Raw genomic sequence first — 72,089 nt, 5'->3', positions numbered from 1 at the left:
AGCAACGTGAAATATGCTTGGAATGGTAAGCTGTGGTCATATTGTGAAGAGCTTTAAACGAGAAACAGAAGAGTTTGTATTTTATTCTAGATGAAATAGGGAGCCATTGAAGAAAAAAGAAGAGTGGCATGGTCAGACTTGTGTTTTAGAAAGATTATACTTAAATATACTTTTGGACATCTTTTGGATATAGAATTTATTTTTTTCACTATGGATATTTATTGCATCAATTTTATTCCTTCTTTTAATTCTGGGGTTGATAGGAGGAAGAGAAAATACTTATTAATTGAAAAAAATTAAAGTAAAATTTAAAAACAAAAAGAAAGGTTATATTTGGAGGTATGTGAAAGATGAATTTGAGAGGGGAGAGATTGTAACCTCTGAATCTGGTAGTGAAGCTATTGCAATAGTTCAGATGAAGGTAATGGGAGCCTGAATGAATGTGGTGGCTATGTGAGTGTAGAGAAAAGAACAGAAACAAGAGATCTTGTGGAGTTAGAATTCATAACACTTCACAATTAGCTGGATGTAAAGTGAGGGAGAGGGAGAAGTCAAGGATAGTACCAAGCCTGTGAATAGGGTTGATTAGAATCACTATCATGTACTCAACAGAAATAAGAGAAATTCAGATAAAGGGTATGGTTAGGACAACAAAATGACAAGTTCTGTTTTTACTGTATTGAGATTGAGTTTGTCTACAAGATTTCCAAGGGCAGATGTCCAACAAGCTGCTGTTAAGTTAGGACTGGAACACCGGGAAGTCTTTACTAATGGATGGAGCCATCCAGAAGCAATCTGGGTAGACAACAATTGATTGGATGAGAGTTGATGATATCACCAAGAAAGAGGTTAATAAGAAAGGAGAAAAAGGTTCAGGGCTGAGTCTTGGAGTATATCCACAGTTATGGTACATGACATAGTGATACAAATGAGACCGAGAAGTAGTAGCTACTCAGGTAGAAAGAGAACCAAGAGGCACAAAATCCAGGTCATAAACACCAATCTGGTCATATTTCTCTTTTGTTCAAGAACCTTCAGCATTTCCTGTCTCTAGGCTCTTTAACTTTGTTTTTGTTTTTGTGTTTTTTCTATCTGGACCTAGACCTTGACCACAATCAGCACAAAGAAAGAGTAATGGTAGCTAAAGTGCATTCCCAGATTCAAATAGGGTTAGTGGTAATAAAAAGAAATGGTGGGTGAGTAGAAAAGAATATCAGACTCACTTCTTGAAATGCCCAGCATCCAGAATGCCATTAGAGTGTAGCAATTCATGGCCTAAGGCCTTATTAACAAGAACATTTAAAATAGTAAGCTATCAGACTAATATCATCTTCTTGTCAAAGGTTAACTCCTGGGAGAAAAAAAAAGTTATATGCATTCTTTGTCTCTCCTTCCTCTTCTCACACTCACTTCTCAGTCCCTTGCAATCTGTCTCCAGACATCACTATTCAACTTAAATTCCTTACCATAAGGTGATCAAGAATATCTTAATTGCAAAATCCAAAGATATTTTCTCAATCTTCATCTTTCTTGACTTCTCTTGAAGCTTTGGATACTATTGATTGGCTACTCTCCTCCTCCTGGATGTTCTTTCCTTGGGTTTTTGTGGAATTGTTCTCTCTTGCTTCTTTTTTTACCTAGCTGAACATTTCTCAGTTTCCCTTGCTGGATCATTACTTATGCCTCATCCCATAATCAAAAGGTATTCCTTAAGATACTGTTCTGGGCTCTCTTCTCTTCCCTTCTCTTCTGTTCTTTTCTCTTTTCTCCTTTTCTGTCCCCTTCTCCCTCCTTTCTTGTCCTCTCCTATCCCTTCCTTTCTCTTCTTTTCTTTTCTTTTCTCTTCTCTCTCTTTCTTTCTCTCATCTCCTCAAATCTCATAGATTCAATTATCATTTCTGTCTAGATAACTCCCAGTTATCTATCTATCTATCTATCTATCTATCTATCTATCTATCTATCTATCTATCTATCTATCTATCTATCTATCTTTCTACCTACCTACCTACCTACCTACCTACCTATCTACCTATCTACCTACCTATCTATCTATCTACCTATCTATCTATCTAATCTTTAGTACTAATTTCTCCTGAGCTCCTTTGCATGGTCTACAGGCATTTCAACCTCAACATGTCCAAAACAAGATCCACTGCCTTTCCTTTATAAACTCACTCCTCCTACAAACTTCCTTATTTCTACTGAGGAGTCAATTATCCTTAGAATTAAACTGGTTCACAACTTTAACTCCTTCCTCTCCCTTCATCTCACTCTCCTATCACCCCCCCCCAGTCAAGGGGTAAGTTTTATGGATTCTATAGACACAGAATTTTAACATCCATACCCTTCTTTCTATTCTTGTGACCACCAGTATAATTCAGGCCTTTATTACCTCTTACATAGGTTACTGCACAAACTTCCAGATTCTAATCCCTCCCCTCTCAAATCCACCATCCACACAGCTTCCAATATAGTCTTCCTAAAGCACAAATATGGCCATGTCTCTCCCCTTCTCAAGAACCTTTAGTGGTTCCCTATTTCCTCTAGGATAAAATACAAGTTCTTTAGATAGATATTTAAATTCTCTCCCATATCTGGTTCTAACCTACCTTCCCAGGATTATTTTATATTAGTCCCTTCACATACTCTATGCTTCAGACAAACTTGTCTATTAGCTATTTATTAACTCAGAACTGCATCGTCTACCTCAATGACTTTGCAGTACCTCATGCCTGAAATGTACTCACCTTCATTCCTTACAATCCCTAGGTTCATTCAAATCTCAGTTTATGTGCATCCTCAAAGGAAAGTCTTTTCTGATTCCCCCACTCTTTATTCTTTCCTCTTTTCTCAAAGTACTATGTATTTGGACAGAGCCATACTGAGGTGGGACTGGACTTGTTCATATGATTTCATGGGTGTAGGGAACTCTTGGTGAAGAAATTTCCTCTACCAAAGGAGATTGAAGCCTATTTGATAGGAAAATAGTCTTTCAGAGTTGCCTAGGAATTTCTCAAATGTGCTATCTGTTTCTTATTCCTTCTGGCTTTCTTTCTGTTCTCTTCACATCATCTCTAGCCAGCATCTCCTTTCTATCTCTTCCCCTCAAATAAAAAAAGAGGGAGAAAAACCCTTGTAACAATTATATACAACCAAGCAAAGACAAATTCCTGCATTGGCCATATCTTATTCTGCCTTTTGAGTTCATTACCTCTATGTCAATGTGTGAATAGCATGCTTCTTCTTTTTTTGGGGAGGTAGGGGCTAGGCAATGGGATTAAGTGACTTGCCCAGGGTCACACAGCTAGTAAGCGGCAAGTGTCTTGAGGTCATATTTGAACTCAGGCCCTCCTGACTCCAGGATGCTCTATCCACTGCATCACCTAGCTGCCCTGCATGCTTCTTTGTTGGTCATTGCACTGATGAGTTCTTAATTCTTTAAAAGCTATTTGTTTTTACAATGTTGTTGGTAGTCTATAAATTATCCTGCTACCAGATGATCTTCAGGGATAAAATTCACCTGTTGTCCCCTATCCTGGCCATTCTGGTGTCCCAAAAACTCTGTCTTCTCTCCACCTCAAAATTGTGGGGACCTTTTTGGATTCTTGCTTTATGTGAAAAAAAAAATCCAAGAGAGAGTTCTGAGACAAGAGTCAAAGAGTCACTACCTTGGGAAGTTCAAGAACAGAAATTTTGAGTGGAAATGACAGAAATAGAATCTGGAATGACAGAATCTAGGAACCGCCATACAATCCTTCTTTTTTTAATCTACCCTTACCCTCTTACTCTCTGGTTAAAAAGAAAAAGAAAACACAGAAGAGAAATTGGCCCCATGGCTAAATGTAATAACTATTCCTGACAACTGGGTGGAATGTATGGGATTATTTATAATTAAACGGAAGTGATTCCATTAATAAAAGCTAAAATAACATAAAATGTTGTTTCACCTTAGGAAACACAAAAGTTAAAGATGACTTTGAATGGTAGAAATTTCTGAGACTAAAATCTCTAAATTTGAAATGTGTTGACAAAGAAATTCCTAACCAAATAGATGAGAAATGATAGTTAAAATTGACTACCAACCGTTATTTCATCATTGAAATGCTAATTTTCTATAATGGTTAGGCCATGAAGTTAAGCTTAAATTAATGCAATTAATATAAAATGCTGTGCAAAAACATGTTTTATAATTACTTTATCAATATTCATGAAAGTTTCACGCAGAACAAGAACATCCCTTGGCTATTAAAGATGGACTTGAGATGAATGATTTGGGTGTCCTTTCAATTGTTTGGGATTCTGACAAGTTCCAAAAGAATAGCCTTGCTTTGAGTTCAATCATTTTATAAATTCTCTATATTTCTTTTGTGATTCGAAGAAATGTCTCTCTCATGTGGTTAAAAGGCTTATGAGACCCTCTTGTCATGCAATCAATGAATAGTCATTCTTTAAAGTCACCCATGAAAATAGTAATACTATTAAAAGTAATTAAATACAACTATTTAAATAAATTAAAGTGCTATTTATAATAATAGTAATAACCAACATTTATTTAGTATCTATTGTGTTCCAGGCATTATGCTAAGCACTATTACAAATATTATCTCATTTGATCCTCACAATAACCCTGGGAGGTAGGTACTATTTTTATCCCCTTTTACAGTTGAGGGAACTGAGGTAGATAATGGGTGAAGTGACTTGTCCAGGGTCACATAGTAAATATTTGAGACTGGATTTGAACTCAGGTCTTCCTGACTCTAGACCCAGTGCTTTATCCACTGAACCTCTTAGTTGCCCTGTTATCATTATCATTACCATTACTATTATTTTATTTATTTTATCTATGTTTATTATTTTATCCTGCTATTTCTATTAAATAATTCAATAGTAAAAATAAATTGACAATGGCAAGAAGAGAACAGAGACAAATTGGGAGACTAATCCATTAGACTATTGAACATAATACATTTGTAAGTTGTTTTCTATAGCTAGAAATAAGATAAATTGTACATTACATGAAACTGTGAGCACAGTAGCTATATTAAAATTTCTAATATAAAATAGTGTTAGTATCTATAGAGCTAAAAAGTTGTGTTTTCATGTGGCTATGTAAATGACAATGTTTAATGATTGAACTTTTAAGTTAGTAATGTGGAATCAATACAAATAATTAAAATCAAGAAGAGTAATGAAAACTGAATCTTAAGATTGAGAAGTTTGAAGGGATTCTAGCACTTATCTTCCCATCACAAAGCATGAATCCCCTTTACAGCTTTCCTGGGAAATGGTTCTTCATTTGCTTCCTAACTGCTTCAATTAATAGGGAACTCATTACTTTTTGTAGTGTCCATTCTAGGCAATTGATCAAGAGGCAGCATAGTAAAATGAGTAAAAAGCTAACCTCAGGAAGACCTGGGTTCAGGTTCTGGTTCTGATACATGTTGGCTCTATGAACCTGGGCAAGCAGCCAGATTTCTCCGTGCCTTCAGGTACCTCCATAAGAGTTCCATTTCTCCCACCTTATGAACACAATTTGTTCCTGGCAAAATTCATATTGCCAATTCTCTCAAGTCAAAATGCAATTACCAATTCCAATGGGACGAATTTATATGCCCCTTGAGATTCAAAGTCAGCATCCATTTCACATCCATTGATTCACAATGTTTATTGAACTGAACTTTTGATGCAAAAAATAATTAAATGAAAGCTAAGTTAGAAAAGAAAATGGTGAAGATGACACAGGTTATGTTCCATTCAAGGGTATGAGAGAAGAGAGGGAGACCTCTGAGACTGGATTTATATACTTAAAAAGAAAAACAAGCTCTGTGTAATAGAGATGCAGATTCATGTGTGGTCCTTTTTTTATGTCCTACTACGTAGATGCACTTTGGCATCCTATCTGGTGTTCATTAAACTCAAAATTAAAATTGGGGGGGGAAATGTCCATCTGTAAATCCCCAAATCCACCTTTAACTTCCTTTTTAAAAAGAAGTGCAACATTTGTCTGGTTCCCATCTTTTGGCACTCTTCCCATTCTTCGCTATTTCTCCTGATTACCAATAGTGTTTCCATTACCATATTAACAAGTTCTTTAGGAAATCTGGGATCTGATCCAGTTCAACAACCACTGATTGACTATTTTGTAAAGGTCATTATCTTTAGAGCTACAGGAAAGAAAAAGTTAGAAAAAGCCTGAAATCTGTGTCAGTGCTTACAGAAAGCTTATTTCTATTGTGGAGTGGGAATAAGACAAAAATACTGTCAACTATAATATGTCTGTAATCTCAATATAAGGAAGGATAAAATAAGTGTCATAAGAGTATACAAAGTGTTATGGAAATTCACAGGATGAACAGAACTTATCTGTTCAGGCTTAAAAGACTTAAGAAGGAAGTGGCATTTGACTTGGATACTGAAAGATAAGTGGGATTTCAATAGCTGCATATACAGAAGAGGGTATTCCAAGTTGAAAGAACAGAATGGATTAAAGTGTAGAATAAAATAAAGGGAGTGTTTCTGGAAACAGTGAATCATTCTATATGGCTAGGTACAAAATATTTGGGCATGGGGAATTTAAAATGTCTAGGTATTCCCTTGGTATTTGTTAGTATTTCATTATCTTTCCTCAGTTGTAGTACCATTCTGTTCTTAGACATCTTAGACACAAAAATAAATTAAATAAAATTTTTAAAAGATCATTTTTGATGTCTTAAGCATTTTTAACAAATGTCTAAACTCAGTTAGTCAGAATGATTTATTGACAAGGGACTCCTCATTAACTGAGATTTTTCTTGTAATATATATTCAGAACTGTATTTAAGTTAGCATGAACCACTGTGGTAAAACTGAAATAATTTATCTTTAATCTTCCATGAACTAGTTACTAATGAGCATATTGTATTATTAAGAATATTTTTCAACATAAAATTTTTTTCTATTTTTATTAAAATGTTTCCCAAAAGTCATATTCTGATTCCTCATTATGGCATAAAGGGGATCCTGAGCTCTTGAGGTTTATGTCAGTGGAAGACAAGCTCTGGAAGGTACCACCATGTTGAAAAAGTTTGAGTACAGGTCAACAAATGTATTCATACCTATGTCTGATTTCTGGAGACCAGCCTAAGTGAGTATGGAAAGGTTCATCACCTATAGGCTATCCCCTTGGGGATTAGTGCTTTGGCTATGAAAATCAATGAAACAAAACACCAACAAAGACAAAATGGCTCTCAGTCCTCTATGGTCTTTTTCTATTTCTATAGTGAGAGTGGTACAAAAGCAGAGGTTGCTAAAAATAGCACAGTTTTAGATCATCTCTCAGCACTAACTCAACTATTGTTACTCTAAATGTGAAATCTTTGGCAAGCAGTTGAGGGCCATACTAACAGAGGAATAAATCATAGTAATCTTGATGTTCTCCCTATCAATAAAGCCAAAAGGAAAAAAAAAAAGAAATTGTAGCTGAATGGAAGGATGGCTCAAAGTTTCTCCCTGGAGAAGCAAATAAATGAGTTGGCAGTGTCAGTTTTGTTATGAAAGGCAATGAGAAGCACAATTTCATGGGACACTTTATTTATCTTGTTTTACAGTGTCGATGATAAGCATTTGTAAGAAGACCACTTTGAAGATAATTATAACTTATGCTACAACATCTGTCTCAAGTGATGAGAAGGCTGAAAAATTTGATGCTGAGTGCCTTAAGACAACTACTCCCTCCCCCCTACTAAATCAGTATATACTTTTCTATTCAGAGACTTCAATAGAAAGGTGGATATCATTAAAAAAGTGAAAAATATCTTGCAAAACATTGGTCAGAAGTAAAAAAAAATGAGAGAGGCCAAAAGCCTGTAGACTGTAAGACTCATGACTGTATATCATAAGTACTTTCTTTAGGAAGAGAATTAACAGGTACTGGACATAGTGAGTGCCAAATATCACCACAAAAAAAGAAATTTGTTATATACTGAAAGGAAATAACTGGCTACCAATGTGGGAGTCATTTCCAAATCAGTTACCAGTCATATCATCAACATAGGATAATAGGTTTTGATCTGAATTAACCTCAGAGACCATCTAGTCCAACCCTCATTTGAAAAATGAGTGAGTTAAGACCTAGGGAGAATAAGTGACTTGCTGAAGGTCTTACATGGTAGTAAAGCCTCAGATGCTAGAGCAAAAATCAATTCTAAATTACAAGAAAGAATAAAAGTAAAATGAAGACAGACTTGCAGCTGAGAGAACTTTAACATGATTTAGTTTTTTTTAAAAAAAATCATTGAAGCAGAGGGTTTTGAGCCTGCGCTGTGCTTGGAGTCCCTTTCTGGCTCCTCGATTGCCATGGTACCCGTGAAGATGGAGGGCGACTGAAAAAAGAAGCAAGTTCTTAAGTTTACCTTGGATTGTACACACCCTGTGCAAGATGGGATTATGGATGCAGCTAATTTCCAGCAGTTTTTACAAGAACGAATCAAAGTGAACGGAAAGGCTGGCAACCTCGGTGGCTGAGTCGTAACCATTGAGAGAAGCAAGAATAAGATAGCCGTGACTTAAAGAAGAACGACCTTCGGGATTGGCTGCGGGTGGTGGCCAGCAGCAAGGAGAGTTAGGAATCACTGTACCTCCAGATCAACCAGGACGAAGAGGAGGAAGAGGAGGAGGATTAAGCCCCCTTGAGTCTGGAAACGTTTTGTATATAATCTTGAATATAACTTGAACCAAAAAAAAAAATCATTGAAGCAGGGATAGGTGAAGGGAAGAGGGAGGTCAGTGTTTGTTTTGGTTTTTTTTTTCCAGAGAGGATCAATGACATCACAAAAGTGTAACTGATATAAATTAATCACTATGATGAAGGAAACAAAAGAGTCCAGGGTCCCCCAGACCAGTAAACACTTGGCCTTCTTTCTGACCAAAGAAATATGGCAACTAAGAATATTAATTTGTAGAATTAATTTATTCCTAAAATATGAAGATTATTAGCTGTATTATCTCATAAGTTGATGAGAAATGGTAGATTGAACAATGAATTTATAGAAAGTTTGGAAAGAGACCCAATTAAACTAGATCATTCTGTGAACATTTAAAGTTAAAAGTAAATGCGGGATGACAAAAAACTGTGGAAAAAAAAAGTCAAGATATTTCTAACAAACTAGCCTCCACCAATGGTGTGGCCATCATATTTTACTCCCTTACATCGTTTCTCCCAGCCTGCTACATGAGGAAGAAGTTGCACACACCCAAGAGAAAAAATAAAGATGGGAAGAGCGGCTGAAATAGACCAAGAACACACAAAGGAAGGGTGGGTTGATCATGCAGTAAAAGCAAGGAATAGTGGGTGGACAGCATTAATATTCCATTGGTATCCACAATGTCAAGAGATATAGAGGAAGGCCTCCAACATATTGGGTGACACCCTGTGAAGGAATCAAAAGAAGATGCTGACAAAAATTGCCTAGGATGAGGAGGCATGGATGGGCTTCAATCTTTATTGCCAGAGGCAGTACCCATTTAAGTTACAACACAGATCCATCAAAGTATCAGAGTTATTAATGTGAGAATGCACATGCAGAGAATGTGAGTGAATTACCTATATATTAGATAATTTTCTATATACTATACATTCCATGTGAACTCACAATTTTGTCAAAGAATCACTTAAGAAGAAATTGTATTTTGATTATGTGTATATATATACACGTATGTATATATCATATATGTATCATGCGTGTTTAATCATGCTTTAAAGATTATATTTCAGCCCTACATTCTTCTAAGAGTTTATTTGCCTTTTGTTGTTATTGCTGTTTGAAGGTTTTTGTTGGTCTATTCATAGAATCATAGATGAAGTGCTGTCAGAGACCTCAAAAGCCATCTAATCCCCAATCTTCTCATTTGAGAGAGGAGAAAACTGAAGCCTAGTAAGTGAATTGACTAACTTTATTCAGATAGGAGGTATCAGAGACAAGAAATGAACTCAGATCCTCTGACTCCAGAACCAGTGTCCTGTTTTATTGCACTATATTTCTTATGCTATATTTTGGATACAATCTTGTCATTTTCAGATTTTGCCCCCTGAAAGCAATGGCTAGGAGATTTTCACAGGATGAGTTTGCTTTGGACAATGAACCTACCAAATCCAAAGTTAAACCAAAGCATTTGCAGATTCCAGGCAAAGTTTGAAAATGTTGTTCACTGTGGATTACTATCTACTGCAACTATATGTAACTTAGGGGCATAGATTAAGAGTCACCTTAGACATCATCTAATCTAACCCTTTCATTTAACAGGTGAATAAATTGAGGCCCAAAAAGGTTAACACAAGTCACCCAGGTAGTAATTGACTGAACCAGGGTTTGAGCCCAAGTGCTACAAATACAACATTTTCCAATATATGAGAAATAAGTATCTACCTGTCAACGAAAAAAGAATTTTTCTGGTCTTAAAACATGCACATTTATTAAAAAGTTATATACATTGTGTTCTTCCCTGCAGTTTCCTGGCCATTGTGCTTATGGGGTTTATTTACCTTTAATCCTGGGTCAACTGATCTTGTGCCACATTTTAGGAAACATATTGATAAATTGGAGTATGTCCAAGCAAGAGCGACCAAGATAGTAAAGGGTTTCATGACACAAGGATCACTTGAAGGAACTAAAGATTATTATCCTGGAGAAGACCTAGATAGCCTCTGATAGTCATATTCAAGTATATGAAGGTCTTCTTTGTAGAAAAGGGTGGTGCACTAGATAGAGTTCTAGCCTTGAAGTCAGGAGGACTGAGTTCACATCCAGCCTCAGACACTTGACACATATAGTAGCTGTGTGACCCTGGGCAAATCACTTAACTCCATTGCCTAGTAAAAAAAAAAGGGGGGTGGGGAGAAATGCTCAGCTTAGCACCAAAGAGCAGAGCTAGGAGCACTTGGTGGAAGCGGCAAAGTAGTTAAGCTTGATGTCAAAGAAAACTTACTAGTAACTATAGCTATCTAAAAGTGGGAGGGGTCTGTCTTTGGAGGTACTGGATACTCCTTTACAAGAGGTCTTCAAAAAAGACTGTCACCCTAGCAATGGATTTAGAAGCAAAGGACTTGGGTTCAGTTTTTTGCCTTTGCAATTTGCTACTTGTTTGACATTGGATAGATCCCTTAATTTCTTTGGGCCTCAGTTTTCTCGCCTAAAAAAGGAAGCAGCTTAAAGGTCCCATCCAGCTCTAACTTAATAGGTATGTTGTATGGAAGATTCCTGCTCAGCTATAGGTTGGACCCTGAGGTCTAACTCTTAAATTCTCTGACCTATACAGTCTCCTCTTCCTTTTTCTTTCCTTTTTCTTTTCCTTTCTCTTCTTCCTCTGCCTAGTTCTGTCTCTATCCATTTTTCTGCTTCCTTCATTCTTCTTTCCTTATATCACCCCCAAAAGAAAAGCAATACTTAATCTAGTCATAATTCTATTAAAAGATATTCTCTTCTACATCTATAGATATGTCCCATCATGTTAAAAGACATGCCGCTTTTGTTTTTATGACATAGAGAACATTCACACATATTGAAAATGTGCCATAAATAATTTCTATACATGGACACTACTATCAACACTAGAGACAGAGGATGGTAGTACAGTGGATAGAGTGAAGGGCCTAGGGTCAGAAATGCTAGAGTTCAAATCTAGCCTTTGATGCTTACTAGCTGTGTGACCTTGGACAAGTCGTTTAAACTTTGATTCTGTTTCCTCAGCTTCAAAATGGGGATAAGAATAGTATCTACCTCCCAGAGCTGTTCTGAGATAATATTTCTAAAAGCACTTAGCACAGTGCCTGGTAAACTGTGGATGCTGTATAAATGCTTATTCCCTTCCCTTATTCTGCCATGGCATAGTACAAGTATTTCATCACAGCTTCATTACACAGTCAAAATAAGGCAAAAATGCATAAAGAACTTGAATCAACTTCTTGAGGAAAAGGACTGTTTTATTTTTCTCAGTACCTGACAGCTCTTAATGAATGTGTGTTAATTGATTGATTGATTGACTTCATTCTAGCAAAATAAGATTGTGGGATAATTCTTTTTATTGAAAAATGAGGACACCAGAGGATTTTTCTTCAATTCAAGTTAAGTGTAGTTTTTTCAAGTTAATTCAAGATGTCATTTGTGAACACAGGTAAAAGTTGTGTGCATTTTGATGCAGTAAACTTTCAACATTGACTAATGTCTCTTTATTATATATTTTGGATGTAGTCTGTGATTCTGTCACAGAAACTCCAGTGGGCTACAGCCTTCCTAAATATCTAACTAGTATCAAAATAGTGAATGCATTCAGATGAATCAGAAATATTTATTCAGGAGTATACTGGCAAATGTATAATAATCAGCTCTTACCCTACCCCCCCCCAGAATATACATATGACACACTTTGAAGTTTAATCTGAATCATTAACATTTTCTCCATCATTTTCTCAAGTCTAGAAATCAATAAAACAATAAATCAAGCCCTGGTTTCTAGCACTTGCCAATTTCCAAAGTGTAAAGGCTCATGCTGAAAATTTAAGAACTGGCTCTCAGGAGCTGGAAGGAAGCTAGTTCCAGGACACTCCTGTAAATGTGTTTGAATTAAAAATTAAGAAAAGACTTATAAGCAGAGTAAGAAGTTCATCTATTGTGCCACTATTAGCATCCTAGATACCAATACTAAGCTCAAGGAAGGAAGGGAAGTAGAAAAAGGAAGAGAAGTCCCACTTAGGTGATAAGTTTTAAAAAATCCAATCTGTAAGAGCTTTTAGAGCAAAGATGATTCTATAATGTATTCAAAGAGATTGGACAACATTTCAGAATTCCAGTTTTCTTTTTGATGAAAGAAAATTTGCTCTTCTTCAGAAAGGAAAGAAAAACTAAAAGAATGAGTAGTCTGTGACTAGAAAAGACAAAAAAAGCAGGAAAACATGGAGACCACTCCTCAGATCTTTTCTACTTGAAGGACCCTTAAAGCCTGGGGCCTATGGCTGAGATGGGAGAAGCAAAAAATTAAGAGTTTTGTTTTTTGGTTTTGGGGTTTTTTTATTCCCAGTAAGTAACAAGGGAAGACTAAAGGAATGTCTAAAGTGGATGATTTTTAGCTCAGTTTAAGGACAAAAGAGAAATAGGTAGGCAAGTTACTAGGATTAATTAAGCTTTTTTTTTCATTTTTTTTTCTTTTTAATTTTAAGGAAGCCTGTAAGACAAAACAAAGCAAAAGAACACAGACTCACCAGTTTCTACTAAGCTAACAACCACCAGCAGAGGGCTCCTCTCTAGATGGGTTTATGAACCTAAAGATGCCTGGATGCCAAAAAAAAAAAAACCCAAAACCAACAAAGAAAACAAAAACAAAAACAAAAACAAAAACAAAAAAATACATCAACCAAAAAAATCCCATAAAGAAATAGTCTGTTATTATAAACATATGTGTGAGAAGCTATACCTTGATACAAAGTTTTTCCATGAAACCAGAAAGTATTGCTAAATAATGAGTTAAATAGACATTTGAAATTGTTTCCTACTTTCTTGGTGAAGTCAAAATCTATTATTTTGCTTTGTATTAAGTTTCATGTATTGTGTTCTTTCAGGATCACCCTTTTATGCAGAATAATAGGGAAAATATAAATTGAAAACAATAATTGCTTAAAAATTTTTTTAAAAAGAGCAAATGAAGTTATGGAGATTATTCAACACCTTTTAGACTTTGATTTGTTTGGTCTTTAAGTGTCTGAACCATGCTCTACATACATAGAAACACCTGTGTTAAGATTAGTAGGAATATCACACTTCAAACTTAGAAGCTTCCATTAGGCCTAACTGATTGAAACCCAAAAAGGTCTTAGGAGTAGAAGTGAAATCCAAGTGGTACAAAATAGCTTATACAAAAGCCCAACAGAGGGCGCTATTGTCCTGTTCAATGACACTCCAAAGGCTAATTTCAAAAAAATTTTTTTGCCTTAAAGGTTTCTAAAATCTTTAAAGTAGAAGCAATGAATGATAATTACTTAGATTTTAGTTATCACAATATGTTTCCTTATATTTCTGAGTAACTATGCATATTTTAATTTTTCATCTTCTCTGTTTTTAACAAAACCTGACATAAGTATTCAGATTGAAATCAATTGCAAGGAATCCAAAGAAGTTTGGAATTTTGAAAAAAAAATATGAGCATTAAAATGAACTAAATTAACTGTGGATCTCTTACAAGATTTTAAATATTACGTGTGTATAAGTTTTAAAAAATAGATACATTGGGGTTTTTGTTAATGGTTCTAGAGAGAAATGTGTAGTCCAGAAACTATTCCATCTCATATCTTTGCCTTCAACAGCCTTTAGATTTTATTTGCTTTGGAGATATGCTAGATTATTTAATCAAATGATATTATAAAGCTATATATTTAAAAGCTGTAAAAAGCATTTAAAAAAATTCCAATGTCTTCTACATTTGGAATTATCTGCAAACAAAGGAGATAGAAGTATTGATTTGAATGGGGCAAGAGGACCAAATTCCCACTAATAAATATGGAGCTGGTGAATCTGAATTTATGACCCTAAAATATTTATCTAGCAAAAAACTGATGAGGGACTGATTTTACTTTTCCTGGGGGAACTGATATCCAGTGCCTACACTACAATAAGATTAGGAAAGAGAAATACTAAGCCCTCATCCTTCCCTAAGCTATCTTCTGGGAGCAAAAAGGGGGAAAAATGCCTTCCCATAAGGAAGGGAAAATCTGCAGAGAACACAGGCTTGTAAACCTGTATAAGGCCCCTGTGTTTCACGGGAAAGTTAAGGAAGTCATAAAAATCAAAAGGCTTGCTTGTAAAGGAAGTATTTATTTCTAGATTTCCTTTAATAATGTTACCCGTGTGTTCTTTTTCATATGACTGATCTACTAAGAACAAAACAAAACAAAAAGAAAGAAATGTTCTACCATTTCTTTTACTCCACCACTGAAGTCCTCCCCTCCTCCGCAGCCTTTTTCAATAGAATCGATAACCACCACCACACCCCCATCACACCACACCCCCAGTTACAAGAAGCTCTTTCCGCCAGCTGAAGATCTTTATAACCTTCCTCACTGACAACACCACACAGCAGCAGTGGATTTAAAGGCAATCCGCCTTTACAGCGATTCCCTCTTATCAGTTTTAATAACTTCCACCCCAAATTGCTCTGTTTCCCTTATGATTCCTGCCTGTCATTTATTTTCTCCCCCAAGGGTGAAGAGCCCCCTGTGGGCTGACCCACTGGCTGCTGTGACATTTGCATCCTCTGATGCAGTCGTGGGGAATTTGGTCGGGCGGAGGGGAGCAAAGGGGGTGAAATTCCACTCTCATCAATTTTGGGGTGCCCAAGTGAGAGATTCTGTTTCTTAAAGGTTCCCATTTCTGTGGTTTTGTTAAATTCGAAAGGCAACTACTTGCTTCATTGTGGGATAAAATAGGTGGGGGAGAGGGGAGATAATAGTTATACTTCTTTTTATATAGTCTCTTTACTAAAAGCTTCCAGAAATGTAAGTATTTTAGAACCCTGATCTGGAGTTATGAAACTTTCAGATTATAAACAATTTAATTTAACAAACATTTATTAAGTGTCTGCTATAGCATATATGTCAGCATATTGTCTTCTGTGTCTTTGCAAGCATTCTGAAGACTTCAAGATAAAATATATTTTAATGGCCCAATTCTATGATAAAGTTTCATAAAATGGAGAATCCGGAGGCATGAATGAGATATCGTCTGCTGAAATCACACATATCAAAAAAGACACAAGTAATACAGATCCAAGAGCTCAATACAATGTTTAAGTTTCCAAATGTCTTTAGAAAGATGGCCAGGAAGCATTAAAATTGGCTTCCTTGGTGAGCTTTTGTGTGTGTATGTGTGTGTTTTGTAATGAAAGGGGAGCCAAGTTACATAAGTGGGAGCCATAAATATAGAGACACCGTCTTTAAAAACCCCAAGATCCATCTTACAAAAACCAGTTTTCCCCTCCCTATGAATAGAAGCTTTTGTGTTTAAATACCCTGGTGAGGGTCCCTTTCCCCCAAAATCTACATAGAAATAGGGGACTAATGGCCCCCTCTTTCTTCATTATAAATGGGGAAATCAGGCACAGACTTGGATGATTCATCATTTTGAATATGGAGGTTTTTAAACATATTTATCACCTGGAGTAGATATCTATTCATTAAATGAACATTTAGAGCCTCTATTCTATGTATGACCCAGAAGTGCTATATAGCTAACAGTGTGTGTACATGGGTGTAAATACACGTATATCATATTTAATATATATATATATATGTTGCATATAAGTCCTCTGTGTGTAACAGATAATGTTTTACTATCCGACTGAGGTTTACTTCTCCAGCCTATTGTTTCAGACAACAGATATAAGTTGCGATGGGAGAGGAGCGCCGGATTTGGTGTCTATCCCCCATTTCCAATTATAGATGGATCATTTCAGACAGAGAAGTACTGAGAATCCAGACATCTGCTCTTCACATGAATGCACTCACCTCCTAGAGAACAGGCTGCCATCATGCTCTGGAAACTGGTTGAAAATGTCAAGTACGAAGACATCTATGAGGTAAGCAGACATCCTTATATACACCTTATAGCTATAGATATAGAATTAGAAATTCTTGGAAGCCAAATAGATAAATTTAAACAGAGATTTACTTGCAGATATTTGTTTGGTTTCCTCGAAGTCCCTGAACTTTTGGCAAAGCTTGCTTGGGGAGACTTTAACCGTCGGAGGAGACCTGTAATGTTAGAATGGAGAAGATTAAGCGTAAAAGACTTCTTTTTATTTTCTTCTTGTTTAAAAAAACACCAATATTTTGGGGCTTTAGGATGGAATCTAGTGTGATTGAATATAGAAAGAATGTCAGAGAACGCTGGGAAAAGAAGGCTCGCTATGCTTTGTGCCAGAGAATGATGGAAATTACTTTAATTTTGAGCCTCATTTGAATGGCACTGAGATTTTTAATTTTTGTTTTGAAAATTGTTTCTGAAAGGATGGATGTAGAGGAAAGACATAACGAGATAGAGAGACTGAAGAAGATAGGTGGTATGTAGATGGATGAATACATGGGTAGATAGAAATAGATAAAGAAAGAAATAGATCAGGTTGCAAGGCAAGTTTCAATAGAAGTCAATTTCTTATTTGGTGTTTTCGCCAGGCTTCGCATTTTGCATCGCTAATAATAAGAACCTACTCCTTTATTTTCCCTTTGAGGGAATCATATTTTATTCCCACATGCAATGCTTTTTCCCCCGTAACTGAAGCCAACAACCTTACATCGGAATGAAAAAGTTGAGAAACCAAATAGGAAACTAGATAACAACAACAACAAAAAGGCAAAATAAAAAGTGGTGCCTTTACGTACCCCACCAGAGCACTCAGTTTTCATTTAAAGAGCTTTTTGCCGAGAGACGCTATCCAACCAACCGTCTAGGATTGGAGCGGTGGAGTTTCGCTGAGATAGCTGAGATCGCTTAGTTCCTGACCCAACACAGAATATATTTATTTTCGGTTGTGGAGCTAGTGCGAAACCCGGGCTAAGCGATTAAGGAACTTTGAAGGGAAGAGGAAAGATCGAATCAGTGTGGTGAACGGAGGGAGGATGCTGTTCTCTGAACCGGCACAAGGGTAATGTCAGAAGTTGATTCTAGTGATCCGCTAAGAATTTTCGCGTTTGGAAAGCCCTTGGAGAAAGGGAGAAGAATCAAGTATATAGGAAGGAGAAAGAAAGAAAGAGAGAAAGAGAGAGAGAGAGAGAGAGAGAGAGAGAGAGAGAGAGAGACAGAGAGAGAGAGAGAGACAGAGAGAAAGAAAGAAGGAAGGAAGGAAGGAAAGAAAGAAAGAGAGAAAGAGAGAGAGAAAGAAAGAAGGAAGGAAGGAAGGAAAGAAAGAGAGAGAGAAAGAAAGAAGGAAGGAAAGAAAGAAAGAAAAAGAAAGAAAGAAAGAAAGAAAGAAAGAAAGAAAGAAAGAAGGAAGGAAGGAAGGAAGGAAGGAAGGAAGGAAAGAAAGAAAGAAAGAAAGAAAGAAAGAAAGAGAAAAAAAGAAAGGTTGGGGTAGAAGAAAGAGAAAAGGAAGGACTGAAGAGATTGATAGAAGGGACGCGAGGCATAAAGGGGGAAAATAGAAGCAAAGCGGGAAAGTTAGAAGGCAAAAGGGAGAGAAGGGATCTCTTTGGCAAGCCCGCGAGATCCTCAGGAAGCATTTAATAAAATTAAGAGATCGTGATCTAAAGTACAAAGGCCATCAAAGCTTCCCATAAGCAGCGAGTGGTGGGGGTGGGGGACGGAAAGAAAATACGATTCCGCCAGCCCTGGGACAACTTCTGTAAGCCCGGCGGGAAGCCGCCTTCCAGATACTAGGAATGATTCAACTCACAAAAGCTCCCGTCAGGCTAATTATCAACTGAACACGGGCAAAATCCGACGGAGGCAGAATTAGTATTGATGGAGCTAACTAAGCATTCCCCGCCTTTGACCATTTCTCTATTCCATTCCTAAGAGTGGAAGGGGTAGGTCCTGACAAGCAACATTTTCCCTTACCCATGTCCCATAGGCTGAGCCCTAGTCTCTCCCTGGTGCAGAAGTTGAAAAATACCTAGTCCTGCTCTAGCTTACGAGCAACTAGCTCCTAAATTTTTAAGAGTGAAAGGGCGGGGTAGCGGGGAAAAGAAAGAGGTAAAAAGCGAAGGACAGACAACTATTGCCTAGGTCTTTTCTAAAATGTTGTTCCCAGGTTTTTTTTTCCTTTTTTTTCTGGTCATGTACCTACCATGACTAAGACTAATGGCTCTTCAAGAGTTGTGTTTCTGTCAACTGAACCTCTTTTTTTCTCTCTTTATCAGGAGAGAGCTGAGAGCCGAATAGGCAAAACGATTTTATACATATGTACACACACACATATATGTTCACACATATAAACATATATGTGTATGTGCAGATATGTGTGTATATGTTATAGGAGGGGGTTGGATTAGTGTAAATACCTTTGTGTAAACGTCAAATCAAACGTCTTTTTGAATGTTAAAAATAGAGATTAAAATATCTATCCTTCGACTATAAGGCAGGAATGGATAACTACTATGCTTGTATTGTGTGTGTGTGTGTGTGTGGGGTGTGTGTGTGTGTGTGTGTGTGTGTGTGTGTGTGTGTGTGTGTGTGTGAAAGAGAGAGAGAGAGAGAGAGAGAGAGAGAGAGAGAGAGAGAGAGAGAGAGAGAGAGAGAGAGAGAGAGAGATACAGGTATTCCTCTAAATTCTCTGTCTGTCTAAATTCTCTGCTCAGAAAACAAGAGAACAACCTCAGTTCTGGAATGAGCCTATTTAAGAAGGGAGGAAGGTTGAACTTTAACAGAAATGGCAGTCAGGCCAGTTGAACGGGTTCCTGAAACATCCAAAAAGGTTTTATGTTGCCCCTGGCTTTGCCTCGAAAGGATAAATTTAGTATCCTTTCAAAATCATTGCATAAATTTTAAATCTGGGTGAAAATGTGGGGCTTTCTCAGCCTTCAAGAACATGGGAATGAAATGAAAGACAACTATAGACTTTTCTCCTCTCCTCTTTAATTTAGTAAATAAATACAATGTCCAACGTTTAGTAAAAATCCTTACTAACCAGTGTAAACAGACAAAGCTGTTAATTTTTTTTTTTACTTAGAAAGGATTGGGAAGGGCGTTTTATTTTTTAAATCATTACGAAGCACCAAGGGCAATCAATTTCTGGTATTAAGAATGTATAATTAAATGTAAAAGAAGGAAATGTGTTTTTGTTTTTGTTTTTGTTTTTCGCCTCTAGCGCTGCTCTCTCGGACTTCCTTGTTCCAAATAAGCAGTGTCTGGTTTACACATCTCCTCGGCTCACTTAATTGAAGTTATGCTTCTTCCCTGCTAAACTTTTTCCCCAACTCTGCTTTTGCCAGCCCCCCTCGTCTGATTACATCTAGTAATTCTCCACTGAATGAACGTCATTTACAATAGTAGGGGAGCTCTCGAGCTAGCTGCAGCTTCACGCTCCATTTGTCCTCCATTCTCCCTTTAAAGTAGTCGTGTAATATTAATAGTCATGAATATCAATTATTATGAGGCGGTGTAGGCAAGCGGAGGGAGGAAGGGGCACCGAAGCAGTCTGAGCCTAGCTTTGGGTGGAAGAGGATTGTATCTGGAAACCCAAAGAAGGAGGAAAAAAAGAGAAAAATAGAAAGAGGATAGATTAGCAGATCTCTCTATGTGTGCTGTACACTGCCAGTCTGATTTCGGGGTGATTTTTTGATGGATAGTCCTGGAAATACCTCAAGCTCTGCTCCTGTGTCCAGAACGTTTCTCTGCCGTTCTCCTTGATTTTTTTTTATCATTGTTTTATTTTTAGCAGTAACCAGACTTTTTTTTCCAGATGTTAGTCCACACCTATTCAGCCATGGTGAGTTCGGATCCACGTTGTACAAGAATTGCATGCCCTCTCTCATTCTCTCTCTCTCTCTCTCTCTCTCTCTCTCTCTTCTCTCTCTCTCTCTCTCTCTCTCTCTCGCCTTTGGCTTGGTAATTTAGCACAATAATTGGAGGAGGCTGCAGCTGCTTCTCTCTTTTGCATTGTGTATTCTCGGTTTGAGCTGGACAAGTCAGCTGGGGTAGGGGGGGCAGGGGAGAAAAAACTTTTTTGCCATTGCTGTCAGAGATTTGAACTACTGTTTCTACAAAGGAAAGCTGGTTTACTTTAGCATGGCATATTTACAGAAGAAAGTTAGATTTACTATTTCCCTCTTTCCCCCCTGGTCTTTCTGTTTAGTTTATGACCCACACTAAGCTGTGTTGGACTGCCCCCCCCAGCCCCCAGCCCTTCCCAACTCCAAGTCCTCCATTTTCACACCCTAGAGTATAATAGTGTTTGAAATGGAAAAGCGGTCTTAGGAATAACTCCTAGAAACCACAGTTCAACTTAATTTAACCCTGGTTGGGGATATTATTTCAAAGGGAATCAATTTAAATCAGACACTAAGTTGTTTAATTCCATCGGGGGAGGGGATAGTGGAGAATCCGATCAGATCCTTTTTAGTATGCGAATATAGCATTATTGTGTTCTATTATAAGTGACTTGTCATCGGGACTGAACTTCCAATGAGGGACTAAGTTGCAGATTTTAAACAGAAGGTGAGCCGGAATGTATATACGTCTCACATTCTATTTTGTTATGCTTTGGGCTCCTTGAATAGTTAGGAGAAATTATTCAAAACCTCGTAGAGAGCACATACCATATATAGCACTCCTACATTTTTAATTATGGCATTTAGTAGCTTCCCCTTCTCCACCCCTACCATCACTTCTTCTCACCCTCCTTCCTTGGTTTGCTACTAGGAGATTCACATGTTGGGTTTTGTTTTGGTCCCTTTTCCATCACCATCTCCACGTCCCCCCACCCCACCCCCTTTTCCTTCTCATTTTTCTTTTTTCTCCCTCAGTGCTCTGCCTTTAGGAAATTTTGAACATGTTTGTGCAATTTGAGGGAACTTTGGGTCTAAGTTTCTGGCTTTGATTTATTTTCTTTCAGCCTTTTTCTTTTGTGATTAGTATATTTAATCAGGTTTTCTCCGTTTGTTGTCTGTATTTTTGTTTGTTTTACTTTCAGGACCGGCATGATGGAGTCCCCAGCCACAGTTCTAGGCTGTCCCAGTTGGGTTCAGTGTCCCAGGGACCCTACTCAAGCGCCCCTCCGTTGTCTCACACTCCGTCCTCGGATTTCCAGCCGCCCTATTTCCCACCCCCTTACCAGCCGCTTCCCTATCACCAGAGCCAGGATCCTTACTCCCACGTTAATGATCCCTACTCCCTGAATCCCTTGCACCAACCCCAGCAGCATCCTTGGGGGCAGAGGCAGAGGCAAGAAGTGGGGTCAGAAGCCGGCTCTCTCCTGCCACAGCCTCGGGCCGCCTTGCCTCAGCTCTCGGGACTGGATCCGAGGAGGGACTACCACTCAGTCAGGCGGCCTGATGTGCTGTTACACTCGGCCCACCATGGACTGGACTCTGGCATGGGGGACAGTCTCTCCTTGCATGGCATCGGACACCCAGGAATGGAAGACGTTCAGGTAAGAAGAGTCTTATGGGAGGGGAAGGTGGGAGGGTGCTTAGGAAGGAAAGAGGGGCAGGGCTGAAGGAGGTAGAGACGCGAGTTTGCTCCATCTCCATCACTTTTGCCAAGGTGCTGAGTTTGGAATCTTTGCAGAAAGAAGTTATACACGGAGGCCTGTAATATATAGGTGGTAAACTCTGAGGGTTCAGTTATGGGCACCAAAAGTCTTCAGAAATTAGACTTAGGGAAGATTCTCTTTTAGGATACAATGTCCAGAACGAGGAAAAATTTTTTTTCTCCCTCAACACCCCTTTTCTGCGTATTTCTATAGTGCTTTGAGCAAAGAATGGCAGTCTCTCCCAAACACACCCAGAAACAAATAACTTTCCCACTAAAATTAGTAAGTAAAAAAACAGACTTCCAGAGTGGAAGAAGATGAGAGACTTTCCTCTAGTTGATACCTGTCTTTAGAGCGCGATTAAAGATGCTTTGATGACAAACACATTCTCTTTAGGGAGTCTTGTGAAAAATACACCTATGTTCAAGCCGGGATTCTTCTGTCTTGTAGGGTATAGAATGACTTTCAGGTAATTTGAGATGACAAATTAAAGACCAATTTCTGGGGAGGAGAACTAGGTGGGCAAGCATTTCAGGCATTATGGGAGGGCCCCGAAAGTGTCAGTTCATTTGGGGGAGTTCTGGGCAGCACGTGGGTTGTCTTTTATTCTCTCTCTCTCTCTCTCTCTCTCTCTCTCTCTCTCTCTCTTTCTCTCTCTCTCTCTCTCTCTCTTTTTTGTAATGTACCAACAATTTTCGGAGCACTATTTCCAACCTCTAGGACCAATACACCGCTTCCCCCCCATCCCATTACCCCCATGTGAAAATGCATCACGTGTTTTAGTGTTTAAAACAAAAGCCTCAGAACAATTTCTCTCCCATCTGCAAACCTACACAATAGGGTCTCGGTTTGTAGAGATTAATTTGTGAAACCAAACAAAGAAAGAGGCAAGAAGTGATGCATTATAAACAATCTGGGGTATTCTACCCAGGACTCGATTTTCCCTCATTTAAAATGTCTCAGGATAATATGAATTTGTCCGATATTTAATTGACACTTTAAAACCTAGACACTTAAGCTTAGTTTTCTATAGAATACATACTTTTATTAAAACTCCTGAAGAGAAATGAAATTAAAAGGAGGGTGAGATGATTTTCCCTCATCTTGTTTAATCTGTATATATTTAAACACTTAACATGTTGAGAAGACATCGCAGGCTATATGTGTGGTCCATACTATTGAGTTTATTGGGTGTTGGGGGTTTTTTTCAAGGAATTTCACAGTCATTTGTTTATTATTCCTGAAGAAGGTACAGACTTCCAGATTGTGATGCCTAAAGGATTTTGTGGGTAGAAAAGAATCGTATAGTTTTACTGATTTAACCTAGTTTGACTATATGTTTCCAGTTAAATTAAGCATGTTAGAATAAAGGATATATTTAATTTTATAATGAATCAGCCAACATGTCATGTAAAACAAAATATTTTAAAATGAATCTTTCTGAGAGAATAAAGTTTGAAGTGTTGAATAATAAATATATACCAACTTATTATTGATAATGATAATAGTTACTATCACAATCTGGACCACAGAAAGGAATGTTGTACTTAAGTTATATTATTAATATTTCTATGGAATAGTTTAAGATCTTGCAGCTACTTTCATTCCACCTTTTTTTGTTTGAGGGTTGGGGTCGGGGTTGAGAGATTAGTTGTGTAGTTTGTTTTGTTTTTCCTTTTGTCTTGGTCAGAGTAGTATATAAATTTGACTCTTTGAACAAATTTGTGGGGTTATAGAGTCAGGGTTAGTAGAACTGCTTGGAAAAATGGTATCAACATTCTCAAATTGAAGCAAAGCTGAGGATTCCACTTGGTGGAAAACAGTCAGTAGACAAGCACTTTCGCAAAAGGAGAGCTCCTTCCATCGAGCTGTTTGGACGATTATCGGATTTGGGGGTGATTTCCATCCCTACTTTGACTCCCTCCCCAGTTCCTCAAAGATTTTAAATGAAGAGTTTTCATATTGCAAAACAGCTCGTGGGAACTCTAGCCCGAGACACACCAGTACTGTAAAACGATTTGCTCCATAAAGGAGTCACCCCCTCCTTCCTCCCACTCTCTGTTGCCTCCCTCCGCCCCAAATTCCCACCCTCTGCCACTCCCACCCCCTTTTAGAAGTGAGAGGATGGCAGGGGAAAATGGTTTCACTTACTCAGCTGTGATGACTTAGGTTTCCTAAGGTGTGTTATAAGTGGATGGGAAGGAAGAGGCCGTTCACTTGACAGAGACCGAAAGAAAGGGAAGCAAAATTAAGGGAGGGCAGAATATGGTTGTTATAGGTGAACAAACCTAATGCTTCTCTATCGAATGGTTCAAGGGCGTATTAAGTAGTTGTGAATGGAGTTTGAAGCCAAGAGAAACTCAAAGATAGCAACTAGGGTTAAATATTGCCTATATTCTTATGTGTAAGTGTGTCCTTCCAACAACCAACTACAACCAAGAATTAGGGTGTAGGCGTTTGTTCTTTTTGAAAAAAGGTTAATTACAGGGTCTGTAAGGTCAGGGCCTTAGCCGGGAGGTTAAGCATCTGCCTTAGCGGGGAAAAACGCAACAGAAAATCGGATCATTCATTGTGCACAGATCTGTCTTCTGCGGTAGACACACAAAAAAACCGAAGGCACGGACTTCCCATTCCCGCCTCTCCCAGCTTTCATACCTGATGGAAGCATGGACCCATGTTTTAGTGAAAAGACACATTGACTCACACGAAGGGCAACCACCCAGATTGGGGGAGGGGAACTAATTAACCAAATGCTTCTAATATTTTTTTTTAAATGCAACTATAAAACCCTGTCAATATCTATTTCAATTTACTCTCAGGGGCTATTAAACCAGCAAATCGTTGTTTGGGTTCTGTGTATGCTACATTTCACTCATGTGTGTGTGTGTGTGTGTGTGTGTGTGTGTGTGTGTGTGTGAGAGAGAGAGAGAGAGAGAGAGAGAGAGAGAGAGAGAGAGAGAGAGAGAGAGAGAGAGGATAACAGTACTTTTAAAAAATTGTTGACTTTGTAGGCAACTCTTATTTTCCTGTCCCTTTCTCTCTCCTCACCACTACTACCTAAGCATAAGAGGAAGTTAACTTGGAGGTGGAGTGGGGGTAGGGCTGGATAGAAAGGATCCTAGTCTCTTAAAGCAACCCCTGGTATCACTTTTAACTAAAGAAGTCTAGTAATTAAAAGTCTGAGTTGTTTTTCCACGTTTCCGCATGCAGTCCTAATTAAATCTTTACGATCCTCTCTGTGACTATTAAGTGCCAGCATGCTGCGTGAATATCCTGTACAAAAACCCAGCAGGCGGCCGTAATTAGATAGAAAATCAGACAAGAGTCTTCTCATTAACTACAACAACTAACCCACGTTGCTGATGAAGCGTAATATATATGTATATATAAGACACATATACGCATATAAATATGCGCACATGTGTATAGATCTACAAGTATGTATGTGTGCATATTTACACCCAGAAATGTGTTTCTTCCCATTTATAAATCTCCCCACAGACATATATAGAAATGTCATGTATGTGTGTATGACTACAGGGATTAAAATCAATTTATATTTCATAAGAAAAGGGAGGTAATGATATAGTAATTGCAACAATGGAATTTGTTTTCTAAAGAATATCAACTTTGTTCATTTTTCCTATGACAGAAAAGTGACTTTTTAAAAAGCCACCTTACGTAATGCCACACCATTTGCTTAGATTATTTCTGTTATTTTTTAAGTGGGTCCCTGACTACACACACATACACTTGTTTATCTGTATTAAACGTGCGCGCACACACACACACACACACACACACATACACACTGGGAATTGCAGGAGAAAGGGATGGAACTCGTTATATATTGTTCCATGGTGACAGAGACCCTTTAAAAATATAATCTTACTCTAAAGTAATTTACTTTCTACTTAAATTACTCTAAGGGGAAAAGAGCCAAAACAGGAGACTTCAGGGACCAGGCAAAGTATTTGTAAGTTTATGAAATATATTTAGGGGTTCCCCCTATAGAAAACAAAATCCAAAAGTCATGTTATCAAAGGTCAGTTAATCACATAAATGACCACATTCGTATTCCTTTCAATTAATATAAGAAACATGTTTTAAGTGCATACTATATGTAAGGGTGATATTTCTGTAACCGTATTGTACTGGAAATTTAAATTGACAAATGGACTCCTCAATAAGTTATTTTTCCATAGAAATCTGCTGCAAGTAGTTGTATCTAACTTCGTTTTTCTGAGGCATTGTAATAGGTAACATAGAATACTCTTATTTGCAATTACTTGAGTTTGGCTTGGTTAGGGTTTTATTTGGGGATGGAAAGGAAGAGAGCTGTTGGTTTATGTAATCTAGAATGAACAGCTTCCTAACAGGTGTATCTTGCTGGGGAAAGAACACCCTTGTTGGGAATAAAGCAAGTAAATTATTCAGGCTCATATTTTTTCTCATTGCGAAATGAGACACACACGCACAGAGAATATGTACTAACTACAATAGTAGTGAGGTCCTGTTTGCTTACAAACGTGTTCCTATGTGTTGCTGTTTGCATTCCACTCCAAATTGCTCAGACTTTAATTAAAATCCCGTAATGTAAACTATTATGTATAAAAAAGAAATTGTTCTTGAGTTATTAAGACACAGGGGGATAAAACTAAAAAGAAAAATGGTCCTTTATAATCTTCTTAAAATCAAAAAATCTTACAGCTGTTGTCAAATTGCTGTAATCCTTAAAAGCAAATGATAGAAAGGTTTATTGGATGCAAAAAACATCTATGGATTATCTATGTGTTATATGATAACAAAACTCAATATTGCACCCCAGATGGCTCTCACCTTTTTCCTTCTTCCACTGCAAGATTGTATCTTTTGGGTGAATTTCATTTCCATGTCAATTTGGGGGCAATAATAATAATAATAATAATAATAAACCACCTCCCTTTGTGAATTAATATAAATGGAAATAACAGAAACTCTAGTTTGGAATGACATGATTTATGTGTGTGATTCTTTAATATCCAGTCAATTTGAATAGTGATGTTTTTATATTCACAGTCAGTTGAAGATGCCAATAACAGCGGCATGAATCTATTGGACCAGTCTGTCATTAAAAAAGGTATGGATTATCTCCCCAAAGCAGACCAACTTATATTGTGTATTAATGACTTTATAATATGTTTTCACTTTGAGGAAATTCTTTATCCTATGAGACATAAATCTATGTCAAAAACGATATGGCCCTAGTGATTGACTTGACTGACTGTGTGGAAGCGGAAATTGGGTTGGAAGGGGGAGAAGTTTGAAGGGAGGAAAGGAAGAAAAAGGGAGGGGGAAGGAAAAAATACTGTTGTCATTTTCCTGGTCATATATTCATCTAAAGAGAATGAAAAGAACCTTAAATATGTTCTTGCAGTTGAACTCACAATTAGGATTTGTGTCTAGTTAGGATATCCTTATTTGAAAAATATGCAATAATTGGAGTTTGCAGAGGCAGCACTGGAATAGCTTATATTTTCTCTTTTTACTCCTTTGTAATTCTTGATCTCAACTTAGAATTTTAGGGAGGTGAAGATTCCACTATGGGTTATTATTTTTCTATTGCACCAAATTTGTTTGCTAAACACATATCCTAAGAAGCAGTCAATGCATACTTTAAAATCTTTATACATACATATGCATATATGATTTAATGTGACTGCAGAATCACCCCATACTGTTAAAGGGCATGTGATATTAACAAATGTTTGCAGTCTCTCGTACAGCTGTAAGCAAAATAATTAACTAATTAAACTAATTAAATGTAATTACAATAACTCATTTCGGGCGTATTGCAGCTGCTTTTCTCTCTCTCTCTCTCTCTCTCTCTCTCTCTCTCTCTCTCTCTCTCTCTCTCTCTCTCTCTCTCTCTCTCTCTCTCTCTCTTCCTCTGACAGTCACTGGGAGAATGCTGAGTGTGCTGCAGAAATATTCTAATGCCACTCACCACAAATTTAGAAACCCAAATGTGTTAACAGTGAGATCTTTAATTATCAAAAGGACTGCTATTCCAAGATACAGTGTTAAATGCTGTAGGATGTTCTTTAGCAGTGCCTGGAGAATGTCTGTACTTATGCTTAATGTCAACAACGCCTGGTCTCAGTAGTTTAGTATTCATTTGATCCAAATGAAATTCACAGAGTCTTTACAAGAAAGGATTCTCTGGGAAACTATAAAATGTTCCAAAAGGCCAAAACATTCAAAGGGTTGTGGAATACAGATTCAAGATGGAGTGATGTATTCCAAATTTTCTTTTTCTTTTAGGATGGCCTATCTCCTAGCTTTGGGGAAAAACAACTGCTCTAGAATGAAATGAGGAAATGTTGGAATGAGGACATGTTGGCATTTGGTTTTAGAATCATGATGTGGAATGTCAGAATTGGGTAGAAAACTGTTTACGTGAAGTGCTGGTTAAATTTTGCTTCTTGCCCCCATTTAGTTACTTCGGTTTTCTTTTGGCTGGCTTGCTTTTAAGTCTGCATGTTTTTCAGCCTGGATGCTCAGACTTGGGATGCTGCAGTTTTTGTGAAGCATGCCCTCTTCTTTGATAGCAAATCTACATCGTTGTCTCTTGGGTTTTCCCTTTGGTTAATTGCTGAGTGATTTGTGGAGGGAGTTTTCTTCATTTGAAACTCATATCCATGGTAGCAAGGGTACAGTCTTTCCCATAGACTTGCTTTTGTTTGATTTGGGCTAGGATGTGTGTGTGTGTGTGTGTGTGTGTGTGTGTGTGTGTGTGTGTGTGTATGTGTGTGTGTAAGGAAAGAACACTTTCTATGTACTTTGGCTACAGGCACGTTTGGCATTACTCTAGCATAGTTATAGCATGTGGAATCTACGAAGGGCATATAAAACATGAATAACAAGAAATGGTAATAATATACAGTCTTTGAAAATATTTAGAATTAAAGTTTACAGTTGAATGTAGCAGAAGCTATATATCATGACATATTGTTTTCATCTATATATGTATGTATACATTAATAAAGCATGTGTGTAAATATAAAGGCCTTAATGAATAGGGAGAATTAAGGATACCTTTTAAAATATTGCTTTACAGTTGCTGGCTCTTTTAAACTGGCACAATTTTTATACTAAAAAGTTTTGTGTTTAACTTTCTGTCAGAAAACAAAATAATCATATGTCATTACAATCCAAAATTTAAAATTTAAATTTATTTGTGAAAAAGTGTACATAAACTGCTGTCAAGTATTGTTTACATAATTTAATAAATACTATATCATACTAAGTGCAGAGAAGATCCCATGAAGAAAAGCTAAGTTTTTTTTTTTTAATCTTACATTCATGGTAAAAGAATTAAACAACCACTTAACACTCAGTTTAAGATTTTATTACTCTTCACTCCATTCTTCATCCACTCCTTTCTTCTCTCCCACATCTCTGACTCCCCACACCATAACTTTTAATAGGAATGTGTCCACCAGGTTAATTGTGCAATACAGGGGGTGAGAAAGGTGGGTTTCTGAATTGGGTAGACTAAATTTAAATGATTGGTCAGTCAGAGTTGTTTAATGTGTTTTCTAATTCATGGAGGTTTCCATGAATAGTTTAGCTCATGAAACAGAAGGTAAAGAGCTTATCCAAAGACTGGGTGTCTTCGAGGATTCTGTGTTTAGGAAATCACAGGAGATTGGATCCTAATGAACCTGGGTATTTTGCACACATTCTTTCTTCCTAGAATAATGGTAATTTTAAAAAGAACAAAACCTTTTGGGGAAAATTAACCTATTCAATCTATCATTTCTGTTGATGTCCTAACATAGATTCTAGGCTTGTTCTCTTGTTATGTTTGCTATCTGGGCTTAGTTGACATTTCTGAAGTAATTTAGTTAAGAGGAAATGAGTTGTTCCCAGTAGAGAGAGCAAACGAGTGGAGTGAAGGTAGCCAGCGTGATAAATGGCTCTTTCATTTGAAGATCTCCAGAGCTCGTTTAAGGCTAATTTTCTGTATTAGCCCCCTTTGAGCTATTAATGCAATAGGCAGGGACCGTGGCCCCTCATCTCTGAGCTGCCCCATTAGAGCTAACATTAAGCTGCCAAGTCTGAACTCCATTGTGGGGTGGGGGTGGGGGGGCGATAATGAAAGGTGCTTTTTAAACTCTCCTAATCTAAACTGGCAGAGGGTGGTTAATACGATTTGAAGGGGGCTGGTCAATGAGCAATCAATAAAGTAATAATGAGAAGGATGCGGTACATTAACAGTCTAAAAATCCAACGAGACATTAAAAAATCATTCTTAACTCTTAGTTCCATTAAGATCAGGAAGGTGGGGGGAGCCCTGCTTATGGAAATAATCACCATTATCATAACACGTTCCCCAAAAGCTCAACTCTCCTTTTAAAATATTACCAGTATTCAGAACCCAAAAGACAATTGTTTGACACACCGGACCTCAGAAACATGTCATATGACACCCTGGAAATTGTGACGTGGTTTAAGTCCAAAGTTCATATATTGTTGCAATGGCTCGTAGTCACCTATCTATTTCGGTTTTTATTTTCTTGGTTTCTTTTCAATCTTTCTCTTCATTTTTTTCCCGCTGAAAAGCATCCATAATTTCTCCCCCCTCCCCATAAAATTGTTGTGTCTTTTTCTTTAGCAGAAAAAAACAAAGTGTAGTAGAAGCGCACTGAATTGGGTTTATGACGATGAAGACCTACGTTCTAATTCTGCCACTTCCTCTGACTAGTTTTGTGACCTTGGGCAAGTCACTTAATATTCTCTGAAGTTATATTCCTTCTAGAGTAAAGGGATCAAGTTCCATTTTCCCTGCCTGATTCACAGGGTGGTGTGGTAGACAGCAAATGAGATATGGTGTGAAAGTGATTTGCAAAAAGTAAAGCACTAAAGAAGCCTAACGTATTTTTGCATGGTTATGGGAAAGCACTTTATTTTACATAAAGGTGAAAGCACCAGAAGTCCGTCGATGCTTTTGCAAGTGTCCAATCACTTCGAAAGTTACCACACACATGCCAACCCCATAGTTTTTTCCACTGCTAAAATGGACCGCAATAACCACATTCGAAGTACAAAAAAAAAAAAAAGATCGTATTACAGCCACCCGAGTAATAAAATCACAGATACCTGTAGTGTGAAATGTGACTTATGCATCAGGTTTCCTTCTGGGGGCCTGATTTTCTCCCGAAAGTAAGCTGTCCCCTTTGGGCAAAGATCCTTTCAAGTACCAGCGAAGCAGAGTACACTTTTGTCCTACGGTGGAACAGGAGGTGGTTAGGATGCAGGAAAATGAGGGACCTAGGATTTAAGTAACCATTTCAGAGAGGGGTTGAATCTTTGGGAAACCTCCAGAGAGACATGTCCATTTTATTTTTAATCGCGAAGATTTCTTTCAGGTGACTTTTCTCTTGCCAGGGGACTTACAACATTCCATTCTAATACATCTTACTCTCCCACCTCTGGTATTAAACGAATACAAGGAACAATTAGAATGAGTTCAGACTTCTCTGTCATCCAGAGGAACCCAAAGTAAAGATTCCAAGTAATCAACATTTATTAAGCCCTCACTATATGCCAGGCACTGTGCTAAGTTTATGAAAAGTAACAGTTATAATATTAATAGTTTTATGTAGTTCATTAAAGTAATATTTTCCTTTGATTTTCCCCTCTTCCTCTTAAATAAAGCTTTGGTCACTGTAATGAAATATTGACTGTTTAATGAACGTTTCTCCCCACCCCCTTCTTATTGGAGAGAAAGGGTTAGATTAAATGAGTTTTTGTATTTTCTTAATCTTGAAGCTGCCAGTTCAACCCAATAGAGAACTAGGGGCGGGGAAACCACTCAACTTTAATGTATGCACAGAAAATTGTAAACATGTAAAGAATTGAAAGCTTCACGCTGAGTTTTGCTATGCTCCATTTCTTTACCATTTCCTGCTGTCGTTTTAAACCTATCTCACTCATCTAGAGATTCGTGCGCTAGAACAGTATGCTCATAATTACTAACAAATCAACCGGGCACTGTTGCTCTGTCGGTTTATTGATAAGCTGAGGGGAAACGGAAGGAGAAAGACAAAGAGAATAAAATATTAGGTTAATCAGGCTTAAGCAAAGTGGGCTGGGGTGTAGGCAGGTGATAATGGAGGAGAGAATTTGGAATAGGAAAGAATGCTCTAGGGAAATGGAAGAGAAGTCACATTCAACAGAAAGGGTTAAAATCGAGAAAGAAGTTTGGTGCTCTGTATGAGGGTTAGAGGAAATTATTTTGACACTTGAAACAAATTGGAAACTAGAAGCAGAACAAAAAATCACAACAAAATATACATACGGACGTGCATAAGTACATACATAAATGTTTCTAGGTAAATGAAGCCACTCCATTCTTCAGGCACTTTTGATGGCTGATTAGATCAGTAGTATTTAAGTGCTAATATATATGCATAGATGCACACATACCTTCTTGTGCACACGTGGGAGGTAGTGAAATATATTCCCCAAAGGAACTGACTCTTGTCAGGTAAATCAGGTAATTAACAATAGCTAAATTAGAGGGAAGCTTATAAATGTCTCCAGAGGTATGGTTTTTCAAGAGACTGTGTCTCTGGAACTTCCCAAATGTGATATCATATGTCTCAGGGGATTTTAAGATATCTCAATGAATTTTAGTTCACGTCCTGTGGAAAGCAAGACATGAACTTGGGGTGGGGGGAGAAGTACCATAACAGGGGAGGTGGGATATTAAAAGTCCACATTTCTCCAATTTTATTTCAATTGAAGATGATGGAAAATTGCATTAAGCCAAAAATAAGATTTATTCCATCTATTTGTTACATCACATTAAGTTTGGAAATTTCAAAAGTTGTATTTAGAAATTTCAAAAATATTGAGTGTACCAAAGGGAAGAGAAAACGATGCTGATAAATTATAAGACTGAATATTTCTTCCAGGCTTACCTAATGCACCTTTCAAATATTCTAGAGCACTTGTTTGTGTTGCCTTGGGGAATTCACAGGCCATGTGTCTCTCTGATGTATCAAAATAGGTGCTGCTGTCCAAATAGAAGTATATTAAAGTTTGTTGGCTTTGTTAGGTGGAAGAATAGAAAGATAGGCCATGCCTAACAGAGTCTTTAAATAAACAGAGTGACTTTAACTTGGGTCACTTTAAATTTCAAATTTCATTTTCAACCCCATGAGTGTTTTCATTGGGCCATTCTCAGATGAAAATATTCACTACTGAGAGAAAGGTGAGGGATCCTAGACTGAAGACAAGCCTTTCAGTATCCACTTAGAAAGTCAAGCGTTGGTGAATCCTATCTGCTTTCTTTCTTTCTTTCTTTCTTTCTTTCTTTCTTTCTTTCTTTCTTTCTTTCTTTCTTTCTTTCTTTCTTTCTTTCTTTCTTTCTTTCTTTCTTTCTTTCTTTCTTTTTTCTCTTTTTCAAACAATTGAGATGGAGTGTTCTCTCTGGACTAACTTTAGTGGAGATGGGGGTGGGAGTGAGAAGACAAAGGAGAAAAACTTCTCTTAAAATATACATAAGACTTGGGGCCCTGAAAAGTCTCTGTGGCTCTTACAACTAGTTTTTGACTTTCAAAGCTCATCCTCATAGTTGGTCTAGGCTCTGTAGAGCAGAGACTAAATAGATTTGCAGGAGGCAATATACTTCTAATTTTGGGATGTCTTTTAAGGAGATTCTAGGCTGTCACAAGGTTCTGATTGCGAAGTTCTGTGGTAGTGAGCAGTAAGCTGTAACAATGGTAAAGTTCTGCCGTACCTAGTTCGTGAAACTGAAATTACGAAATTGTCAGATGGCATAACATATTAGGATTCTTAGATCCAGGTGGCATAAAGAGATTGACAATGTGGAACAACAGGGTGAGGTTAGGGTATTACTCAGGTCCTAAATTTCAGGGGAAGAAGACCACTTCTCCACCTAGATTGGAAGTGTTGGGGTCACCCTAAATTGAGCATTACCTAAACACATCACCTGAGAGAAGATGTCTACCTAGTCACCTTAACAGCATGCAAAAAAGGATGGGGACCAGCAATTATAAGTTTCTGGGAGCAGGAAGTCTGATTATGTTGCTTGCTTGATCATTACAACTTAAAGTTCTTATCTTCTCTTCCTTTCCCTTCCCTATCATTTACCACCAATCTTGCTTAGAAAGCAAGAAAATAAAAATTCGATTAAAAAATCAGCCTGGAGAGGTGGAATACACTTTAGTTGCAGTGGCAAATAGCTGTCAGGTCATATTAATTTTGCAAAAACCACACCTGGAGTACTATTTGTTATCAATTTCTTGCCACAAGGAAGTAACCTCAGGAAGGCCACCCCCTCACAACATATAAAAGGAAATTGATTGGCTGATTGGAGCACCTGTTGTAAATTCTAACTCCTCCAAACAATTATGAGCTAGTCATTTAGATTAATTTTTAAATATAATCCATGTCACCAGGGGAACTGTTTTCACTTAGAATTTAAATCATCTGTATTTGTTTCTAGAGCTGCCATTTTTTAAATCTCTACTTTAAATAATCTTTAAAGTTCTTTTTATCCAAACCCAAATTCCCAAATAAGCTTTGCAACAAGGGTGCTTGCATCCTGAGGTGATGGGCCCCATAGCCACAGTCCCTTCTCTCTCTATTCTAGTTCAGAACCGTAGTAAAGAAGAATCGAATTGGCTACAAATGTGGATTCTCTCGAAGAGAATTAGTCCATCCTTTTTATTTCACTCTCATGGAAAAATACCTCCAGTAACTGTTTCCTTCATAAATAAGGTCAGAGTGGAGATGAAATGAGCAGAATCAATGCAAAATAATACCTTAGTCCATTTGGATTTCGGTGACTTTTATGTAGACTGTTGTCTGCCCATTTGATTTTTACTCTTCAGAGCTGATGTGCCAAACTAACAGACAAGGCTACAATTTTCTGCTTCTTTCACCTAGTTTGCTAGAGGAAGGTGGGGGGGGGATGTTATCCTGTAACCTGGGCACAATATCACAAAGATAGATTTCAATTTCTTGGCCACCTTTATTATATGATTTATTTTTTTTTTCAGTTCCTGTTCCTCCCAAATCTGTGACTTCTCTGATGATGAATAAAGATGGCTTCCTGGGAGGATGTCGGTTAATACAGGCGAGGTGTTTTGTTCTGTTCCTGGACGTTTGTCCCTGCTCAGTTCAACCTCAAAGTACAAAGTGACCGTAGGGGAAGTTCAAAGACGACTCTCCCCTCCTGAATGCCTGAACGCTTCTCTCCTTGGAGGAGTCCTGCGAAGGTAAAACTCCTCAATAGCCAATGTGTTCTCCCGACATGCACCTCCAATTGTGCCATTACCCTGCAGAAGAAATTGGCAGACAATGTGTTATTTTTGCTTGCGGTTGGGGAGGGGGGCATGGAAGGCAAAGACTAAATGATGTCTTCAGCAAACAAGAAAATGAATTCTAGGTATCAGGACGTAACTGGTGAACCCAAGGCAAGCACGTGCTCAGGAACCCAACACACACACACACACACACACACACACACACACACAGAGAGAGAGAGAGAGAGAGAGAGAGAGAGAGAGAGAGAGAGAGAGAGAGAGAGAGAGAGAGAGAGAGAGAGAGAGAGGAGAGCACAGAACAACGAGATGTTCTCAAATTAAAGCAATCAGACCACAGCACTGCAAGGGTGCTCTTTTATTCCCTTCGCTTTCTCTATGATTTTTTTCTCTGCCTTTCTTTTTCTGTCCTCTTTAGCAGGTGCCTGGACAATATCCTGTTTCTTCTCTTTCACCCATGACTCCCCCGAATACATTCAATGTGCTTTTTGGGGGGGGGGGCGGAGGAGGAATTAACTGTTCCTCTCTATAAGTTACTTCCTGGCGTTCTTTGGATCACTTCTTACTTAGAAAGAAGTGGAACAACCTCAAGGATTCTCACTGAAAATCGGGTGTAGAGATGTCATTTAATTTAAGTTTTGAAGAATCCTAAGGGGGATTGCTTACACATCCATTGTCCCTCAACAGTGACAAATGAGGCTTTTTCTCTGGTGGTTTTTTCACAGTCAGATCATCAGAGTTCCCCTTTGAAAAAATATTTAATGAAAAAAAGCCTTCCACTAACAGCCTTGGGGGCTAAGGAGGCTCTGTCCATTTCTGTCCATAATGAAGAGAAGAGAGAATTGGGTAGATTTGGTTTCTTAGGGCTCTGTCAATGACTAGGCACAGTACCATGGTCTTCCTATTGGTGAATGCTTTATTGTCCCTTTTACTCTCAGTTCTCTTTGATTCAAGTGTAATGGAAATATGGAGATCTTCCCAGCAACTGAGTTTAGGAATTCCTTTAAAAGTTTTAGTTTCTCAATCCTTCATCCACCCAACCAACACATGTACATACATGTATAACATGTGTGCATATAGATAGATATGATGATAAGCCTGCCATTTACTCTACTCATTCTCTAGTAAACCTGCCCCTTCTTTTCCTTGATTTGGTCACTTGTTACTACAGTAAATACACTACTTTATCTAGACAGTATATCTCCCTTGCTTCCTTCACAGGGGAATGGGACTTTATAATAAAAGAGAATGGACAGGTAGGTGGTAAAGGCTCAGGAGCTCTGCCTTAAATACTATCTGTATATTTCCCGCTTTAGCGACTTATCTAAAAGAAAATAACTCTGTGTGTGTGTGTGTGTGTGTGTGTCTCTGTGTGTGCACGCATGCAAGTTTTACCTTCTCTGGACTTATATTAGTACCTACACACTAATGATTCCCATCTGGTATCATTTGTTCTCCGGAGATAAAAGAAAACTACTCAATTTTTAAAATGTCCTATATTGCAGAAATTAAGCAAACCTCAGCAAACTATCAGCAAACAACCAAAAGGAAAGGGGAAAAAATGTGCTAACCTCAAGTTAAAACCTCTTCAAGCTCCAGTGGTCTTTAGATTGCTAAGTCTAAACTTTGTTTCAGGAACACTGTGAGGTTAATCAGAATGTTAATTCTTGCAATTTCAGAGCCAAATCGAAAAATGGGGGGAGATCTTTGAGAGAAAGGCTAGAAAAAATCGGTTTGAATTTACCCGCGGGCAGGCGCAAAGCCGCAAATGTCACTTTACTCACCTCCCTGGTGGAAGGTAAGCAGAGAATTGCAGTTCGTTTTACAGACTGGCTGATCTTAACTGTTTAGGTTGTAGGCTGACATTTTACGTGTTTCGTGATTAACTGGAAATCATTGCAATTTTTGTGCCTCTATAAATCAAGCATCAGATTAGATGAAACTGCAAAGATGCTTTAATAATGGCCGAGAGGGTGCAGGCAGTTTTTCATAGAAGAGACTGAAATAGTACTTTTCAACTAGAATAATCGGAGAATTTAGATCTGAAAGAGACCTCGGAGGTCATCCAGTTCTATCTCCCATCCCATGAAGGAAGCTCAATATGTAGCCATATGTAGCCTCTATTTGATGTAGTCACCAAGCAGCCTTCAGAAAAATTTGGGGAAAACAAAACAAAACTTATTATTTACTTATAAAATGGGAAGTTTAGGAATTATTATGTCACTCCTGCTGTCGTTGCACATGCAGATGACCTTGAGCATATTACTTCTGAAATATAATTTAATCATGTTCACGATTCCTTTTGCATCCAGAATAAAATGCAGAAGGGGCCAATAATACTCTATGAGGAGCCATCCATTGCTTATTCACTAGCCATAATTACATGCGTTCTGATTCACTCCTTAGTTGGGCTGTAGCCTGCTTATGTTGTGCAATAAGTAAGACTGTCTTCACAGTCCAAAAGGACTGGAATAAGTACAAAATTCTATCCGTGGACAAAGAATGGCTAGATAGGAAATGGTCCTAGCAGGAAACAGTTGTGCAGTCTGATACACACTTTGTTATATAGGTTTTGCAATAGCAAAATGACAAGCTTGATGGCCTTGAACTGTTCCCTGTGGATTCAGTCTCATTACTTTATAGTCACACCAATTTCGGGGTTTGGATGAATGGAACAAAAATGGAGGTTTGGGTTATTATGACATTATATCTGCAATAATTAAGAACTGCTCACACAGATGTTGAAAGCAGTGGGTATTTTAATGTCTCATTGAAAGTGTTACCTGTGCCAAAGGCTGCATTTGGACAATTGCCAGAGTATTTATGGGCCTATCTCGATAATACTATGGATTGTGAATAAACCAGATATTTCTTTCAAGTTCAGGCATGACTTAGTACATCCATTGTTGGAAGGAAGGAAGGAAGGAAGGAAGGAAGGAAGGAAGGAAGGAAGGAAGGAAAGAAGGAAGGAAGGAAGGAAGGAAGGAAGGAAGGAAGGAAGGAAGGAAGGAAGGAAGGAAGGAAGGAAGGAAGGAAGAAAAGATCAAGGTGACATCAATATAACATTTAGAAGTGAGGTTCCCAGTGGAGAGGAACCGGAAGTCCATTGAAATGCCAGCACTTGGTTAGCAGTTTTCAAGTTGATTAATCTGTTAGTCTATTAGGGGAACTCCCTTTAATAGTCCCTTTAAGTGACGTTTAAAAGTAAGTCACTCTCATTCAAAATGATGTGGTTGTGAAATTATTAGACATATCTGTTTTGCATGTTCTGAATCTTCTCCCAGAGCACCTAGGGCGGTGCTTTAAAGAGTTTTTTTTAATGCTTTATTCTAAAGGGGCTGCAAAAAAAAAAAAGCTGCTGGAATCCCCCCTAGAGCCTTAGTTTTCTCCAGCTCCCCGTCTTCTGGTGGCAGAAAGTACATCAGTAGGAGTTTGATGACACAAACCTCTGGAGGGTAGAAACCTGAAACCTGACTAGCAGGGGAAGTGACAATTAGAATTAAATTTGGAATAATTATTTCTTTCATGAATGCATGCATGCATATATGTATGTATGTGTGTATGTATGTATTATCTTTGGCCACCTGATGTTTTTTCCAGTGTGGTGAGAGGGAGAGGAATATAGTGACACTTGGATTTTTAAAAGGGGGATTGGTCATGCTTTGGAAACGGGGAGGGAAAGGGACTGAAGAAACAAGAGGGAGAGAGAATCTGGTTGGGCAGTCAGGCTTTTTAGCTCTCTTGTAGAGGCAGTTTCTGAATATAACTTGCTACCTCCTTAAGACAGAAGTTGGGATACCAGGGACCCTGACTGACTATTTACACAAGACCAGGCTCAAGTTCAGGCTGAAAAGACGTTCAGAAGCTGGCCTTGGGGTGGGGTGGGGGCAGAAACACTGATCTTTCCGCTTTGATTTAAGAAAAGAGGTGCTAGCCTTTCATTCGCTCCCCCCCCAAAAAAAAAACCGCAGCTAGCCTCCTCCCTCTCCTATGTCCCTACAGAGTAGGGAGGGAAAATTGCTGATCTCTGCTATCCCCTTGGGCACGTTTAGGATCCCATGTTGATCGTGGCTTCTATGGTTGTCTTTTCAGGAGAAGCTGTTCATTTAGCTCGGGACTTTGGGTACATTTGCGAAACTGAATTTCCCGCCAAAGCTGTTTCGGAATATCTAAACCGGCAGCACACCGATCCCAGTGATCTGCACTCCCGAAAGAATATGCTCCTGGCTACAAAGTGAGTGTCATTGTTCCCCAGTCTTCTCTGGTCGCAGCCTCTTACCCTTCAGCCTTTTTAGCTGAAGCCATAGGGGACCTGACGGTTCTGCCTTTTTGACCCACTTAATCTCAGAGCAGTCAGTGGGGGAATTTTTTCCCGGAAAGCTCTTTAGTTCCATCTCTTTGTACGTAGGCCTTGTATCTCCGTGTCTCCCTGGGATGCTGGTTTGGAGGTAGGGCAAGGTGAAAATGACTAACGGTACCAGCCCCATGGGATCCATTTTTCCTCCCTCCCTCCCTCCCTCCCTCTCTTCCTTCCTTCCTTCCTTCCTTCCTTCCTTCCTTCCTTCCTTCCTTCCTTCCTTCCTTCCTTCCCTCTCTAACTGTGTAGATATGGAAAAGACACTTATCCTTTCTGAGCCTGGTGGTGGTGATAATATCATGGATCAAGAGCTGGAAGGGACCTCAGCCTTCATCTAGCCCAGCCTTCTCATTTGGCAGCTGCAGAAACTGAGGTTCCGAGTGGATAAGTGACTTGCTCAGTATTATAGAATACAAAAAAGAGCCAGAATTCAAACCCAAATCTAGGACTTTTTGCACGAAATATCTATAGTACCTACTTCAAAGGATTGTTGTGAGATGATGAGATAATTTCTGGAAATTTGTTTTGCAAACTTTTAAGCAATATATAAATATTGGTTTTGTTAACACTTTCCCTTTCTCTCACCCCTTTTTCCTTCCTTCCTTCCTTCCTTCCTTCCTTCCTTCCTTCCTTCCTTCCTTCCTTCCTTCCTTCCTTCCTTCCTTCTTTCCCAATCCCTCTCCCTTTTCAGTGTATATCTCTGGTGTATGTGTGAGACTGACTTAGAGTACCCTGAATTCATCTCCCAAGCATCACTGGGGTTTTAAGAAAGACTGAATATGTGCTTGCTTGTATCCATGGTCTTCCTCAGATTTCTATATGTGGATTTCTGCACGCCTTTTTATCTGTAGTTCTCTCTACACTACACTGTAACATACAAATAAACACATGTGGATATATGCATGATATGTATATGATATACATGTGTATCTATACATAACACCCATCTATAATTACTATGTTTCCAATGTTACTGTTTGTCATCTTCTACAGACTTGTAAAATTTACTACAACTCCAGAGGGGAAAATAGTAAATCTATTGCTAAATTTAGCTCTATAGCTCATTTGAACTTTTACAGTGGGTTTTCTATTTATTTGATTTACTCCTGTCTTTGGCTTCTGTGTCATATTGTTTGGTGTTTTATGGTCGGCTTAGGCCTTCAGTGGTGCAGCTCTGCATGTTCTCGCACGTTTATCTTGCAGGCACGGCCCAAACAGCGATCATTTATTTAGTGCTCTAGGACGCGGTTTGCTCCGTTGACAGCGTAATTTAAAGAAATATATGGAAGGCTGAAAAATCATTTGCTCAAATTTGTCCAGATGTTTTCTAGACGTGATTTGAATTTGATTGCCCCTTTCCACAGGGTCAAAAGATATTAATGTCCCAGAACTTTAATTGCTTACAGACCCTGGTTTGGGCTTTGAAGATTTAAAATGTTTGACTCTACCATTTGTTCTTCCAAATTCAAAGTTTCCTTTTTGGCACTTTGGTAATGTAACAGAACTCAAGGAAAGACTGTAACCATTTCCCCCATCAAAGCTTGTCAGGGATTCCCTACAACTTTGGGCCAGTTTTGCATCTGAAGGGCCAATTCCCCTTGAAATTGTAGACATCTTTCTCATTCTCTTTACCAAATCGATCTTCCCCTGTTTCACTGGGGGAAGGGACTTCTCTTCTTTTGGAATCCTAAGACTGTGGACCTCTTGAATTTGATGCTTTGTAGGGAAGGGGAAAGGTCCTGAGAGATGAGAGAAGGGGTCAACATTGAAAAGGGAAATAGATGTCAGGAAACTGTGAAATACATTATTTTTCTAATGTAGTAAAACTGATGTTTTTAATGACATCATTTTAAACGGAGTACGGTCCTTGGGCTCTCCCAACGTCTTTTTTTTTTCAGTCTTTGTCCTGGGAAAGGATTGGGGCTGCCTTGATTTCTCTTTTTTGCAGCATTTCTGTGCTAATGATCTTCCTCACCCCTTGGTGGTAGTGGTGGGGGTATCTTAGATTTAACACAGTGCCTATTTCTCACTCACAGCTATGGTAGAAAGGGTCTCTGAAAACTGGGGTAAATGGGAGAAGAAAAGGGAAGAGGGAGAGTGCTAATGCATTTTTCCCTTCTTCAAAGTAAGGAGAAAATGCCCCAAAGGCAAGCACGTTTTCCTGGTCAGCTACCCTGAAGGGACAAGTGTATAGCAGAGATGTTATAAAGGCAAAAAACATATTGCATTTTAGCACCTTCTTTCTGAAATCTGCACTGGGTCTCTCTTTCCTGCCCAATGTAAGTGAAGTATTGATTTAAGTCTGCAAAGTCTGCTAAGATTTGAGGTTCTGATACAGAAGATAGGCCTTTTTATTCCACTGCACCCTCAAGATTCTTTACTGTCAGATGGGGTATTCCCCATTGAAATACTTAAAAAAAAAAAGAGAAGAATTTGTTTCTCCTGAAGGGATGGCATCCCTGGAATTCTGTGCCTTTACCCAACCAATCAAAATAAAGTTGTGTGGGGTTTTTTTCCCTTCAGGGCATAGTATAAGATACACTTTTTAAAGGCTGTCTTCCTAGTGGATATGGATTGTTGCTTCATTATATTTTCCTGTTATAGGAACTAAAACCAACACAATTCATAAATAGTTATGCATACAATAATTCCAAGCTGGATGTTTTCTCTTAATCATAAATATTTTGAGTGTTATTTTTTTTTACATCCACTTATTCCCCACTTGTTTTCCTAACCTTCCATTGTTCAGGTTTTTAATTACTGCTGTAACCCTTATTTTCCAGTGAACACCCAATTAGTACCTCAACTAGAAATGGTATCAAATATCTTAAAAATAGTATCCTCCTCTTTCACACATTCTCCAAATAAACTTTTTAAAATGGCATCAGCATTCCTTATTGGTCTCCTGGCATAAACAGTGACTGGCATGAGTTAAGCCAGAACCTTGGCAATTTGTAGAGTTGCAGTAAGCTATATTATACCTCAGTCAAACTTGTGAATGAAGGACTAAGTGCTTAAGGGTCTTTTGCCTTTGCTAGAAAGGTGGTTAAAAAGGGAAGAAAGCTTGGGAAAGTGGCCTCATAAAGAAAGAAGTCAGGCAAGAGCTCAAAGGGGTTGTCACTTTTGAGGAACGGTAGGAAAGAAAGTTGGGTTTTGGAAAAAGGGGACCAAGTTGCAATTCAGTTCTACCACTTAATTTCTGTATGACCTTGAATTTGTCACTTACCCTTTTCCAGTCTCAGTTTCTTCATCTATAAAATGAGGGACTTGAATTAGATGTCCTTAAAGATTGTTTCCCATTGTAAGTCTTTCTGTGTGCTACATTAAAAAGAAAAGAAAAGAAAAGAAAAGAATGAAAAGAAAAGAAATCTTGAAAATAATGTCAGGGTGATATGCAACTGTCCAGAGGTGGAGCCCATAGAGTCAAACAGAAAAACAAAAACTATGGAAAGAACTCATAGAAGAAAAGTAAAACTTGGTGTTTAAGTACTCTCCCTTCCAGTTACGGAATTTCCACCTCTTTCTTTTTCAACCCCAGCTGCTTAGCAACAGAAGCAATTGGAAAGAGAAACAATAGAATCACCTAAGTTACTTCTATCATGGCTAGAAGTGTCTCTGAGTTTGAGTTTTTCCTCTTTTTTTGGTGACAATGAGGAAGGAAAAAAGATGTTGATGGAAAGTATCATTTTTGCTGTTGTTCTTGTTCCTCCCCATGTAGGCAACTGTGTAAAGAATTTACAGACCTACTCGCCCAGGACAGGACACCCATTGGAAACAGTAGGCCCAGCCCCATTTTGGAACCCGGGATTCAGAGCTGTTTGACCCACTTCAGCCTCATCACCCACGGCTTTGGGGCTCCAGCTATCTGCGCTGCCCTCACAGCACTGCAGAACTACCTGACAGAGGCTCTCAAAGGCATGGACAAGATGTTTTTGAACAACAGCACCACTAACAGGCACACATCTGGGGAAGGACCAGGTAGTAAAACTGGAGACAAGGAGGAAAAACACAGAAAATGATTTTTTTAAAGGAAAAGGGAAAAATCTTTTAAATAAAAAAAGAAAAAAGAAACATTTTAATTTTAGCTTTAAAATATTGGATTGGCTTTGGAAGAATTATATTAGGTAGAGCACACACACAAACAAAAGTTAACAAAAAACAAAAGAAAATAACTTTTTAAAAATCAGAGGCGCACAACGGAGCAACACTACCGGTTCTCGGTGTCTATTCAAGATACACTTGGAGACAACCTCTCGGATTTTCCACATCGGTTCTTTCGATCTTAGTAATGCTGATAATAAAAAAACAACCCTGATTTTTTTTCTTTGGAAAAATAAACATAAGACAAAACATGAGAAACAGTAACTTATTGGAAGAAAATCGGATAAACATTGGTGGTGTCAGTGCTTTGAAATCTGGTTGGCTGAGACGCACGAACTGTTTTTAGACAATTCTTTCCCTTTCTCCTCCCTTCGAACTTTCCTCCTCCCTCATTCCCAATTCATTCTCTCTTCTTCTCCCTCCCTTCTTCCCTGTCTCCATTACGAAAGTCTTCCGGGATGAAATGTTTGTGTCTGGGACTTAGGCGTTGCATTTAAAACCTTTCATTTTCACTTGACGCTTCGTTTTTAAGTCACAGGTACCATTTTCCCCTTGCATAGCTTTGATGGTTAGGATTAGCGAAGGGGAGGTGGAAGTTGATGGGGCTGGGAAGGGGAAGGCCAACAGCTGTAGAGGAGGTCGCTGCGATCTTTGGCAGGGACTAGGGAGAGAGCCTGGGAATCTGGAATATAAGGACGAATAAGCTGTATTAGTCATCTGCTTCAGCTTCCTCATTTCCTTAAAGAAGTGTTTCTATTTCCCAGCAACGCCAGCGTCTGCACAGGAACCTCCCATTTGTTCTAATATCTGTGTGAGGTACCGGTTTTCAGAACTGTAGCAAAAGAAAACAAAACAAAAATACGAATAAGTTAATTAGTATGTATTCCTTCGGAGGGGTATGTACCATTTCATTCTCTTCTGTTTTCCAAAGCTGTGCCAGCATGGTTTATGAGCTTCTTCAAAGAGGACTTGGGCTTTCTACACAATCTATAAGGTACAGAGACAAGCAAAGTTCTGATACTTTTTTAATCAAAGCCGGTAATTTCAGGATTCTGCAGGTGCACTTCTTTAAAGAAGCTCAAAGGGAATAATTTAGGAAGCACCCGATATCGAGGTGGAAACAGCTGTCAAAATGGTTGTTGCTAACAGTGACCTGAGCCCTGGGATTCTATGCAGAAACCAAATTAAAGGGGAGAAAGGGGAGAGTCTACAGGAAATTGGGGGAAGGTGAGAAAGGGAGGGGAGCCCAGTATTCTTGGCATATTCTTTCCTCTAGTAGATTCCACTTCTCTAGAGGAAATTATTGAGATGGTCTAGGATTCTTGTTTTTCCACGAAAAGCAGGGGGGGGGGGGTGAAACAGGCACTAGTGTCTCTGCATTACTTGCTATATTACAGGATGCTTTATGAATGAGGGTCTTTTTTTTTTTCCCAGGCATGCACTTGTTTTGGCATATAGATGGTAAAATAATGCAAAGTGAAAGGAGATACGTTTCAGCTTTGATTTTTGCCGTCTGGATACATTTTGACTATTCCCAGTGGGTAGAGTTTTATGCATTTAAGATCTCTCACTTATGGCAGAACAGCTACTTTCTCTGTCTTATTTCGAGCATTATCTTGAAATAAGATATAGAATCCAGGCACACCCAAAAAGCAGAGTGAAGAAAATGCCCGTGGGGGGTATGTCTCAGAATTCAGTGTAAACACACACACACGCACTTTCCTAAGCAAGGCCAAGGAGAACATCCCCGTGCAATTTTATTATTCTATTATGCACCCCTTCCCCATCTTCCCCCTCCACCTTCCAACATTCCTCTAAGATAAAAATCCAGATGTTATTGGCCTTGAGTTTTTGACTTCTGAATATTTACAGTAGATCGCATACACATTAATGCTGTTATTTGCTCAGACACTCCCCCCTCCCCTTTCCGCTGCTCTCCTTCACCTCCCGTGCAGAATCCCTCAGCTAGGTGCCTCTCAAGCAGCCAAAGCTGGCATCTCCATAGGATGCAAAATGATTGGCATTTTCATTTCACGAGGGGTGCCTGGCTTCAAGGACATTTCCTCCTGGTTTTTCTCCTAGCCTTTCAGAGCCAAATTTGTTGGGTTAAAAAAAAAAAAAGGCAGAGCTGCGCTGGAGGAGTTCCACTCATAAAGCCCATGGCGCTTGTATCTTGAGGAGAATTCCAATGCCCTAGGATGGGCGTTATAAAGCATATGAGCTCCAGCCTTATTATTCCAGGAGCTGAGAAGCATCTCTGGTCAGGTAGCGACAGCAAGCTAAAGCAGGTGTGTTCTGATTACTCTTAGCCCGGATAAACTGCACTGAAAAACCATCATCTCCTTTCCTTGCAGGACAACCTGTCCCACGTGCGTGACGTGAGGGAAACGTAATGGACACGCATTGCACTTACTGTCCAGTACTGCCCTTTGAAAGCGTGTCTCCGATTCTGGCCGGGTTCTGTTGAGGAAACAGAATCAGGTCGAGCTCGCCCTCCCCACTCTCAGACTCACCCCAAGGGCTAAACCGGACTGAAAACCCAAATCTCTCTCAACTAGGTAACAGGCCGAAAAGTGCAGACAGGTTATCAAGGGGAGTAAGGCTCCTGGGTCCTTTTGAGTCCCGTTTGGACAAGACGTCCACATTTGGAGCATCCTCCTTGAGATCTAGTTTGGCTATATTAAGGGATTTACCCCTCTTAGATCACGTCGCTCCACTCCGCCCCCTACCCCCCAAAAACCCCCCAATAACAACAACAACAACAACAACAGATCAGAGAGCTCTTATGTCAAAGCAGACATGTCGTTGTCTGGATATTTAAAAACCAAGATGTGTCATAAATGAAAACCCACTCGATTGCCCATCGCTGTAATATTTATGTGTTCCCCCCACCTCCAATCATTCCTTCAACTTCTGACAAGTTCCAGGAGGCTTCTTCCGCCACCTCTCTCCAAGGAAACCTCCTCCATACCCACTCCTTTGCACTTAAACACACTTCTTGCTGGCCAGGCAGCTCTGACGTTTATCTGGTAATTGAGTTATTAAAAGATTTGGTTTCCGTGGGCCCATAAATCAATAAACAGTAGGATTAACGCGAAAATTTGACTTTTAACTCAGGCAAGCCCCTTTTAGCCTTGTTTTCAAACCAAACATGTGGGTCACGGTGTTTTTTTTTCTTTTTTCTTTTCTTTCTTCTCTCTCTTTTTAAACACAATCCACTCAGCATGGGCACCTTCTTCAATTATTTCATTTGGTTTTCTCATCTGTCCCCCCACCCCACCCCATCCAAAACCGAAGTTAGAAAAAGACTAAGGGCACCAAAGTCACAAAACTCGCCTAGGAAAGTTCTTTGGAAGGGACTAAAGTTAGTATACTTGGACTCTATCTGATATTCATGCAACAAGTCTTTATGGAAGACCTACTATGGACGTACCAGACATTGCGCTCGCGCCCCTGATCAATGACTTCAACACCAGATTGCTACTTCTAAAAAGTATCCTTTTAAGACTCCTACATCTTTTCCTTCTACTGTCCCCTTCCCTCCCTATTCGGCGACACCCCACTTCCCTACCTTCCAGCTCTCTGCCCTAGCGATCCTTTTTTTCCCCTTTCTAGTCTGCAGCTCCCCAATTTCCTTGCATCCACGGAAAGAACCTATGCAGGATTTTGAACACCTTGCTTTATTTATTATTATTTTTTCTTAAGAAACAGATTTGTCTCCACCAGTTAGGTCACATCTTCTACAGACTTGGTGGAATGAAAAAGGAAAGTCCGAATTTACCTAGGGATTGTTGACTCCCTTTATCGAAGTCTCAAAGGAAAAGGGCAGTGCTTTCTTAACAATTTTTTTGGTGAATGTCATCACATCAGATACTTTGTAAATTTTAATGTATTATGTGAAAAGAAAACATACTAAAACAAAATCTGATGCTCCTCCAGAGCCTAAATTACGTTTTCCCTCGTATGCCAATGTATGCTAAACTATCTGAAAATAAACAAAAAAGGCGGACAAAAATAAAATTCTTCTTTTAAAAGGGTGAAATGAATACCATCCGTCTTTATATGCCAAAATATACTCCTTTCTTGGATTTGTCTTATTCACTAAGAATCTGACCACACTCGAGAAATATCAGTTTACTGACTCTTCATGAGAAGAAACCTGGAAGGGTAACGATGTTAAGTTTGTATATATTTATTTATGCTTAATTTAATGGGAATGTGTAAATATGGCGAGCAAGTAGTTTGGGATTATTTATCTGTGAATCTATACCTCTGTGAATGGGTGGAAAAAACCGCTTGACTCTAGATAGTATCCTATCTGAATTTTCTGTTCTTTATAGACAAGCTGTTACGGTAATGGGTAGAAATTGGTTTATTGTCCAGTGTTGATCTGATTTACATAAATAAAAAAAAAGATTGTTGTGTTTTGGTTGTGTTTTTATCTTCAGTTTTTTGAATGTGGGTCCTGCTTCGTTCTGCAGACAAAGTATAGCTAAGAAGTTTTTGCTGTTTCTTTTCCCTCCTATCGTATGGGGATTGGAAAACACAGGAAATGTTTTCGTTACAAAAGAAATACAATAAATATTGCTTCTCAGAAATACTGGCACTTTTTGTCTGACTAGGAAGTGTTAATAATTTTTTATTCCAAATTGATACCCTTCTCTCCTATTTCTAAGCAGATTTACAATAAAATTCATATTAACTACATCCTTTGGTTTATTTTTGCCTTTTGAAGAATGAGGTGTCAAATCCTTTCCCCATGTCGCCATTAAAAAGTGGGACCCTTTCTCTAAATAAAGCTCCACACCCCTAAGAGCTGGACCTTTGGGTCACTTTTTCCTGAATGGAGGTGGATTTGTGTTCGAGCCTTTCAAGGGTTGGTTGGAAGAGGAGGAGGGAGGGTGAGAAGTGGAGCATGATCTGGGGAGGGGTGAGGGAGTTAGATGTGATTTGTGGCCTTGGAACTGAACAAAGTTAATTGGCCCATTCGGGAACGAAACCACGACCTTGGTCTTAGGAAGCAGCCCCACGGTCCCGAACCAACTAAATAAAGACTCTGAACTGAAGATGAAAAGGATTATGCTAGGGTAGAGAAAAGGAATCCATGTTTTGGGAAGGCAAGTGCTATGTACCCAAGGCTTTCGAGGCATATCAAGTGCCTTTGGCGACCCTTCTTCCCACAGTGAACAGGCAAGCCTGTTTATTCAATAACTCTTTATTAAATAACTACTATGTGAAATGTATTTATAATCAATCTATCACTAGGAAAATTGGGTACCTTCCTCTGTGCCAGGGAAGCATTAGGAAAACAGCATCTTCAGATGGGAGTCCAAGTTGTTATATAGCTTCATTTTTGAAGGTGGAGGCGAGAGAGGACAGCTTCATCTCACAGAATTGTGTAGAATCATGGAAAAGTTAATGAAAAAGACTCCACTCTTTTTTCTTTCAAAATAATTGTTGGGTCTTCTTGTTAATTATTTACACAGTAAGATTATCTGTCTTACGATATTATATTAATCAGGAATGAAATCTGAGAGGGAGGGAGGAAAGAAGGAAGGAAGGAAAAATGGATGGAACAAAGGAAGGAAGCAAGGAAGGGAGAGAGGAAGGAAGTAAAGAAGAGAGGGAAAGAAGGATGAAAAAAGGGAAGGAGAAAAGAGGCAGGAAAGGAAGAGGGGAAAGGAAGGAAAGAGGGAGCTAAATTGGAAGAGAAAAGAAGGAATGAAAAAATAAAGAAAGGGAGGAAGGGGAATAAAGGCTAGAGGAAGGGAAGGAGAAAAAAACAAGAAAGGGAAGAAGGTGATGGGGAAGGAGGAGAGGAGTGAAGGAAGAAAGGAATGAGGAAAATGGAGAAATGGAGGAAGAAAGGAAAGAAAAAGAAAGAAAGGAAATAAAGAATTAGGGGAGGAAGGAGAGGGGCAGGCAAGAAAACCTAGGAATATGGGATTAAAAGGTTGTAATTAAAGTGTGCAGAAAGCAAAATATTGTTTGTCTCAGGTTCAGGTGAATGGATGAATTACATTTAGTTTCATTTTCATTTGCCTTGGTAAACACTTTGTCACAGTAGGAAGACAAAGTAATGACCACATCAGTTTTGCCTATTCCCCCCCATCCACCCACTCCTCTATCCATCTATCCATTCATTCATTCATCTATCCGAAGAACATTTATTAAGTACCTACTATTAGGAGGTGGCTGGGATTGGTGCTCTGGGTATAAAAAGAATCAAAGAAATTTCTGCCCTCAAGAAGTTTATAGTCTAGCAGGGATGGTAAGATATGTACACACACACACACACACACACACACACACACACACACACACACACAATTGAATTGGAGATGGCTGACCTAGCCTCAAGGGACCACTCGGGTAACATATTAGCTAGTAGACAAGGCTTCAGATATCCCAGATTTAGAGAGCTTGATGACAAAGGGAACTCCCAGCTATTCAACGCTTCCCGGGTCTGAAGAATCAGTCTTTTTAGGAAATCCAGAGGCAGTAAAGAGATGAAGGACATCTGGAAGAAAATACGGCAAATAGGGTGGAGGATGGAGCAGAGGGGGAAAAGGAAGAGAAAGAGAAACATGTGAAGACGTGTGTAAGAGAGAGCCTGATAGATAACTGAAGACTAACTGGTGGATAACTGTCCAAACTAACCTGGAACGAGGAAGCTTCATGAACTAATAACCATTCTCTTGGAGCTCCGAATCTTTGGGTTGAGTGAACTGATCTCTACTCTCCTGGGTCTATTGATAAACCCTGGAGGCAGATGAGAGGGGGTTCTGCAGCGTACTTAGGAATTAATGAAACAGCTAGGTGCAGAACATTGATGGTGATGATGAATGGGCTTTCAGCCTCAGGGTGACTGGCCTCTTTTGGCCTGATGCTGCTAATGCTGTCCCTGTCCAGTTACCTCCAGACTTTCTCCTTGCCTGCTCTCTACTCCCGCGGTCAGTAAAAACCTTTCTCAACCGCTCAGTCCAAGTTTCAATACTCTCACCCTTAACCCACCCCCATTTCCCCAAACCCTGTTAGGTCTTGACCAGAATACGCGGTGCAAATACTGAGCTCCGATTAAGAGAGTTTGAGCTTCTTGTGCCAAAAAGCACTTGCTTGAAAACGTTAAGGTAGCGCTGAAAAGAAGTCATGAATGAATAGATAAACGGAATTTTTTTATGAACTTGAAAATCAATGGGAGTGGTTCATGGCCTTTAGCTGGGGAGATTCGCAACCTTCCTCAAGTTGCCTGAGGCATCTACGCGCCTCGTGCCCAAGGAGGAACCGGTCTCTTCTCCCTCCTGGACGCCGGCTCACCTTCCTCATTCTCTCACTGAGGCTTCGAGGGCGGATAGCCTGTCATGTTTCAACCGGTGAAATTAAACGCGCCGTTCCCAAGTCCATTAATTTTAGCTTCTCATTAATCTATTTATAAGAGAGCCCGCGCAGGCTCTATAAATACGGTCCTATAAAACCCACCTCCCGCCCATAAATCTTCCCAGTTGTTTATTTACATGGAGGCCCCACACTTCCTAACGATCCCCTGGTAAACTTCATTAAGGCCCCACCGCCTGGGTCTAGGAGCGAACGTTCGCTGCTGTCTCCCCCACTCAGTGAGAGGCTATCTAGGGAAGGGATGGGAATGGGGAGGGGTCGAGGACTACTGCTCATTTTTTTCTTTTTCACTTTGTTTCCACGTTGCTGTCCCAAATTCAGCTCTTCCCATTTTTCCATCACAAACTTCACATTGATTTATATCGTCATAAACAGCCTTCTTCTGGCCGCGGGCTTTCTCATAGCTTGGGGTGAGCTCCCTCGCTTGCCAGCATGGCAGCCGCTGCTTCCGTACTAGGACTCATAAATAATCGCCCCAGCTGCCCTCTGATTAGGTCAGTCAAATGTATTAATTCATTCTCCGCCCCTTGTTCCTGGTTGAGGTCTCCCCATCTCGCTCTAACGTGCCCCACACTTCTCTAAGAGTATATATTGACATAGATCTGTATTGACCCTCTTGGGTCTCAGATCTGTTTTCTCCCCTACACTCTTGCCGACTCGGGCCACGAGAGCTTTGCAGACGCACACCGGCACAAGCGCACCTCCCTCTGAGTGCGAATTGTCCGCATGAACGTGGGCGCGCGTGCGTACCCACGTATATGTACGCTGCACAGCCCAGGAGAGGGGACCCGTTCCTGCTTCTCGCCCAGGCTCCCACGCAATGTCTCGCTTAGCTCCTGGAGCTCGCTTCTTCTCCAAAGCAGAGGTCTGCCCCTAGCTGATTGACCCTGCTGGGGGGAAACTTGGTTTTGCAGGGGCCCAGCAGCTGCATTTTGGCCAGTTAAGTTCAGCACCTTTGACACAGTCGCCCCCAGTTGCGCAAAGATAGCATCGCATCCCCATGAAATAGTTTGCAGCCCTAATCATTGGTACTTGGCTAAATTAGTTTGGGATTGACCCCAAGCTGGAAGTGACCTGGGTAAGATAACAATCACACGGGCCGTGTAGAGAGACCTGGGTCTTTTCAAAGGAGAAGAGGGGCGGTTGCAAAGCCAAGCATAGTCACACCGAAAAAATTCGGAGTGCCTTGGTGGCATGGGCAGCCCTGGTAATTATCTGTGGCTCAAGTAGTTAACACGTCCCGAGCCCGTACCCGAAGACACTTGCAAACGTTCTAAGGACATTGCTGTCAGTTGTCATTAACAAACTTCTTTGCTTACCAAGGAGCCTGGTGGGGATCTGAGATGCAGATAACAGCCAACTGCGCTTTGGTAGGCTAAATTTGTTCTGTTAAATGTCACAGGAAAATGTCACGGGCGTTAGGAGTGTTTCAGGAACGGTCAGACTGGAGTTTGACACGTGGGCCATAGAGTATGAGGAGCTGGTAAGGGAGGGAAAGAGGGCTTTCTCCTTAGTGCATCCCAGGGGTTAAGTGGCACTGGAAGAGATGACCCAAGTCCAATAGGGGTCTCCCTCTGGAAGCTCACACACATATTCATCTAAGATCAGACTGAGCTCTGAAGTGCAGTTACAGCTGATGCAGCCACTCAGCATGAAAGGTCTTCAAAGAAGCTGGTGATGACATGTGAGGATCTCTTGCTGTGCTGCCTGACCAGGGAGGGAGGGAAAGCAGTCTGTCCTCTGGGAATTGTAAAGTTCAGAGAACTTATCAAAATAATCTCAATGTCAAGTTCTTATTACAGACTCAGAAAAAAATGCATCAATTTAAATCAGGCTAAGAAACAGAGGGAGTAATGCATCTGAGAAACTCTTTAGAAACACACATACCCAATGCCCTCTCAGCCATTTACCTTATTCTTTTCCTGTTCCCCTATTGGATTACTTCCTAGATTAATTAAAATGTAATAATAAACCAGAAAGCAGGATCTCCCAAAGAATTGTACTGATCCTTCATTGCAGGGTGACTTCTGGTGGAGCATCAGTCAGTTCAGTCAGGTCTTAGCCATCTGGAAAGACCAGGCTATAGCATCCAAGAACCAAGCCAAGTTCAAGAGAGCCTCCTCACTCCCTGGAAGATGACTGTCAGAGGATGATTTTCTGTTTATTTGTTTCCTCACATCAGCTTATTATGAATCATTTATTAATGAGTGGAGGGGCTGTGCTTTTGGCAAAAATTAAGAGGTGCACTTGCCAACAATAGCAAGATATACTGATTAAACGTGGTCATCTCCTGACCGCCAGGGCCTTCAATCTAGTCATCTCTAGGAAAACAAGCCTTTCAGATAAGTCAAGATCAATTTACCTGACACCTGCGTGTTTGAACTGAGAAGCATGACACAGCCTTACAAAACAGCAGTTAGAAAATTAAAGGCGAGGTGGCCCAGGCTTTGCATTTTTTATCCTGGCTGTGGGCACAGACATTTAGATTCCCTACATTGTTTTCAATAATAACAATAAATCCTTGAGATAGGAGATAGTTGTTTTGACTACTCGTACCCTTTTCAAAACTCACCACTGAAGAACTTGGGAACAAACTTACTAAGCCAGAAACCAACGTGCCTCAAGAGGGGACCTGAGAAACCTACTTTCTAAACAAAGAACTGGAAATAAAACAAATAGTGCCAGATTTCCATAGCCATATTGAAGAATTAAGTGACCACCACCATAGGAACCTAGATCTAGAACTAGAAGAAATGGCAGAGGCAGTCTAGTTCGACCCACTCATTTTACAGATGAAACTGAGGCCCAGGGAAGTTAAGTAACTTGTACAAGGTCACCCAGATAGTGGGTATTAGAGACTAAATTTGAACCCAAGTCCTTGGACTGAAAATCCAGGGCTTTTAAAAAAAATTATTATTATGCCACTAACTGCTGCAGAGAATCATTAATCTTGTGAATTCAGATCTTCTATTTATCTGTGAAGCCCCTCAAATGAGGAAAAGGAAAGAACTTGAATTCTCTTTATTGGACGAGTTCAGTAAAATTTGGTGAAATATTCCTTAACTCAAAGAGCTCTGAGATCTTGGAAAGGGGTGGGAAGAGAATGAAGACTGCTCTTTGAATATGCATATTTCCTTTCCTTTTGTGGGGAAAGAAAAAGGGGGTAAAAAGGTCATGGAGAATCAGAAATCCATTCCACACAACCTAGAAAAAGGAGCATGGGGAAGCCTGAAGTTTTGTCTTCCCTTGAAAAAAAGTTCAATCAAACAGTGCCTTGCGTTTTCTTGGGGGATAATGGCCCAAGACAAGGGGGTCTAGTAACCAAAATAAAGATTGAATCTCCTTTATCTGCACCCTTCCTTTGATACTAAATCCTGAATGTGTGTCCTGCTGCTGGCTAAAATTAGAGTGATAAAGATAAGGGGACTATATATATATGTATACACACATATATATACACACACATATATATATATATACACATATATATATGTATATATATATGTATATATATATATATATATATATATTTGGCAAGGGGGAAGGGGTATAGCTTTGTTATCTGGTTTTAAGAATACTCTTCATAATAAAATTGGGGGTGGGAAGAATAATAGTCACTGTGTCTTCTTAGGCCCTCAGTCTCTTAGAATTTGAAAAAAAAATCCTTTAGTATTTCTGTACACTGAAGCCCTGGGTAATTAATATTGCTCTTTCCCTTACCATTCCCCATTAACCTGTGAGTAAATTCTTAACAATCCTATCCCTGTTTGTTACCTTCTCATCAGTGACAGAAGATAGGTACTGGCTTTCCCCAGACTAGCTCTACTCTGTTCACTTCCAACTGTGAAGAAGATATATCCCTACTGAAGTCTAACCAGTGTTTTGAAGACCCACCCTATTCTGTCCCTCCCCTTACTCTGAGTACCCCTCCTCCCCTTTCCCATCACAGGCTCAACAATCTGAAAGAATGTAGGGGCCATCCTGGCAAGATGCAAGGTAGGTACAATAACACATTCACATCTCTTCAGCTGAATAGGTTAAAACCCTGCAAAGAACATCCTGTTCCAAGGATATCCAATTAGAGAAAGTGTCCAAAACAAATAGGAGATGTATAGCTGAGGAGTACTTTGCCTAGTTGCATTTTCACCTATGCCACACTTAGACGGCAGAGTGTTTAGGTATGGAAACTTTTTTTTATTGGCAGGAAAATAAAACTGGTTTCCACATAGATGGGTGTGGTCACACACTTTGTATGCCTCCATATATGTATATACATACATACATACATGTGCATATATATTCATGTAGTGGTTTATATAAATACATGTGATATGCACATAGACTGTCTTACACACATATATATTTATATACATATAATAGTTTTAAATCCTTGGGTTATTTTGAGGCAGAAAGATGGCATTCAGCTGAAACATATATGCCTATATGTACAAATGCATATTTATATCTGCCCATGGAAAGCTCTGTTACAGTATAAAAAAATCAAAGACATTGAAAACAACTGTTTTTTCTTTGTTTCTTTTTGTTTTTGTTTCTTTTTTAGTGCCCTAGAATTGGATAACGACCAGAAAGGAACCTTGGCTTAAGGTACAGTTCTGTGAATCAAATGACTTTCTCGAAAGGTTCACTACCTCTGCAGCAAGTGGAAAGAGCAATGAATTTGGAGTCAGAGAGCTAGAATTCAAATCTTGGCACTGTCGGTGACTATCTATGTGACTTTGGGCAAGTCACTTGACCTTTGTGCCTCAGTTTCCTTATCTGTAAAAAAAAAAAGCCACTTGAGCTAGATGAAGGCTAAGGTCCTTTCCAAATCTAAAGCTTTATCACTGCCAAAACATATACATGTTACACTCATGGTGACATGTTTGAACTATTCTCAATAGCAATTGGTTATGTGGATACACGTGTGTAAGTACTATGTTCCTTACTTTCTCTTAATATTAAACATAGATGTAAAACTTTAGGACACTGCCTCCCCCACTTCCCTTCGACTTTTTTCTTCCATATGCTATTCAGTAACCTACAGAGTGATAACTAGGTTGAACTTCCTGCTCTCCCCCTTTTTGTTAATACCTCTGACCATCTTCCCCGACCTTCCCCCACTGTTTCCCCCCTCCCTCACATTCTGTCAAGCAATAGGCTGTAAAATAGTTATCCAGACCAGCAGACAGGCAAGTGCCTTTTGAGAGTAATTTCTGCCCCAAGCATTTAGCCTGGGGCAAAGCAAGCGTGCTCTCTAACTGATCAACCTGGATATTTCATTATTCATTAATTTACTGTTTAACCAAATCCCACTCATTATCAGAGGCAACGCTTGGCAGAGCCCAGCGAACAGTAGCAGTTGGTGTCAGGCGTGGAGAATTGGCCCATTTGATCCCAGGCTGTTTTATTATTCAACACCACTGACTGAGAAAAAGGTCCATGAATAATAAAGAGCCAAAGCGTGTTTGAACTGAGAAGCATGACACAGCCTTACAAAACAGCAGTTAGAAAATTAAAGGCGAGGTGGCCCAGGCTTTGCATTTTTTATCCTGGCTGTGGGCACAGACATTTAGATTCCCTACATTGTTTTCAATAATAATAATAAATCCTTGAGATAGGAGATAGTTGTTTTGACTACTCGTACCCTTTTCAAAACTCACCACTGAAGAACTTGGGAACAAACTTACTAAGCCAGAAACCAACGTGCCTCAAGAGGGGACCTGAGAAACCTACTTTCTAAACAGAGAACTGGAAAGAGCCTTTGTGGACTTCTCAGGCAAGAGGAGAGAGTCAGAGAAATTTCATTCTTCTTTGGCCCTTTTGTCATCCTTACTCTGGGCAGGTTTGTAAATTACTTACTTCATCACTCTGATCAGATCCTTGCTGTATTCTTTACCATCTAAATTGGTCCCTTGATAGGCTTTGGTTTGTAGGCACGTATCTACACAGGGCATGAGGAAATACTTCATTTCCTGTTGACATATGCACTAGTCAGATTCATGTCTGGAAGGAATATCAGAAATCCAGTACCACCCTTGGAATTTGGGAAATAAGGGACTGATAACTATAAGGGGAAAGGATATCCAAATATCTTTACACATTATTATTTTAAAATGCTAGAGCCTCAGAAATATCTCTCCTGAGGTTACTTAGTCAATGATAATGCTATCATCTAGTCTGCTCTGTCCAAGTCTACATAATAACATTCAACAAACATTTAAGGTGTCTCTTCTTATAGAACTCTATGCTGGGCACTGGGGGAAATGGAATATTTACATGAGGCCTAATCTCTGCTCTCATGAAGCTTTCAAAGATTAGACAGTTAAGTAAAGTATGCAATAGGACATGATAATGCAATTCCAGTTCGACAAGTGTCTATTTAGGTCCTACTGTGTGCAAGTCCTGTACTAGGCAGTGGGGGCACAAAGACAAGGAATAAGACAGTTCTGATGTCAAGAAACTTAAATTATATATTCTTACATCTTCTATGAAGCATTTCTAAAGTCCCTGTTTATTAGGATCACTACCAGTCCCCTACCCCCTAGCTCTCTTGTATTTATTTTGTAAGTAGTTTAATTTATTTTTCTGTGTATATATATCTAGTAGAATGTAAACTCCTTAAAAGTAGACAGTGAATGGAGAGCTAGTCTTAGAATCAAATAGACCTGGGTTCCAAACTGGCCTGTGACTTGTCTGGCTGAGTGGTCTTGGCTAGGTCATTTTACTTCTCAGTCCTCCCAGATAATGCTCTGATATGATAAATTGCAGGGCAATTTCAGTTCTGCATCTGTAGAGTTTCATCGATGGTAGTTCCCTATTAAAAACAACAACAGCAAACAAACAAACCACAAGTCAGACCCACTCTTATCTCTTCTCTTCCTTAAAATTCTCAATTTTATTTAGTGCCTGGTATATAGTAGGTGCTTAATAAATGTGGAATTGAACTGAACTGCATAATGAATGCATTCTATTATTCATTTGTTCTCAATTGAGGTTTTCTTGGAAAAGATACTAGAGTGAGTTGCCTTTTTCTTCACCAGCTCATTTTACAGATGAGAAAACTGAGGTAAACAGGGTTAAGACTTGCCCAGGGTCATACAACTAGTAAATAAATGCCTGAGTCCAGAGTTGAGTCTTCCTGACCCTAGGCCCTACCCTCTATCCACTGCACCACCACCTAGCTGCAGGAAAATCATTAACACCACTGAAAGAATAACAGTGATGATGGCTATAATAATATCTTCAATTGTCCATTAACTTGAATCAGATCTTTGTATAACAATGATAACTAAACTGTGTATAATGCCTTATGGTTTAGAAAGCATTTTCTGTACAACCATCTCTCTTGGTAAATTACACAAATACTGTTATCACCATTTTACACAAAGAATAAACTGCTGCTCAGAGGACTGAGATGACTTGGCCTAAAGTTGTAATAGTAGTGTGTTCTCCAAACTTTTTATCATGATCTTGTGTTAGATGTGGGACTGGAACCTAAGTCTTCTGAATTCAAGGCTCTTTTCTGTATCCCCTCATTGCCTCCCACATAGCCACCACCTCACTTTACAACTACAAAAATCTCCTGCATTGAAGGAGAAAATTGGAGCAATTGCCTGATAATTCAGGTGAAAATTTAACTTCTGAGGAAAAAGAGGGTCTAGGGACCTATTTAGTCCAGATGAACTGTCTCCATTGATCAGATCTAATGGCTAAAGTACTTTGGCAGCATACATATTCATAGAGAAAAATGGAGTGCAAATTCCAAAACAAAGGTGTACTGGATTAGGCAAAAGAACATTGAATTAAGGAGTTAGAATTTGTTTTTTTCATTTTTGGTGCACTCACAGAATATCATTGCTCTGAGTCTCCTTTTCCTCAACTGGAAGATGAAAAAGTTGACTCATCTATCAAAGGGAGATAATTATATTTGTACCATCTACCTCACAGGAACATTTGGGAGGATCATGGGCGTTACTATTTGTTAAGTCCCACAGGGTGTCCCAAAATTCTTAGTGAGGGTTTAAGGATTAAAACTGCACAGCGTTGGGGCACCTTGCATCAGTAAATGACACCAAATGATCCCCATTATTTTTTTCCCTAAAGAATGAGAACGGAATGTTCCCTGCTATAAAACTCAGAAGTAATTTAATGTAAACATTTCTCAGGGTTTCAGTTTTGCTTCTGTAAAGTGGGTGATGATGATGATGGCAGCTAGGTGGCACAGTGCCAGGCCTGGAATCAGGAAAACCTGCATTCAAATATGGCCTCAGACATTTACTAGTTGTGTGACCCTGGTCAAGTCACTTCTATTTGTCTCAGTATTTTCAACTTTAAAATGGGGATGATAACAGCACATAGCTGCCAGGGTTGTTGTGAGGATCAAATGAGATAATATTTGTAAAATGCTCAGCATAGTTCTTGGCACATAGTGGGTGCTATGTGAATGTTCATGACAACATCAACAACAGCAAATAATATGCAAATATATAATAAATATACTTGACAAATATAATCCATATAATATTCATATGATATATAATAAATAAAATGTACAAAATCTATTGAACATATAACATAATAGTAATTATAATAACAGTAATTATTAAGAATAATAATAGCAGTCATATAATTGCTACTATCATAATAGTAATCATTACTAAGAGCAAAAGTGATTTTAATAGTAACTAATAGTAACAATAGTAATTATTAATAGTAATAATAGTCATTATTGTTATTAGCCACTTAGCTTGCTCAGGTCCTAAAACAAATAAGTCTTAAGTAACATGATATCCAATAGGCTTTCAAATACAAAACTTTAAAAACCCAATAGATCTCATGCCCTTACTCATAGGGAGAAGACTGGTTAGGGGAGAGAGGGAAAAGCAGGGTTGAAGGGATACAGGACTTAAAAGGAAAACAAACAAAACTGATGGAAGGAAGCTGAAAAAGAAATATACGTGACACTACTGAAACATCACTAGAGGGGTGCAGTGCCTGACATATAAACTTAATATATGTCAAAATGGGTTAAACTAAAGCTCAGTAAGAAGGCACTCTAGTCTAGGCAACCGAAGATTGCTGTTTTCTTATTACTTACTGACCTGCAGCTGGTCTAATTTCCCACCCAAAAGTAACTAAAAAACCCCAAAATTTTCTTTTTTTTCTTTTTAAAAAGTATTTATTTAATTAATTTATTTTTAGTTTTCAACAATCACTTCCATAAACTTTTGAGTTTTAAATTTTCTCCCCCTCCCTCCCCAAGACAGCATGCAGTCTGATATAGGAGATATATATATATATATATATATATATATATATATATATATATATATATATATATATATATATATATATAAATATACATATACATATATATATATATATATATACACATTCCTATTAAATATATTTTCACATTAGTCATGTTGTAAAGAAGAATTAGAATCAATAGGAGGAACCACAAGAAGGAAGAAACAAAACAAAACAGAAGAAAAAAAAAGAGCAAATAGTATGCTTTGGTCTGTATTCTAACTGCATAGTTCTTTCTCTGGACGTGGACAACATTTTCCGTCATGAGACTTTTGGAGATGTCTTAGATCCTTGCATTGCTGAGAAGAGCTAAGTCGATCAAAGTTAGTCATTGCACAACGTGGCTGTTACCATATCCAGTGTTCTCCTGGTTCTGCTCCCTTCACTCAACATCAGTCCATACAAGTCTTTCCAGGTTTTTCTGAAGTCTGCCTGCTCATCATTTCTTATAGTACAGTAGTATTCCATTATATTCATATGCTACAACTTGTTCAGCCATTTCCCAATTGATGAAAACAACAATCTTTTTGGGGGGTGGGCATTGAGGTTAAGTGACTTGCTCAAGGTCACACAGCTAGTTAGTGTCTGAGGGCGGGATTTGAAACTCAGGTCCTCCTGACTCCAGGGCTGGTGCTCTATCCACTGCACCACTTAGCTGCCCCAAGCTTCACAATTTTAAAGGCAAACTGTTTGTTGTCTATGCCTCCTATTGCTTTATTACTTCTTTCCAGCAACAATCTAGAATTTGCATGCTCTGTAGCTAGCTAGTAGATGAGTAATGAATACAGTGACCTAGATGGTCCCCTATTGGCTACAGAGAGTTAACAAATTTTCCTTGGGGCTTGAGCTTATATCTGGACAAATCTTGGGCCCTGGGGAGACTCTGGCTCTCTGATTTCTATCTCTACTTCAGTGATGAGAGGTGTGGCAGACACCTAGGGAGGTGGAACTGGGGTAGCCAGTGGATTAGAGAGAGAGATTACAGCTGTAGATACTGTGGATTGAATGTGAGTAGTTGATTACAATTTATGGATCCAGTATTCTGATCTGACTGAATGAGAAGGATCCATGGAGTATAATGAGAACTGGGAAGAATGTATTTGTGTGCCAAATCATTGCTGTGATCTGAAAAATTGTGACTCTGCTATGCCCAGTCTATGTTATTGTCCTCAAGAAACTTTGGAACTCTGTTCCATGTATGTGACTTAATTTATTAAAAACAAACAAAAAACCCTATATGCCATAGGGAATGAAATTTTCCATTATTAAAAATGTATGAAATTTTAAAAAAGCGTTATCAACATATTTCCTATTGCACTATCTCACTCCCTTCATTTTTTTTTTTGTGCCCTAGGCAGCTGCCAACTTTGTCTATCCCTGGTTTCCTCTTTGGGTATGGGAACAAAATACTATTCAGTGGGTAATGAGGTAAACTAAATAGCTAAAAGTGGGTGTCGTGAAGTATCCACTGGGATGGTAATGAGAGGGAGTGGTGGCAATGATTATAGTCATAAACAGTCTGACTGAGAGTGGAACAGAAAAGTATATATTCTATTCAGTACATGTCTAGGGATGTAAATGAACACAACCAGTTGTGAGCATGTGAGGATTACCATTTTGTAAATCAGATGGTGTGGTGTTGAGTGTGTCAGTATGGGCAAGATGTTAAGACTGGAAGTCAAGAGACCTGGGATTGATTCTCTCTCTGCTGCTAACAAACTGTGTGACCTTTGGCAGGCCTCTATGGGGACCAGACATAGCTTCTTTGGGGCAACTGGGTGGTGCAGTGGGTAGATATCTGGCCTGGAGTCAGGAAGATGTATCTTCCTGAGTTCAAATCTGGCCTCAGACACTTACTAGATATGTGATGTTGGGGAACTCACTTAACCTTGTGTTTGACTCACTTTCCTCATCTGTAAAGTGAGCTGAAAAAGGAAATGACAAGCCACTCCAGTATCTTTGCCAAGAATACTCCGAATGGGGTCAGAAACTGTTGAGACACACTTGAAAAAATGACTGAACAACTACCACTAGCAACAGTTTCTTCACCTATATGATGAGGGTGTTCTAGGAGATGACTGCTGAGGCCTTCCTCTGCAAGGATAAGAACCTTATTCATTGTTTTCAACCTTCTCTGTTATTGTTGCTGCTTATATGAGTTAACTTCTATACTTGAAGATGGACCAGAAGAGATGTAGATGATCTGGCAATTTGGCATTTTTGGTATACTTAAAAATGATAATGACATTAACTCAACTTTATGTAGAGAAAAACTTATGATTTAGTCAGCAATGGGTCCCTCCCTCTCTAACTCCCTTGGTCAAAGGAGTTATGATTTAATACATAAGACCTAGGCCATAGCATGAGGTACATGAAGTGATTTGCCCAGGATCACACATCCAGTAAATATATGAGGCAGGATTTGAGAGCAATTCTTCCTGATTCTAAGCCCAGAAATTCTCTCTAGGGGTGGGGAACCTGCAGCCTTGAGGCCACATGTGGCCTTCTCAGTCACTGAATGCAATCAAAGGGCCACACTTGAGGACCGAGAGGGCCACATGTGGCCTCGAGGCCGCAGGTTGCCCACCCATGCTCTAGACACTAAACTCTGCTACCTCTGTAAGTACATGTTTATTATTATACATATACATGCACAATTCATACATACATGCACACATTCATATATATACACACATGTACATGTGACCCTGGCAAGACACTTATTCTCAGCATGATGTAGTAGAAGAATCTAGGACTCAAGGTCAGGAAGACCTGGATTCAACTCCCACCCTAAATACTTGCTAGTTTTGTGATTCTGTGCAAGTCATTAAGTCTGTGGTTCTCAGTTCCCTCATTTACAAAATGAGGAGGTTGGAATTGATAACCTCTAAAGTCCTTTCCAGCTCTAAATCTATGATTTTCATGAGAGTCCCAGGCGAGTTTTTAAGAGGTGTTGAAGAACAGTTGCTGATCTGCCTCAGTAGAGGCAACAGACTCACCAGGTGTTCCTTGGAACAATGAAATGCCTGCTTCTAACCAACACAATACATGCATGTATACACAAGTACCCATACATGGATATACATACATGGTTATGTGTATGTATAATATATACTTGATCAAATGAAATTATAGATGAGACTGCTCAAAAACATAGAGTATTATATAAGTATAAGGTAGTAGTATTAATTTCAGAAAATCCTCATTAATTCAAGTATATTAGAGAGAGAAAAGGTCTAAATGGGAAAAAATCTAAATTATGGAATAAAATCAATATGAAAAAACTAAAACAGTATTGTTTTTAAATATAACTTTATCTCCTTTAAAGTATACGCAGCAACTAGAGCTAGGTAACAAAAGCTTGTTTGTTAGAAATTCTTAGGGGGACTCACTTTGATGGCTAAGTATGGATATTAACAATAGTAGCTGCCTTTTGTAAGTTGCAAATCACATTTTATATATATATGTGTATGTGTGTGTGTATATATATGTGTGTATATACATACATAGATACATACATACAAATATATATATATATATATATGAAATTTAATTTTTGCTTTACAACGATTCCTGGAGTTAGGGACTACAGGTATTTTATTTTTCAGATGAAGAAACTAGGACTGAGAGATTGACTGTCTCACCTATGGTCACACAACTGATGAGTGTCTGAGACAGATTTTTGAGCACAGGCCTTCCTGATTCTAAGTCTAGCACTCTTAACCAACGTACCATAAGGACCACTCTAATGTTGTAAAATGAGCATTTCAATGTTTGTGTTTGTGAAAATGGATGCTTCTACAGCTCTTGGGTTGAGAGTAAACTATGTTCTCTTAGGCAGTTTAAATAGCATCTCCAAAATCTTGTTTTCGATATTTATTGACTTAACAAAATGCTCTTCACTAAGGAAGGGCAATATGGAAAAAATATAAAACAACAAAGAAATTTCAGCTCAGCCAGTTCCCAAATTGCTACCAGTTTAGGTTTAAAGGAGTTTGAATTAACAAGGTATCACTCCAGATGCACATTTACCATGTGGCTATAACAAAATCTCATTAGTAAATAGCCCCTTTAATATAAGCTTTCTAAGTCAAGTCTCAGCTCTGCTCACCAACTCCCTTCCAGGCTAATCAAAGGACCTGAGCAGCTTTGAATGATTTCATTACTTTCTAGCCTATATTATCATTCATCTGCAACAGTTGAAGGGAAATCCAGATTTTCCTTAAGTCCTTTCATACATAAAGGTGCCAAAAGGTATAAAATATGAAGCCACTTCATAGGCAAGCTTTTTGAAACCACTCAGCACAGTGTGCATGCTAAGTTTAATCATACTGATGGATTTACATGTAATGTCTCAATTTCAGACTTGCTCATTAGTACAGTCAATCTTGATGTTCTCCCTGTGGTGAGCAAAGGGTAAAGGTGACTTCAGCCCCATTGACAGGACTGCTGGAAGTTGAATAAGGAACTTGGAGAAAAAGACAGCGGGAAAACCTCCACCATACGAGGCTATAATCCTAGTTGTGGTCAACGTGTTGAAAGCTTTATATTTCCTGACCACAGGATCTTTCTATAAAATGAAGGGGGAGGTGGGATATTCCTAGGATTAGCCAGCTGGCTATTTCTATATGCTTATTAAAATTTCTTGAAGACATAGTGGGGGCCTCTAAACCCATCTTAAGTCAGATGATTGTGTCAGTTTGATAAACCATAAGCTTTTTCTTTTTTTCTTCTGCACAGTTTTGGGGAGGGAGGGAAAAATAATCTGATGTTCTTTTCAGCCCTGGGAGAGGTTTTTTTTTTTTTTTAGTTGTCAATAAGGAGTAAGGAACCTGGACAATAGTGGTCAAAACAGTGGCAACAGGAACAGAGGCAAGGGCAAGATGCAGATGTCACCTTAATAAGGAAATCCTCTGCTGTCATGTCCCCCTCCCCGATACCCCCCCTCCCCCAGTCAAGCTCTTTTCTTCTGGACAAAACACAGTTCCATTCCATCCTGTGTAGAATTCAGGGATAGATTCTTCATTGGGAGACTTCAGTTGAACAAGCTGCCTCTTTGTATTCAAAATCCACATGCTGTTCCCCGTGGCTTTTTGAGTATCTGTCTATTCAAACATTGTATTAAGTGAAACAAAGCCCTGCCTTGCACACTCAAGAGTCTTTGTATAATGAAGAAAACAAGTAACTTAACACTTAACATTAAACAAATGAGCTTGGATTGTCAGAAATTTTACAGAAGTTATATGAACTCTTACTGTTTATTCATAATTAGGAAACACAGATGCCTTGAATGTTAAACTCTATCCATGAAACTTAAGGACACTCAAAACATTTCAGGAGGTAAAGGCCTGAACTAGAAAACAAAACATAACTAGGTGGGGCAATTGGAGCTTTGACCCAAGGCACTGTCATGATAGGGGTGGATAGAGGATCTTAGATGCACTTCTTCCCTGTGTTTTCCAGACATCTACCTCAAGCTTTTGGTGGTCTGCACTATAAGGTGACCCCACTCCTCCAGCTCTGTCTGATGCCCCTAGGGGTGTATCACCATAATACCTTCCCTTGCAGGGCCAATCACTAAGATACCCTCTTTTTCAGGACCCCCAAACTCCAGGATTGTACCCACTGTCAAATTGTCTTCTGGCATTCCTCCCATATTGATGAACTGCTAGTCAGACCTTCCACTACACTGTATGGTTACCACCATTTCACACTCTATCAAGAAAAAAATAACTTATTTTTTGAATCTACAAAGAAAATATTCTAGTTACCAATCTGTAAACAACTCTGATGGATACATCCTTTTATCAATCACCTCTGGATAGATCGCAGGTGGCTGTCCTTTTCAGAGGCTCATGGCAAATAGTTCAGCCATACAAACACTCTTCAGAATTAGTGCAAAAGTACAAGCAGTTTTTGAGTGCTGTAGAAGAACAGTGCATGGGGAGTTTGAACACCTGAATTTGCATGCCTAATCTACCACTAAACGGTCATGTGGTCTTGGACATGTCAATTACCTTCTCTGGGATTCAGTTTCCTCATCTGCCAAATAAGGGGGGTATGATTATATTAGGGTAAGTAGGCAGTACAGTGGATAGAGTGCCTAGTCTGAAGTTAGGAAGACCTGGGCTCAAATCCAGCCTCAGAAATTTACTGTGTGACCCTGGACAAGTTACTTAACCCTGTGTTTGCCTCAGTTTCCTCATCTGTAAAATGAGCTGAAAAAGGAAACAACAAACCATTCCGGTATCTTTGCCAAGAAAACCCCGAAAAGGAGTCATGAAGAGTCGTACACAACTGAAAATGACTCAAAAACAACAGGAAGCTCAAGGTCTCTCCCAGAATGAATGTGATAGAATTCTAAAAAGTGGGACCAGTACCCTCTTCTTGATAAAAATAACAGTTAATGAACATTTACTAGTTGGTCTGGTATAGTTTAGGGAAGAAATGAGGAGGATATTTGAGGTGACTTCTGAAAGTCCCCTCTATGTTTAGATCTATAAGTCTGTAGACGCTTTGTAACTTGGTGGGGGCCCTAAATGGGCCTAAATGATGAACAAGGCCTGGATTCTGCTTTCCTGCCTGCATGATTATCTCTGTACACATAACTTCTCAGTATCTTATCTCTAAAAGGAGCAGAAGTGATTACCTGCAACCATCCACCCTCTTCTTCCCTGGCTGTCTCCCACTCACTCCACCCAACATATGTACACTCTCCCTCTCACGTTGCAGAGAATAAGAAACCAAATGCTAAAACTACTTCGAAGTTGGGCCATAGTAACTTAAACAAAATGAAATATCCACTTAGTGCAGGCTTGGTTTAGAAAATATTTTTGATGCTATTCCTCAGTTCAAATACAATAGCTTTAGAAAATATGTAGGTTTGGTTCCATTTCAAACTGATGGATTAGGTGTTAATTTAGAAAAAATAAAAAGCTTTGCTTTGGTTCCTCATTTATTATAAAATGAATATTTACATCCAGTGCCACAACTTGCCTTTTTGTGGATTCTGTTTCACAAATTTAGTTTGGTTCAAATTCCTGATTGTTAGTAAACTTCTATTCTCAATTTGAACTATTTATTTTGTCTAGATTAACACAATACCTCACAACTGACAAGGCACTTCTTCTCCTTTTTACTACATATCTGTCTTATGGGAGCATATCCTTCAGTCTTCTTGCTCCCTGTCTGGTGACTGGAGAGCAGTCTAAACAATCAGCTGTGCTTCAGTGGACTGAAACAGCATTGAATAATAGCTGGGTAGAGAAAGGGATTAAGGATAAATAGGAGGTTCACCTAAGGAGGGAGGTTCCCTGAAGTGTTCCCTGGGGTGAAGAAGCCTAGAGAAAAACAGTTATAAGGATTGATTCCATTTTTTTAAAGTTGTGATAAGCCACCATGTAGCACGAGCAGGTGAGCTTGCTATGCAAATATCGAGCTGGAGTTCATTATTCTAATCAAATAAACTTAGAATAGTTCATTTGACACAGAGTCATTATTGTTCTGTGACAACCAAGTCAACCACTCACATAACTACGTTCATCCACGTGTTGAATACAATGAGATTTACTCTTACACAGGCCAAATTTATGTTATACTCATTATTTTGTTACTTTTTCATTAGCTATAGTCAGTAAGTCTCAGTAAAGTAGCACCTACTACGTGCCAGGAAATGGGGGGGGGTACAAAGGCAAAAGACAGTCTCTGCTCTCAAGAAGCTTATAGCCTAAAGGGGGAGGCAATATGTAAACAACTATGTACAAGCAATATATGTGTGTGTGTGTATGTGTGTGTGTACACATATGTGTATATACACATACACACATAATATATACATACATGTATATACACATAATATAAATTGGAGATAATAACAATCAACAGAGAGAATACATTAGGATTAAGGGAGACTAGAAAAGTCGTCTTGTAGAAGGTGGGACTTTAGCTGAAATTGAAGGAAACCTGAGAATCTAGGAGGCAAAGATAAGAAGGGAGATTTCTAGGCATGGAAGAGAGTAAAAATACCAGGAGTCTAGAGATGAAATGTCTTGTGAGAGAAGCAACAAAGTGGCCAGTATCACTAGATCTCCAAGTTAAGTCAAGAATATAAGGTACAAAAAGATGGAAAGGCAGGAAGAGGACAGGTTACAACGGGATTTAAAAGACAAACACTGGATTTTATGCTTGATAATGGAGGTAATACGTAGCCCACTAGAACTTATTGAATAGTTAGATGACATGTATTAGACTGAGGAGAGATTTGAGGCAGAGAGTCCAAACAGCAGCTATTGACATAGTCTAGGTGTGAGGTGATGAGGACCTGTACCAGGGGATGGCATTGTCAGAGGAAAAAAAGGGGAGTATTTGAGAGTTATTCAGAACTTGGTAACTGATTAGTTATGGGAGAGGAGGTCAGAGTGAAGAGTCAAGGAATACCTAGGTAGGAAGCTTGGGTGACTAGGAAGACAGTAGAACTCTCAACAGTAATGGGTTTATTAGATAGAAAGGAGGAATTTTTTTTGGGGGAAGATAATGCATTCAGTTTTGGACATGTTGAGTTTAAGATGTTAGAATATGAGCAGATAGATGACATAGTGCATACAGCACTGGTCCTGGAGTCAGGAGAACCTGAGTTCAAATCTGACCTCAGGCACTTACTAGCTATGTGACTCTGGGCAAGTCACTTAACCCCTAGTGCCTTAAAAAAAAATGTCTAGGTCAATTCCAAAAGACTCATGATAGAAAATGCTATCCACAGGCAGAGAAAGAACTATGGGTCTGAATGCAGATTGAAGCATACTATTTTCTCTTTTTTTGTTTGTTTTTTTCTTTCTTGTGATTTTTCCCTTTTGTTCTGATTCTTTTTCCTGACATGACTAATATGGAAATGTGTTTAATATGATTGGGCATGTATGGCCTATATTAGATTACTTGCTGTCTTGGGAGATGGGAGGGGGAGGGGAGGGGAGAGAAAAAAAATGGAACTCAAAATCTTATAAAAGTGAATGTTGAAAATTATTTTTACATATAATTGGAAAAATAAAATACTATTCAGTGGAAAAAAATAAAATAATAAGTAATATCTAACTAAAATGTCTAGGAGACATACAATTTGAGATGCACAATAGGCAGATGGAGATATGAGTCTAGAGGTCAGGAGAAAGGATAGGGACAAATAAATCTAAGAATAATGACCATAGAGATAATATTTGAATTGAATCCATGGGACCTAATGAGATCATCAAGTGAAATAGCATAGATTAAGAAGAGGGCCCAGGCCAGAGCCCTGTAGCATACTTGTGTTTATGACCTGGATAAGGATCTAGCAAAAGCAACTAAGGAGAAATGGTGAAACAGGTAGGGGGAGAACCAGGGGAGAGCAGTGTCATGAAAACCTGGAGAGAAAAAAAGTATAGAGGAGAAGAGAGTGATTGACAGTGTCAGAGACTTCAGAAAGGTTCAGAATGATGAAGACTTCAGAAAAGACTATTCAAAAAGGAAAAGATCACTGGTAACTGGAGAGAGTAGTTTCAGTTGAATGATGAAGTCAGAAACCAGACTGTAGAAAGTTAAGAAGAGAGTCAGAAGAAAGGATGTGGAGACATTTATTGCAGACAGAGTCCTCAAAGATTTTGGCCAGAAAAAAAAGGAGAAAAGACATAGTGGGATAGCCAGCAGGGATGGGTGAACGAAGAGATGGATTTTTAGAGGGGCAGATAGGTGGTGCAGTGGATAGAGCTCTGGCTGTGGAGTCAGGAGGACCTGAGTTCAAATCCTGCCTCAGACCACACACTTCACATTTACTAGCTGTGTGACCCTGGGCAAGTCACTTAACCCCAATTGCCTAAAAAAAAAAAAAGAGAGATGGATTTTTAGAATGGGGCAGACATGGACATGTTTGCAGGCAGTAAGGAAGCAGCTATCTGATGGGGTGAGACTGAAGATAAGCAAGAGAGTAACACTGATAGAGGGGGCATTCAGCTTCAGAAGTTGGGATGGAATGGGATCACATGTGCATGTAGAGGAGTTTGCCTTGGCAAGGAGAATGGGCTCCTATTCATGTCCATCAGGGGTGAAGGGGGAGAAAGTGAAGAAGGATCTCAGTAATCTGAGATACGGAGGAGGAGAGAAGAAGGAACACTAGGCAAGTTGCTTCAATTTTTATTTTCAGAGAAATATGAAAAAGATTCTCAGCTGAGAGAGGGACGGAGGGTTAATAATGGGAAGTATGAGGAGGGATGAAAAGTTTGGGGGAAATTGCTGTGGTAAGCAGGATAGTAACTCAATTTTTTTTACCTATAATGTACCATTTTAATCCTGATAATTTTACTTTTTCACATACAGTTATTTACATGCATTAAAGGAGAAAGGTTTTGAATCCTATCCCCAGTAGCTGGTCCCACTCCATTATACTCTTGTGTTAAGATTCCTTTATTCTGTTCATAAGCTCGCTGGATCAATCTTCTCTGCCCATCCACCCTCCAACCTGAAGTGTCATTAATCATTTGATTTCTTTCCCTTTCCCTTTACCAGGTGTCCTAGGCGAACAAAGGCCACAGCAGAAACTGTGGTTTATAAAACCATGGCTTAGCCCTTATGAAGATTTCCCCTAATTAATTGCTTCTCTTCTTATTCGATCTGTGATTGGTTTGCTCAGCAGGCAGCATCTAGGTAGCACAGTGGATGGAGTGCTGGGCATGGAGACAGGAAGAACTGAGTATGAATCCTGCCTCCAATAACTACTAGTTATCAAATCCCAGGTGAGTCACTTAAACTCTGCCATCTTCAGTTTCCTCGTCTGCAAGAATGGGGATCAGAATTGTACCTACCCTGCACAGTTGTTATGAGGATCTGATGAAATACCATATGTAAGCTTTGCAAACCCATATAACTGCTATATAAATATGTACCATATGAATGCTAGCCACTAATGTTTATGAAAAAGTTTGAATCTGACATAATAAAAATTAACTATCTTTTATGATTACTTCTTTTTTAGTTAAGAATTTCATAGTAGGAGTAATGCAAGGTACCTCCTTCCATTCTTCTCTGTCTCTGGCTCTCTCTCTCTCTCTCTCTCTCTCTGTTATATTATAGCCTTTTATATTTAGAAATGCTTTGGACCTACAGAGCTAGGACAACGTGAAATCAAGAAGGAAAGGAGAACTGTTGGAATAATGGGGTGGGGAAGGAAAAGGAGAAGGATGCTATCTAGACATAGGGAATAGCATGAACAAAGGGAACACATGAAGTGTATGCTGGATGGGACAAATACGATGTGTCCCAAAAGTCTTAGTGCAGGTTTAAATGTTGATAGCTTAAAACTGAACTAGGACTTTTGGCGTGGCTAACGCTTAGAATATGCTTGGAAGAAAGCAATA

At 39.0% G+C, this 72,089-nt stretch overlaps 1 protein-coding gene across 1 annotated transcript; it reads left to right on the top strand.

Moving 5' to 3' along the window:
* Positions 1-16,148: 16,148 nt before the first annotated feature.
* TFAP2B (transcription factor AP-2 beta) lies at positions 16,149-44,952 on the top strand. The gene is given in 9 exon segments (XM_020993966.2): positions 16,149-16,596; positions 20,416-20,442; positions 21,646-22,104; positions 27,265-27,325; positions 35,283-35,347; positions 35,350-35,501; positions 37,226-37,344; positions 39,639-39,780; positions 43,622-44,952. Coding segments are annotated over 9 exon segments (1,407 nt in total). The 5' UTR covers positions 16,149-16,515; the 3' UTR covers positions 43,923-44,952.
* The last annotated feature ends 27,137 nt before the right edge of the window (positions 44,953-72,089 follow it).

This window comes from Phascolarctos cinereus, unplaced genomic scaffold (genome assembly GCF_003287225.1).
Source record: "Phascolarctos cinereus isolate Bilbo 61053 unplaced genomic scaffold, phaCin_HiC Scaffold_5;HRSCAF=322, whole genome shotgun sequence".
NCBI lineage: Eukaryota > Metazoa > Chordata > Mammalia > Diprotodontia > Phascolarctidae > Phascolarctos > Phascolarctos cinereus.
Note: the sequence above shows the minus strand (reverse complement) of the source record. Positions and strands in the feature narration are given on the sequence as shown.